Source organism: Lithobates pipiens, unplaced genomic scaffold (assembly GCF_037356315.1).
Source record: "Lithobates pipiens isolate NorthernLeopardFrog02 unplaced genomic scaffold, aLitPip1_a1.2 Scaffold_28, whole genome shotgun sequence".
Lineage (NCBI taxonomy): Eukaryota > Metazoa > Chordata > Amphibia > Anura > Ranidae > Lithobates > Lithobates pipiens.
This window is the reverse complement of record NW_027507789.1, coordinates 45,734,177-45,806,265: the sequence shown is the minus strand read 5'-3', so window position 1 is coordinate 45,806,265 and position 72,089 is coordinate 45,734,177. Positions and strand designations below refer to the sequence as shown.

The 72,089-nt window shown below is 43.9% G+C and overlaps 1 protein-coding gene across 1 annotated transcript; it reads right to left on the bottom strand.

The window, feature by feature from the left end:
* Window positions 1–16,855: 16,855 nt before the first annotated feature.
* Window positions 16,856–61,956, bottom strand: E2F1 (E2F transcription factor 1). Its single transcript, XM_077459162.1, has 7 exons — window positions 59,650–61,956; window positions 38,688–38,778; window positions 36,283–36,502; window positions 35,593–35,745; window positions 28,279–28,393; window positions 26,699–26,903; window positions 16,856–17,915 (listed from the first exon to the last, which is right to left on the bottom strand). The coding sequence occupies exons 1-7, from the start codon at window positions 59,920–59,922 to the stop codon at window positions 17,695–17,697; spliced, it is 1,278 nt and encodes a 425-aa protein (XP_077315288.1). The 5' UTR covers window positions 59,923–61,956; the 3' UTR covers window positions 16,856–17,694.
* Between the last annotated feature and the right edge of the window lie 10,133 nt (window positions 61,957–72,089).

Sequence of the window (72,089 nt, the reverse complement as noted above, 5' to 3'; positions counted from 1 at the left end):
ATGCTGAACAAAGAAAACAAATGCAGCCACCGTCAGACGGCTGGTAAGCTGAAATATATTAAATTTGTGTTCTTAGAGTTAGATATGCTTTACCTTAGTGATAGCAGAAAAAGGTAGAACTGGAAGTAATACTGATAGGTGGCAGGTAACAAACTTTCAGGTGATGTACCTGACTGAAACCCATAAAGGGGCTTTTTGTATTCTGCATCCGTTTTAAATATATGTTTTAAGATACAACAGTGAGGTTAGCTTCCTACTGCAGCATTACTAAGCATTTCACAACCCCAATACAATAAGGTTACCTAAAATAACTTCAGTACACTCCGGTGATTACGCCAAACTTACATGTTCTTGTTGTTTCCTTTGAAGATCATGCCAGAGTAAAATATAGCACTCCACAACTTCCTTTGCGCATTCAATTAATTGCACCCATTGTTTTTCCTATCCAAGCATGGACTCATCTATTGTATAGCAGCAACCCTCTTATTACCCAAATCAGGCTTGAAAAGGAATTAAAATCTAAAAATAAACTGGGCTTAATTACTTTTAGAACGCCAACTTTGATGCAAATCTTTCTTTTTTTTTTTTATTCACAAATGGAGATTTGTAAAAAAAATAAAAAAAATAAAATAAAAAGTAGTTTTATTTTATTTGATCATATAGCTAATAAAATAAAGCCATAAAACACAGTATTTTTGTACTGATGCTAAAATCCTCTTCAAGTTGAGAAGCACAGAATCCAGACAGGAGGATTTGGACACTGGCAAAAAAGAAAAAAAAAAACACAAAAGAAAAAAAACAGCAATTAGCCCTGTATAATCCCTACCACTTCCAGCACACCTTTGTATTGTAACAAAGCAGTGCCAAGAGTATGTTTTATAAACATGGTGGAGGAACTAGAGCTGCTGTTACTCGAGGAGGGTGTAGATTTTATGGGAATAACAGAAACTTGGTTTGACAGCTCACATGACTGGCTGGCAAATATCCAGGGGTATTTTTTGTATCAGTGGGACAGGGAAGGTAGAAAGGGGGGGGGGGGTGGTTGCCTATGTATCAATAATGATATACGGGTAGAGAAAATAAATGACATCAGGGGTGGGGCAAGGAGGGAGGTAGAATCCGTGTGGGTGGAACTTCAAAGGCAAGATGCAAGTGGGAAGTTACTAGTGGGGGTATGTTACAGGCCCCCCAACCTGAAGGAAGAGGAGGAGTTGGATCTCCTTTCACTGGTATAAATAGAGCCATGGCAGGGAAATGTCATCAAAACAAGGGGACTTCAATTATACCGATATTGACTGGGCAGTCAATATGGCAAACTGCTCACTCAATAAAAGCCCGTCATTTCTTAAATATCCTACAGGACAACTTCCTGTGCCAATTGGTGGATTCCCCGACTAGAAATGATGCATTACTAGATCGGTTAATACAAGTGACTCTGATCAAAGATATGGAAATACGGGACAACTTGGGATCTAGCAATTACAGGATGACCACTTTCAGCATAGATCATAGGAAAAGGAGGCACGAAGGTAGCAAACGACCACTAAATTTCAGGCAAGCCAATTTTTCAAAACTGCACTTAATAATGCAAGATATTAAGTGGGACCAAATCTTAGTACATTAACCACTTCAACCCCAGAAGATTTTACCCCCTTCCTGACCAGAACACTTTTTACAATTTGGCACTGCGTCGTTTTAACTGACGATTGCGCAGTCATGCAATGCTGTACCCAAACTAAATTTGCACCCTTTTTTCCCACAAATAGAGCTTTCCTTTGGTGTATTTGATCACCTCTGCAGTTTTTATTTATGCGCTATAAACAAAAAAAGGCGACACTTTTGAAAAAAATATATATTTTTTTTACTTTTTGCTATAATAAATATCCCCAAAAATGTTTTTAAAAAACAAATTTCTTCATCAGTTTAGGCCAATATATATTCTTCTACTTATTTTTGGTAAAAAAAAAAAAAAATCGAAATAAGTGTCTATGTATTGGCTGGCGCAAAAGTTATAGTATCTAGAAAACGATGGGAAATATTTATGACATTTTCATTATTATTTTTTTTTACTGGTAATGGCGGTGATCTGCGATTTTTAGCAGTACTGCGACATTGCAGCGGACAGATTGGACACTTTTGATACATTTTTGGGACCATTAACATTTATACGGAAATCAGAGCTATAAAAAATGCACTGATTACTGTGTAAATGTGACTGGTAGGGAAGGGGTTAACACTAGGGGGCGATCAAGGGGTTAAAGGTGTGTTCTCTGGATGTGTTCTAACTGTATGGGGATAGGACTGACTGGGGAAGGACATTGTTTGACATCCTACTAAATAAGAACGATGTATGTCTCCTCTCCCCTGACAGAACAGTGATTTGTGCATTTATACACACAAATCCCGATGTTGGCTTTCATGCACGTAATCATGGGTGGCCAACAGCAATCGCGCCTGCCGGCCACGCACATCAGGTCCCCCGCCATGCTGCGGGTACGCACGTCTCCCATGGCTCTTAAAGGGAACAATGTACCCATACAATGTTTTGCCCAGCCGTGCCCTTCTGCCAACGTATATCGGTGTGAGCCGGTCGGCAAGCGGTTAACAGAAGAAAAATTTAGGAACATAGTAATTAAAGGTATCACCAAGTGCATTCCAATGAGCAATAAATATAGTAGAACAAAGGTTAAACCAGAGTGGACGTAAAAAGCCTTATCAAAGACAAAAAAATGGCCTTTAAAAAATATAAAGCGGATGATTCACTCACAGTCAGCATTCCAATACTACAAGAAATGTAACAAGAAGTGTAAGAACACAATCAGGGTGGCTAAGATAGAGCACGAGAGACACAGGAGCGGAGGAGAGAAAAAAAATCCCAAGAAATTCTTTAAATATATAAACAGTAAAAAAGTGAGATCAGAGCGCTTTGGCTCCTTTAAAAGGGGGATAAGAGGAATTTGGTTACCGATGACAAAGAGAAGGTAACTGTACTAAAGTCTTTCTTCTCCTCAGTTTTTACCAGGGTGGATAAAAATCAATGATTTTTTTTTATCAGATTTTTTTTATTTATATTATTATTATTTTTTTAATAAAATTTATTTTAATAAAATGCTTTTGGAGTAAAAATATATCTATCTAAAAGATAGTTTTCTTTTTAAGATACATTAATAATCTAGTTTAGTCAGCACAAAATGGAGCTTAGTTCTGTAGCATGAGCCTGTATATTCTGCAATATTTACATTTTTGGTAAACTCATTCAATGAATCCAAGCTCTGCAAGCTGAGATAACATGCACTGCATTAATGCATTCACACAATTTCACAGTAACCATGAGATAAAACAAAGTTCAGGAATATTCCTTTATCCCATTGTTTTGCAAATCTATGTACACTACAAACTGTATGATTGAATCGGTTCTGATATCGCTGTTTTACTAACCTGACAGCTTATTTTTCTAAATAGGAAACATTCCTTTTGTTTTCAAATATTAAAGATTTGACTACCAGCAAGAATAAATCCTTACATTTAAAGAGCACCTGTCATTTCAGATTCATCATGGCAGCGCCAGTTAGCGGGCATCCACTCACCTCCTACTGCCACATCCCTCACATTGTTGTGTCACTGCCGCATGACCAGCTATTCCATTAAAGTGAATGGGTCTTTCGTGAGTCAACAGCGGGTCAGAAGAGGAACCGCTGCAGGACAGAGTTGCTCTTTAAAAATTATGATTTAAATTGAGTTGATTTAAATCAAGCCTTTCTACTAGCGATTTAAATTGACTTGATGTAAATCAAATCCCTGTTTTTCACAAAGAAAAAGGAATGGTATAACAACCGCGACTATACTGTTAGTGACACGTCACAGAATGTAACCTTGTGGCTTACAGAAATCAGTGTCCAGAAAACAGGATTTTTAAAACAGCTTACCAGTAAAATCCTTTTCTTTGATGCACATCAGGGGACACAGAGCCATAGTAGTTACTATGTGGATTATAGGGCCACTGATAGGTGATGGACACTGGCACGCCCTAAGGCAAGAAGTGTACTCCCTATATAACCCCTCCCACTACTGGGAGTCCTCAGTTTTGTAGCCAAGCAATACAAGTGTATACCAAGAAGAGAGGGACCTCTGTGTCCCCTGATGTACATCAAAGAAAAGGATTTTACAGGTAAGCTGTTTTAAAAATCCTGTTTTCTTTTCATACATCAGGGGACACAGAGCCATAGTAGTTACTATGTGGGATGTCCCATAGCAATGGCAACTGAAGGGAGGGAGACACAACAAAAAAGTAGGGCAAAAAGGAGGCCAGGGGACTCATACTGCAGTACACTGCGCCCAAAGGCAATAGCCTCATGACCTTTAACATTGATTTGATAAAATTTGGTAAATTTATGAACTGAAGACCAAGTTGCGGCCTTACACATCTGAGCCATAGAGGCCTGATGATGCACCGCCCAAGAGGCACTAATCGCCCTGGTTGACTGTGCTTTAACATGAAAAGGAGGAATTTTCTTCTTTAAGCCATAAGCTTGAACAATCACTTGACAAATCCATTTGGAAATAGTAAATTTTGATGCTGCCTGTCCCCTTTTTGGACCTTCTGGCAGTATGAACAAAACATCTGTTTTGCGAACCTGAGCGATCGCCTTTAAATAGACTCTGATCGCTCTTACAACATCAAGGGAATGTAGTGCCTTCTTCTTCCCTAGATTGAGGCTCTGGGAAGAAAGAAGGAAGAATAATATCTTGGTTTAAATGAAAACCTGTCACCACTTTTGGTAGGAATTCAGGATGAGGACACAAAACCACCTTATCCTTATGCATGATCAAATATGGCTCTTTACAAGACAGAGCCGCTAGTTCCGATACTCTTCTAGCAGAAGAAATGGCAACCAAAAAGATTATCTTTCTTGTCAAAAGAACCAAGGGAATTTCCCATAAAGGCTCAAAGGGCCGATTCTGCAAAGCCGATAAGACGAAATTTAAATCCCAAGGATTTAGAGGTGCCTTGATAGGGGGATTAATCCGTGTTACCCCTTGAATAAAGCTATGCACTAGAAAGTGGGAAGCAAGAGGCCGTTGAAAAAACACCGACAAGGCCGAGATCTGGCCCTTGATAGTACTCAAGGCCAGCTTTATTTCTAATCCCATTTGCAGGAAATTAAGGATCCTACCTATGACATACTTCCTGGGGTGCCAACCCCTGGATCCACATCAAGAAACATGCTTTCCAGACTCTATAGTAAATGATTCTGGAAGCCGGATTCCTGGCATTAATCAAAGTAGACACTACTGAAGGAGATAACCCACGATCCTTTAGAATGTGGGTTTCAATAGCCAAACCGTTAAATTAAGCATCTGTAAGGTAGGATGGAATACCGGACCTTGTGCGAGAGGGTCTGGTCATAATGGCAGAGTCCATCTTTATGATCTCGGCAAACCAAGATCTTCTGGGCCACGCTGGGGCCACCAGAATCACCTCCTTTCGTTCCTGCTTGATCCTGCGGAGAAGACACGGAAGTAGCAGAACTGGAGGAAACGCATAGATCAGTGAAAACTGATCTCATGGGAAGACTAATGCGTCTGTTCTGCATGCTAGTGGATCTCTTGTTCTCGACACAAAGTTGTGGACTTTATTGTTGAATCTGGATGTGAACAGGTCCACACCCGAAATACCCCATTTCTGACATATCGCTAGGAAGATGCCAGGGTGAAGAGACCATTCCCCCGGAAATAATTGTTGGCGACTTAAGTAGTCTGCCTGCCAATTTTCTATTCCTGTAATGAAAATAGCCGATAGGCAAGGAATGTTGTGTTCTGCCCAAGCTAGAACATGATTCACCTCTTTTTGGGCTGCGCGACTTCTTGTGCCCCCCTGGTGATTGATGTAAGCCACAGCCGTGGCATTGAAGGATTGAATCCTGACAGGACAATACCGTAGTCTGATCGTCCAAGATTCTAGGGCCAGATGTACTGCCCGGATCTCCAAAATGTTGATAGGCAAGGTTCTCTCTGGACAGAATCTTCTTCCAGGACTGCTCCCCAGCCTTGAAGACATGCATCTGTTGTCACCACTTTCCAGGATACTGGCAGAAATTATTTCCCCCTTTGGAGGTTGCTGGATATCAACCACCAATTTAGGCTCTGATGTACGTCGGGGGATAAGCGTATTGGGAAATCCAAAGCCTGGATCTTTTTGTTCCAGACCGACAGGATGGTGTTTTGTAGCAGTCTTGAGTGAAACTGTGCGTAAGGGATGGCCTCGAAGGAGGTCACAATTTCCCCAACAATCTCATGCACAGCCGTATGGAAGGATTTTTCTTTGTCTTGATAAGTTGAATTAGTCCTATAATGGAACTGATTCTTGTCTGGGGTAAGAATACCTTCTTATGTACGGTATCTATGACCAGCCCCAAGTACTGTAATCTCCTTGATGGCTTTAAGGAGGATTTTTCTAGGTTGAGTATCCAATCCAGAGATTCCAGGTAGTTTACAGCTGTGATCAGACTCTGGTTTAGACCTGAGACTGAATGATCTATTAAAAGTAGACCATCTAAATAGACTAGGACCGTTATACCTTGAGCCCTTAATCTGGCGAAAGGAGGTGCCAGAATTTTTGAGAACACATGTGGTGCTGTGGCTAGACAGAATGGCAGGGCCACAAACTGAAAATTATGATTTTCTATTTCGAAGCGGAGACATTTCTGGTGAAAGGTAAATATTGGCATGTGGAGATATGCATCTTTGATATCGATTGAAGCCAAAACCGCCCCTCTTTGCAGGATGGAAACAACCGATCAGATTGACTCCATGCAAAAGGATTGGATATTTAAGTGCCAATCCAGATCTTTGAGATCTAGAATGGGTCTTACCCCTCCGTTTGTTTTTCTTGGTTTTGAAACCATGAAAAGGTTTAAATAAAAACCTGTGCCCTGTTCCTCTAAGGGAACCTCTGATATCACCAACTGGGATAATAGATGATCTAGAGCTAGAAAGAGAGACTTCTTTTTCTCTGGATCCCTGGGAACATTTGATCTTAGAAAACGAGGTGACGGAAATTCTCGGAACTCTAGTTTGTAACCTAGAGAAACTGAAGAAGCCACCCATCTGTCTTGACATTGTTCCTGCCAGATCTTTGAAAATTGCAGTAGCCTTCCCCCCACCCGAGCAAGCGGGGGCGCCCCTTCATAAGGAGGCTTTAGCATTCTGCTTTGTGGGCTTTCTGCCCTAAGATCTCTTTTGACCCTGGTGCTGCCCTTGGGGTCTTCCCCTTGAACCTGACAGTTAAGGCAGTCGAGACTGCCTAGAGGCTGATGCCCCTGACACAGGTAAGGAAGTACGCTTAAAGGAGAAATTTTGAACTTCTTCTTTACTGGTAAAAGAGAGCTTTTCCCATTAGAGATCCTTTGGATGTATTTATCCAGATCATCTCCAAATAGCCGTTCACCATGAAGTTTTTTACACAGTGCTTTGGCTGACCAATTTTTCAGCCACAGAACTCTGCAAGAATGCACTAGTCCAAGCATAAGCCGTGAGGCTTGAATGATAGAATCTTTCATAGAATCTACTGTGAAACATAGTGCGTCTGATACACCTGCTGATCAGGCAGAATCTTAAGTATCTCCACAAACTGTTCCTTAATGGACTGGGATACACCAATTGCCGCAAGAACCGGCTGCGCTATTGAACTTGCTAAAGACATATTGCTTTTGGAAAGAAGTTTAAACTTTTTATCTGTTGGATCCTTTAACATTAGCGCATTATCCCCTGGACACGTGAGACTCCTGTTCACTGAGGCAATTGCAGCATCAGTCGCTGGAACCCCCCATTTCTTATAGAAATCCTCTTCCATAGGATAAAGTGTGGAGAATTTCTTAGGCAGATAATATTGTTTATCCGGTTGTTCTCATTCAGAATACATAAGCTTTTTTTTTTTTTTTTAGCCATGAATGAATGGGACAAGCATCCCCAGATGGGGGAGGCTTTAATGATCCCAAACCAGAGGTGGGTTCATCAAGAGCCTGCGCAGGCAGCAAAAAGGTTGAACGAACAAATTTAGTAAGAGAGTGCACAAGCAACCTGTCTTGTGATGCTACTCCCTCTATATTAGGATCCTCAGAAGAGGATATATTAGTATCTTCCAAATCTCTTGGAAGATCTTCCTGATCCCCTGTCCCTTGCACCTCAATAAGAGGTTCCTGAGCACTGCATGGGGATCTGCTACATTTAGACCCACTATGGAGAGATATAACAGCATCAATCTTCTTTTCCAAATTACAAATGGTAGAAGAGAAAACCTCCTGTGTGATAAATCTAGGGACTGAAGTGTCCAGCGCAGCTGCAACAACAGTCTCCCTTGACTGCTCAATCTGACTGGCCACATCACTCTCGGAGGAGGATGACATTCTTCTGGAAATTGATTTAGTTTGTTGTGAAACCATTGACCCTTTAGAACCCTTATGCCGCGTACACACGATCGCAATTTTCGTCGGAAAAAGCTCTGATGGTTTTCCCGATGGAATTCGGCTCAAGCTGTCTTGCCTACACACGGTCACATCAAATTCCGATCGTTTATAACACGTTGACGTACAAAATGTACGACGGGACTAGAAAAAGGAAGTTCAATAGCCAGTAGCCAATAGCTTCTGTCTCGTAGTTGAATCTGAGCATGCGTGATTTTTGGCGTGTCGGAATTGCATAAACACGATCAGAATTACCGATAGAACGTTTTTCTGTCGGGAAAATTTAGAACATGCTATCAATTTTTGGCTGGCAGAAATTCGGACAGCTAAATTCCGATGGAACATACACACGGTCGCAAAAGCTCTCATCTGTCTTTTTCTGGCCGGAATTCCAATCGTGTGTAAGAGGAGTTCCTGGTCCCTCTTCCACTCATAGCCTGAAGCACAAAAGCAGTGGCACTACCAAAAAGAATGTACACTGCTAGGTTATAGTCCAATGCTATAAGCTGCTATTTATACCCAGCCTGGTAAAGTAATAGTGTGTCAAAGGGAATGCCTGCTTCACCAAACCTAAAGTAAGCCACCTTCTGCTCATGTGTCCCTCCATAGCCAGTAGCTGCTACACACACAGTGCTTTAAAAACTTCCTCCACGTGCGGCTGGCATCTGACACCGTTAGCCCCCCCCCCCTCTTTCAAAAGAAAGTGTTTTCTCAAGCGAGCGGCGGACTTCAGGCACCTTGCAAACAGCTGATATGATATGATTAAAACCACTGAGCAGCCACGTATTTTTTTTTTTTTTTTTTTTTAAAGGAATGTTTTGGCATATAGGTCCCCCAAAGGGGTTCATTTCAACATTGGGAGCGCAGGAGAACCAGTCCCCCACTTTTCTTACCAGAGGATCTGCTTGTGGTGGCCGGAGGAGAGGAGGAAATGAAGACTTCTGACACATCGCTGTTTCCAGCATCAGGCGATGAGTGCTCAATACAGCCCCCAGTGGTGAAATATAGGCATGACACGATAACTTAAAAGGAGAAATTCATAAGAAAATCTCCACTTACCTTTCCTCGCTGCAGGGTTATCTGAGATAAACCCAATCTTCACCCTTCACGGTGGACTCCGAAACAGTGATATACAAATATCTCAATGGTAATTCCTGTGTAAGTAGGAAACTATTCAGTCTCAGGGAGTGTAAGACGACACGGGGCCACACAATGAGATTGGAAGAGAAGCGATTTAATCTTAAGCTGCCTAGGGGGTTTTTCACTGTCAGGGCGGTAAGGATGTGGAACTCTCTTCCACAATCAATGGTGTCAACAGGAAGTATGGATACTTTCAAAAGACTCTTTGATGTGCATCTTATCGAACACAATATACAGGGATATGGGAAATAATGATCTACATGAACACACAACATAGGTTGAACTGGATAGACTATTGTCTTTATTCAACCTCACCGACTATGTAACCTGTATCTCTCATTGAACTCACAGGAAAGGTACAGGCGACACATCACAGGACGAGTACAGAAATCCTATTTTGGGAGGAGAAAAAAAATTCAGACATTTGGGACGTTCAAAATCAGTCCAAGAGAGGTGGTGTCAGGACCCGAGTCTAAACTTGTGAACTCTGAGGTCCTGGCTTCTTGCTGAGCCACCTGAGATGCTGGACAGCTCCATGGACAATTCCTTGAATGATCTTGGCTTGATCCTCGTTTTTCTTGAACCTTGAACTCTTTGCTCCTCCCAGGAACTAACTGATTTAAGCCATGTCTCTGCACGTCCTGCTTGCCAGATTATTGTGCTCTCTCTGCAACCAATATCTAGCTCTGGTCAGTCCTGCTGCGGTCTGTATCTTCGCTATCACTCATTGCCAACCTTGTTCCTTAAAGTGTATACTGTGAGTGTTTTTGTTTTTTTCTGTTGGATTGCAGCCGGGGTTGTCATTTTGATTATTCCTCACCCGCTGTTACACAGATTTAAGCCACAGCAAAACCCATGACTAATTAGTAATAACTAAGCACAGGTGTGTGAAATGTTTGCTGAAGCCATAGGAGATGGCACAATGAAACAATTTTTATGCTGGTTAGTGCTGCCATTTCCTTCTTTCCTCCATATCTGCTCTGGCTGGGGACTAGGGCCTGCACCTAGCGGGGGAGATCTCATATTTCACCTGGAGTGGTGCAGTAAAGATGGCCAAAAAGTTAGAGGAGTTTTTAAATTAGGCGACAGGGGGAGGACCCAGAGGTAGAGATATTCAGCACGGAACATATTCCAGAGGGTAGTATCAGGGGGATGAGTGGTAGTTTGGCTAAAGCACATAAACCCAAGGTAAGTATAGTAACAAGTCTTAGTTGCAATCTCGGGACACCCAATTACAGGGTATTATGTCACCGGTCTAAACTATGTGGCATGTTCACCAATGCCAGGAGCCTGGCGGACAAGATGGGTGAACTAGAGATACTGTTGTACAAGGAGGATTTGGATATTGTGGGAATTGCAGAGACCTGGTTCAACAGCTCTCATGATTGGTTGGCAACCAGCCAAGGGTATAACCTTTATCACAGGGATAGAAAGGATAAAAAAAAAAAGGGGGGGAGGGGTATGCGTATATATCAAGAATAATGTACAAGTGAATGTGAGAGATTACATCACTAAGGGCGCTAGGGAGGAGGTGGAATCCTTATGGGTAGAGCTCCAAAGGGATGAAGCTAAGGGGAAAATAATACTGGGAGTATGCTATAGGCTCCCTAACCTGAGGGAGGAGGGGGAGTCGGATCTCCTATCACAACTTGGATTAGCAGCAAGGATAGAAAGGGTCATCATAACGGGGATTTTAATTATCCAGATTTGGCGGAGGGAACCACACATTCGTCTAAGGCTCGCCAGTTCCTAAAAGTCTTTTAGGACAATTTCATGGTTCAGATAGTAGACACACCAACTAGAAATAAAGCATTTCTGGATCTACTGATTACAAACAATACAGACCTGATCACGGATGTGGAAATACGGGACAATTTAGGAAACCGCAATCACAGGTCAATTGGCTTCATTATAAATCACACTCATTAAAGGTTAAACCTCTTTTCTTATAATTTTATGTAGAGGGTTCTTTACTGTAAGAGTGGCAAGGATGTGGAATGCCCTTCCACAGGCGGTGGTCTCAGTGGGGAGCATCGATAGTTTAAAAAAACTATTAGATAAGCACCAGGACGATTACCGGGCTATACAATGTAATACTGACATATAACCAGACACATAGGTTAGACTTGATGGACTTGTCTTTTTTCATCCTCACCTACTATGTAACTTTTTCCTTGACTATTTTTCTGCATGATCCCAAGCTGCAGCTGCTTATTACAGACTGGTTACCATAAGCCTCATAACTGATGCAAAACTGAAAAGTTAGTTGACTTTTGGACTGAAGATATATACAGTATGAGAACTATATTCCCATGGGCAAGAAGTTTAAAAGTCTAAAAATAAAACCTATATGAAGGACGGCCAAAGTTGTTTTAAAAAAATAAAAATAAAACAGACAAGGCCGATACCTCAACTTTCAACGTACTAATGGCCAGTCCTTGGTCTGCACTGCATTGTAAAAACTCCAAGATGGCTGGAATACCGGGCAGACACCATTCTTGGTGTCTAAACGTGAACAGAAAAAAACTTTCCAAAATTAAACACTTCTTGGGTTACTTTCTTTCTCCCAGAAAGAATTGTATTTACCACCCTGTCCAAGAGCCCCTTAGACCTCAGGAGGCTTTCCTCAGATACCAAGCTGTAATTTCAGGCTCTGTATTTTTGGCAACAGGACTGGGCCCTGGGACAGCAGATCCTTCCTCTCAGGCAGCATGAGGGGAGGCTCTCCTGCCAGACTCAACACGGTGGAAAACCAAGGCCTCTTCGGCCAATACGGGACCACTAGGATCATTGTGGTACGCTCTTGAACAAAGTCTCTCAGGACCAAGGGAATAAGTTTGAACGGAGGAAAGGCATAGCATAGGCGAAACGCCCACTTTTTGGCCAAGGCGTCTATCCTCTTGGCCCCCACTTCTCTTTCCAATGAGAAGCACACTGGAACCTTGGGATTTGACTTGTTGGCGAACAAGTCCACCTCTGGAAGGCCCCACTTTTCCGCCACTAGGTGGAAAACGTCCCTGTTCAGTGACCATTCTGACTCGTACACTTAGTGTCGGCTCAGAAAGTCTGCCAGATGATTGTCCACTTCCTTTAGATGGAATCTAGGCCCAAGAAAAGATGGTGCTTGCCAGTCCGATTAAGGACCACGTTCCCCCTTGTTTGTTTACATAAGAGACTGCTACCACACTGTCCGAGAGGACTTGTATGTGGTGATTTTTCAGCTCTTTGGCAAATGCCCTTAGTGGCCCCCAGATTGCTTGCAACTCCCTGCAGTTGGGGAACCTTTGGGAATGCGTTTTTTTCCCAGCGCCCTTGGGCTACTCCTGACCCCCAGGCGTCCATGGTGATATAGACAGACACCAGAAGAGACCATTGTAGACCCTGCACAAGATTATCTTCATCCCTCCACCATCAGAGACCTCTTGGTCTTTGGAGATAGGCGGAAGGTCACGTCCAGCGATTCCTGAGACCCGTCCCAGTTGCTCAGGATATTGTCCTGGAGACACATTAAATGGACCCTACCACTGGGATTGTTGCTGCCAGAAGGTCTAAACGTGACATGGCCAAATGGATGGATACTGATTTTGCAAGAGAAGGAGAAAGACGTGCCAAGCCAATCCTTCTCTCCTCCTTTTGCTTTCCTTTTGTTCACAGTGATCAGGTTCCCCAGACCTGAAGCAGCCTTGCTCTCTTTACAGCCTCCATTTAGAGAATAACTTTTAGGGGTTCATCCCACAGAACTTTCAATCCACTCACATGGTTGCACCTTTCTTGCATAAGCATGCAGATGCATGCCTTTTCATTTAAATTTTAAACATTAATCTTTTTCATAAGATGGTTTAGCGCTGAACATTATAGCAATATTGTTTTATTTATTTCCTCCTAATACTGATTTTGCGTACTGGCAAAGGGCTGCATCCAGTTTGGGCACTTCGTTCCATATACAAGTGGAATCCTCACTGCAGGGGATCCTCTTCAAGCTTTTAGGGGGAGAAAAAAAAAAAATTTCTCTGAGTCCACTCAGTCCTTTTTGATAGTCGGCCAGTGCTCTGTGTACTGGAAATAGCATGCCCTGGTCTTCTTTCAGGGTCTGATACATCTGGTCATATAGGAACAAAGAGACCTGCTCTTCTTTAATATCTAGTGTCTCGTAAATCTCCCCCAATAAGGTGTCCACCTCCTCGAGTGAGAGCCTTCATCTGGGTGACCTTGTCCCTTGGCTTGGAGTATCTTTGGATGACGCAGTCCAACTTAGCCCCTCCAAAGAATCCGATTCCACAACACCAGCCCCCCCCCCCCGCAATTAGTCACCCTCCTCTTGGGCTGAAGTATGTGGGGGGGGGGGGGGTACTTTGGCTGGTTGTTTTTGGGGTTTTAAGATTCGATAGCACTGACTTTATAGCCTTTGTTTCTTTAACACCAGAAATCAATTCTTTGCATGCCGCCGTTACCTCCTTATCAATACAAGGTTTACAGAGCGGTTTATTCCACCCTTCTTTGAATTTGTTCATACAAGACAGACACCACATCTTACAAACACAACAAACAGTTAACCTTATGATCGCCCCTGCTGTTAACCCCTTCCCAGTCAGTGTCATTAGTACAGTGACCATGCATATTTCTTAGCACTGATCACTGTATTAGTGTCAATGGTCCACAAAATGTGTCAAGTGTCAGTGTCTGAATGCCCACCGCAATAAGTCGCTGATCGCCACCATTACTAGGAGAGAGAGAAAAAAAAAAAAAAAAAAAAAAAAAATATTCCATATAGTTTGTAGATGCAAACCAATCAATATATGCTTCTCTGGATTTTACCAAAAATATGTAGAAGAATACATATTGACCTAAACTTAAGACATTTGATTTTTTAAATTTTTCCCAAAAATATTTTTTTGGTTTATAGCACAAAAAATAAAAAGCGTAGGAGGTGATCAAATACTGCCAAAAGAAAGAATTCATTTGGGGGGTGGGGACAACATTTTATTTGGGTTTGGGGGTAAATAAATCTTCCAGGAGGTCAAGTGGTTAAAATTTTGCCTACCCTGCAAATTTTTTAAAACATGGCTGGGCTTGAATGAATGCTACATGCCGCACCTTTAAAATATCAAGAAGTATTAAGTAGACCCCACAGAACAGCTGAAAAAAGATTTATTGGCAAACAAAACAGAAGTACATATAAATTAAGCTAGGTTGTTTGCAAACAATTCAATCTTGTATGTCCTAAATGAACTGCCCTGAAAAAGGAATAAGTGCCATTCTACACCACCAGAGTGGGACGTAGGGCAGAAAGAACCATCAATATGGCTCTCCTACCTCTGAGCTAAGGGAGGGTTTGTCAGCAGGTTATGTACAGCAGATATACAATATTACCAGGAAATGCCACATGTCAGAACAAGGACTGCCCAAAACAGTTCTTACAGCTTGTAACAGAACTGGCTGTATAAAATGAATTGGCATTGCCTATTGTAAAAAAAAAAAAAAAAAAAAAAAAAAAAAAAAATTAAATAAATTAGAAAACGCAACATATATTAAACGCTTGATACTGTCATTTTAAAAGGGAAAGACAAGTACCCCAAAAACCACAAGGTCAGACTAGAAGGACATTGATAAATAAGTGAACTTACAGGTCTGACAAGGTAGACCTGTATGTTCAGTGGATCAGAGGAAAAATGGGGGAAGAAATGAAAAAAAAAAAAAAATACATACTTCACATAAAAGGTAAAGAGCATCCAACTCTTAAAATTCAGTCTTGGGTAGAGGCCAATGTAATAGTACCAGCACACTGTAGTTTACTGATGGCTGGAACTTTAGCCTGAGACAGAGTGTAAATGAAATGCTCCTCCACTCCCCTCCATGCTACATCAGCTACAGAGACCTCTGGGGTGGAGCTTGACAAACAATTTCAGCAAAAGCAAAAAAACAGCAGTAGTGGTAGAAGCACTCCAACTCACAGATCTTATAACTGGAGATCCAGAGGAAAGAATGCCATGGTGTACTTTATCAATTTCTACATAACCCTGAATTTCCAGCATTGGTTCACCTTTAAATCTGGCTAAAATCAGACATATGGACATAAGTAAAAAAAGTCAATGCCACTTGGGATGGTCAGTGATGCTTTATACAAGTGCTTTTAATCTACCAAGGAGGATAAAGAAGAATCCTAGAGAGGGGAAAAAAAAAAAAAGAAGTTCAAATGCTGGAGAGGCATATGTTGAGGGGAAATATGTGGTGGTGGTGGTGGTGGGGGGGGGGGGGGGGGGGGCTCACCCTTTAAAGAGACTGTGACCTTGCCTATTCAGTCTCTTAAAAGCACCCATCCCCCCACCCCAATCTACTTGCACTATATTTCTAAAAGTATTGGGACACCTGCCTTCACACAAACGAACTTTGATGGTATCCTAGTCTTAGTCCGTAGGGTTCAATATTGAGTTGGCCACCCTTTGCAGCTAGAACAGCTTCAACTCTTCTGGGAAGGGTGTCCACAAGGTTTAGGAGTGCGTCTATGGGAATGTTTGACTATTCTTCCAGAAGCGCATTGATGAGGTCAGGCACGATGTAGACAAGAAGGTCTAGCTCACAGTCTTTGCTCCAATTCATCCCAAAGGTGTTCTATTGTGTTGAGGTCAGGATTCTGTGCAGGCCATTCAAGTGCCTCAACCCCAAACTCGCTCCTCCATGTCTTTATAGATCTTAACCAGATAGAACACCTTTGGGATGAATTGGAGACTGCGAGCCAGACCTTCGTGTCTACATCAATGCCTGACCTCACAAATGAGCTTCTGGAATAAAGGTCAAACATTCCCATAGAGACACTCCTAAACCTTGTGGACAGCCTTCCCAAAAGAGCTGAAGCTGTTATAGCTGCAGAGGGTGGGCCAACTCAATATTGAACCCTTCAGAGGAAGACTTGGGTGCCATTAAAGTTCATGTGTGTGTAAAGGCAGGCGTCACAATACTTTTAGCAATAGTGTTTCTTCTCTTTCATTGTGTTGCCCTTCCACAATGTTGCGGTTTGTGAACCCCGATACCCAACCCTGTGCAAACTTTGTGTTAGAGCTTACACTGGGTTGATGTCAACTCCTCATATGAATGTGCGTGCCTGCTTATTGGCCATTTAGGCTCAAGCATGCATCCTAGGATGAAGTCATAGCACCAAATATTTCCAGAGGATTCCAAAAAAGAAAAAAGGGAAGTATAAGCAGGTTGGGGATGGAAAGGTGAGCTTTTAAGAGACCATGTCATCAATGCATGTCTTAAGGTAACATCTCTTGTCAAAACACTCACACAAGAGGCTTTTTATAAAAAAAAATGCTTTGCCCCCCTGTGCTGTAAGCCTCTTTAATAATATTCGAGCCCCTGGAATGTGTCAGTTTTCACCACAGGGGGTACATTTTTTTTTTAAACATCATCTAGCATATGCTAGATTTGGAGTACTTTAACTGGAGATGCTTAACTGGCACGAGATGGTGACAAGGTAAGCTCACATTTAAGTTACATTTACCTCTCTGGCATTGTTCAGCATAGGGAGTGGAGGCTCCAGCCAGAGGTTCTTTTGCCCACTTTAGTTTGGATGGAGTGGGAAAAAAACTTAGCTACATCCATTGCACTTTTTTAAAAATAAAAATGTTTTTGGCTGGAGTTCCAGATAAAACTGCCTTAAAAACTGGCATCTCCAGGCTTCCAAGTGTGAGATTTGCAGTATATGGGGTAGTTGGGATATCCACATAGACTACTATGGGTCTGAATACTTAAGTGCAAATGTTGCAAAGCACGTTGGGCAGAAATATGCTGAAAAAAACACCATAGAAGTGAATGAACTCTCACACCTCTACAGCATTAAAATGTCCTAGAAACCTTCTAACCATTGTAATTCCCTTGTGTTCTTTGAATACCAAGCTTGATTTACAACATAAACACCAATACAAAAATCAAACAAAATATATAAACAACTTTTTGGCAAGTTCACTTGATACAATTAAGTGAAAAAGCTCAGACATTCCAGGGTCATCACATCAGCGTAGAGATCATAAGGTGATGAGGTGAAAGCTTGCAGAGATTCAGGAGTATGAACAGAACAGGATCATCTGCCACTTCACAAATCGAGAGATGTCAGGTCACCAAAATCACAATCAAAGAGTTCACCGACGCCTTCATAATTCTCCAAGCCAAAGCGGTACTCATTGGTCAGGGGTGGAGATAAACTGATCAGCTCATCAGAAAGAAAGTCTGGCAAGATGGTAGAAGTGGCGGGGGACAGATGGAGGTCTGCTGAGTAGCCCAAGGGAAGATCTGTATCTGGTGACAGCAAGGACCCTGGAAAAGAGAAAATGTTCATAAAGCAAAGAAAGCTAGAGATCCTGTTGGATACAAGTTTTATTAACCACTTTCAGACCGGACCATTTTGCTGGTAAATGACCAGAGGTCTTTTTACACTTTGGCACTGCGCTGCTTTAACTGGTAATTGCGCGGTCATGCAATGTTGTACCCAAACAAAATTTGCGTCCTTTTCTTCCCACAAATAGAGCTTTCTTTTGATGGTATTTGATTGCCTCTGCGATTTTTATTTTTTGCGATATAAACGTAAAAAGACCGCAAATTTTGAAAAAAAATGATATTTTCTACTTTTTGTTATTAGAAAAATCCAATAAACTCAATTTTAGTCATACATTTAGGCCAAAATGTATTCAGCTACATGTCTTTGGTAAAAAAAAAGTCAATAATTGTATATTTATTGGTTTGCGCAAAAGTTGTCACATCTACAAACTAAGGTACGTTTTCTGCAATTTACGCAGCTTTTAGTTTACGACTGCCTATCTCATTTCTTGAGGTGCTAAAATGGCAGGGCAGTACAAAACCCCCCCAAATGACCCCATTTTGGAAAGTAGACCCCCTAAGGAAATTGATAAGAGGCATGTTGAGCCCATTGAATATTTTATTTTTTTGCCTCAAGCGATTGAATAATGACAAAAAAAAAAAATTTTTTTTTTTTTTTACACAAAGTTGTCACTAAATGATATATTGCTCACACATGCTATGGGCGTATGTGAAATAACACCCCAAAATAAATTCTGCTGCTTCTCCTGAGTACGGGGATACCACATATGTGGGACTTTTTGGGAGCCTAGCCGCGTACGGGGCCCCGAAAACCAAGCACCGCCTTCAGGCTTTCTAAGGGCGTACATTTTTGAGTTCACTTCTCACTACCTATTACAGTTTTGAAGGCCATAAAATGCCAAGATGGCACAAAACCCCCACAAATGACCCCATTTTAGAAAGTAGACAGCCCAAGCTATTTGCTGAGAGGCATGTTGAGTTCATGGAATATTTTATATTTTGCCACAAGTTGCGGGAAAATTACAAACTTTTTTTTTTTTTTTTTTTTTTTCACAAAGTTGTCACTAAATGATATATTGCTCACACATGCCATGGGCATATGTGAAATGACACCCCAAAATAAATTCTGCTGCTTCTCCTGAGTACGGGGATACCACATATGTGGGACTTTTTGGGAGCCTAGCCGCGTACGGGGCCCCGAAAACCAAGCACCGCCTTCAGGCTTTCTAAGGGCGTAAATTTTTGAGTTCACTTCTCACTACCTATTACAGTTTTGAAGGCCATAAAATGCCAAGATGGCACAAAACCCCCACAAATGACCCCATTTTAGAAAGTAGACACCCCAAGCTATTTGCTGAGAGGCATGTTGAGTCCATGGAATATTTTATATTTTGCCACAAGTTGCGGGAAAATTACAAACTTTTTTTTTTTTTTTTTTTTTTTCACAAAGTTGTCACTAAATGATATATTGCTCACGCATGCCATGGGCATATGTGAAATGACACCCCAAAATAAATTCTGCTGCTTCTCCTGAGTACGGGGATACCACATATGTGGGACTTTTTGGGAGCCTAGCCGCGTACGGGGCCCCGAAAACCAAGCACCGCCTTCAGGCTTTCTAAGGGCGTTACAGTTTTGAAGGCCATAAAATGCCAAGATGGCACAAACCCCCCCCAAATGACCCCATTTTGGAAAGTAGACACCCCTAAATTTAGGGGTACACTAGTGAGACTAGGTAATAAATGGCGGGTGCCCTGAAACTATAAAAAAATAACTAACCAACCAGCGTCACCTGTAACAGTTATATGGTGATCACTGGTGAAAGGGTTAACTAGGGGGCAATCAGGGGGCTTTATGCGGTAGTATATGGGGGTCCCTGGCGCTATAAAAAGCTGCGGCGAACCTAAATACCTACCTGCCTAACTAGCGTCACCTGTGACACTAATACAGCGATCAGAAAAACGATCGCTTATTAGGCTGGGTTCACACTGGAGCGATGCGGGAACGCCACGAATGCGCGGCGGGTTCCCGCATCGCATGCCTCCCGGCGGCAGTTCACACTGCCCTATGCGAACTGCTGGGAGTGTCAGTGAAATGTTACTGACACCCCCAGATCAGTTCGCATATCGCAGTGCGATCTGCAAACTCGGATCGCATGGTGTGAACACCCATGCGATCCGATTCTGCTGCGGGCCAAAAAAAGGGTCCCGTGCGAATTTGCGGCGGGTGCGGCGGGTGTGGCGGGTGCGGCGAATGGCTGAACTCGAATCGCACAGAGATCGGATGTGATTTGCACTGCAGTGCGGTGCGAATCACATCCGTTCTCATAAACCGCTGCAATGTGAACCCAGCCTTAGTGACACTGGCGACGGGGGGTGATCACGGGGTTAAACCTTTATTGGGGGGGTTAGGGGGGTACCTTAGAACTAAAGGGGGCTAACCCTAACTGCCCTAACAGTTATTAGTCACAAATGACACCCGCCGGGTGATCAGGGGGTTAAACCTTTATTAGGTAATAAATGGCGGGTGCCCTGAAACTATAAAAAATAACTAACCAACCAGCGTCACCTGTAACAGTTATATGGTGATCACTGGTGAAAGGGTTAACTAGGGGGCAATCAGGGGGCTTTATGCGGTAGTATATGGGGGTCCCTGGCGCTATAAAAAGCTGCGGCGAACCTAAATACCTACCTGCCTAACTAGCGTCACCTGTGACACTAATACGGCGATCAGAAAAATGATCGCTTATTAGGCTGGGTTCACACTGGAGCGATGCGGAAACGCCGCAAATCCGCGGCGGGTTCCCGCATCGCATGCCTCCCGGCGGCAGTTCACACTGCCCTATGCGAACTGCTGGGAGTGTCAGTGAAATGTTACTGACACCCCCAGATCAGTTCGCATATCGCAGTGCGATCTGCAAACTCGGATCGCATGGTGTGAACACCCATGCGATCCGATTCTGCTGCGGGCCAAAAAAAGGGTCCCGTGCGAATTTGCGGCGGGTGTGGCGGGTGCGGCGGGTGCGGCGAATGGCTGAACTCGAATCGCACAGAGATCGGATGTGATTTGCACTGCAGTGCGGTGCGAATCACATTCGTTCTCATAAACCGCTGCAATGTGAACCCAGCCTTAGTGACACTGGCGACGGGGGGTGATCACGGGGTTAAACCTTTATTGGTGGGGTTAGGGGGGTACATTAGAACTAAAGGGGGCTAACTCTAACTGCCCTAACAGTTATTACAGTCACAAATGACACCAATGCAAAAAAAAAAAAAAAATGACATTGGTGTCACTGTGACTGGGGGGCAGGGGTAATTGGGGGGGTGATCGGGGGGTAAAGGGGGGGTGTGAGTGTGCCTGGCATGTTCTACTGTGTGTGTAGAGTGTTGGTGCAACTCACCGATCCGCTCTCCTCCGTGTCGGAACGAAAAATACCGACACGGAGGAGAGAATACATCACTTCCTCTCCTGTGTTTACATTACAGGAGAGGAAGTGATGTCACGGGGGATTCCTATTCGTCGGGAGCGATCGCGAGGGGGTGGCCATGAACGAATGGCCGTCCCCTCGTCCGGGATCGCTCCCGCACGAATACCGACCGCCGCAGGCACCGGGCGGGGGCCCGATCGGGCCCCCGACCCGCGGGAGGCAAGGGACGTACATGTACGCCAATATGCCTGCCCGTGCCATGCTATCGACGTACATCGTCGTGCGGCGGTCGGCAACTGGTTAAATATAAAAAGGAGAAAGTAAAAATAAATAAAATAAAAACCCTGGAGCATAAATAGCTACTGAACAAAAAAGGAACCTATAAAATAAAAAATTTAAAGCTAAAATCCAAGAATATCTAAAAAAAAAAAAAAAAAAAAAAAAAAAAAAGGTACAAATTGCAACCCTATCATTATGAATACGTCATTGTGATTGTTTCCAGCTACCTAAATTTGAGTTTCACATAACCTCAAGTCCTGTCATGGATCCAAAAATATACATGTTCTGTTTCCTTTGTGGAACCCATGAGAAGGGAGAACAAAAGTTATATATGTTTAGTTTGTTAGTCAAGCCCATAGAAGTCTGCCAGTGTCTCTAGCACTACCCTTTCCCCAGAATGACAATGCTCTATCCAAAAGGTGTCTCCATCCAGAGTAGAGACACATTGAGATTGTTACCGGCCAGATCACAAGGTGAAAAATAAAAAGGGGGGAAAATTTTTTTTTTAAAATACTAGCAATCATGATTGGCGAGTCAAAAAATCGTCTGGCCCCAGTGCCAGAAATAAAAGATATACCAGTAGCAAGAGAAGATATTGGGAGCCTACAGTTGCAGGATCCCAATTTTGAGAATGTGTAGATAAAAATAGGATTTTCCCGTCATACTTACCTGTAAAAATTTATTTTCTTTGAGTACATCATGGGACACAGATTTAGGCTAATAATCATTACCTGCTGAGTTATACTTCGTCTCCAGGTGAATGGATACTGGTAGACCAAAAGGTCTTTAGACAGGAAGTGATCCCCTATATAACCCTCCTCCCATACAGGAAGTACTTCAGCTTTGTAGCAAGTACCGAATCCTCAAAAATGGGGAAGGGACCTTTCCATCCCATGATGTACTCAAAAGGATATTACAGGTATGATGAAAAAATATTAATTTTCCTTCTCATACATCATGGGACACAGAGCTAGGCTAAATATTCATTACCTGCTGGGACGTCCCAGAGCAATAGCCGTGAGGGGAGGGAGACACCCTGCCAAACAATAGACACCAGACCTTATACGGCAGCCTGTAGTACACTGCGGCCAAAAGCCGAATTCTCAGCTGCTTGAACAAACTTTGTGAACGTATGCAATGAAAACCAGGTAGCAGCCTTACAAATCTGAACCACAGATACCAGATGGTGAAAAGCCCAGGAGGTTCCTACACCCGTGGTAGATTGAGCTTGATCCCTAAAGGGAAGGAGCTGTATGTTTCAGACCATAGGCCTGAATAGCCAAATTGACTGACCCAATTGACAATGGAAGCTTTCTGCCCCTTCTTGGGTCCTTTTGGTAAAACAAAAAAAGTCTGATCCTCGGATCTACGCAGATCTAGACACACAAACCTTGACTGCCCAGACAAACATCCAAGGAATGCAGTCGTCTCTCTTCCACCGAACGAGGCTGAGAGAAAAAAAGAAGGCAAAATGTCCCAATTTAAAAATGAAAGGCTGACACCATTTTTAGCAAAAAAAGGATGGAACAGGTTGTAACAGGACCCTGTTGTGGTGAAGGATCAAGTATGGTTCCCTGCACAAAAGGGCCACCAACTCGGACACCGTTCTAGCCAGGAAGGCTAGCCTGCGTGACAGCAAGTCTAATGGATTTCCTTGATGGGTTCAAACGGTTGTTTCTGTAACACAGACAGAACCAAGTTTAAGACCCAAGGACACACAGGTGACCTAATGGGGGGGGGGGGAAAGCAAGTGAATAGCCCCCGCATAAAGGTTCGGACCAGTGAATGGGAGGCTAAAGGCCTTTGGAAGAATACTGATTGCACTCAGAACCAATTGGATTTCCAAACCTCACTTTACAAAAGAGAAGAGAATTCTTACAATCACGTATTTCCAAGGATGCATTTTTTGGCTTCACACCAAGCAATATACAGCAAGTATTCCAGACCTTATGATAGATCTTCCTGGTGACAGCTTTTCTAGCATTCACTAGGGTAGACACCACTGGACCCGAGATGCCACGGTCCTTTGACGGCATGACTATGAAGCCAGGGGGTTCAATTTAAAGAGTGTAAATTGGGGCGGATTATAGGAATACTAGACAGTAGATCAGGGTGTCGTGGAAGCGTCCATGGCCCGTCTATTGTCAGTCTCACAACTTCCGGGAGGGCTTTCTGGGCCTGGCTGGAGCCACCAGAATGAATGGAACCCCCTCTCTCCGAATCCTGCGCAACAAATGTGGAAGAGAGGGATCGGAGAGAAAGCATAAACCAGGGAGTACTGGCTCCATGAAACTACTAGAGCATCTGCTCTGATTGCCAGAGGATCTCCTGTTCGGGACACAAACTGCTGTAGCTTGTTGTTGAACCTGGATGCCAGTAGGTCAATCTCTGGCCATCCTCAACATTGGCAAATTAACTGGAATGCCCCTGGGTGTAGAGACCATTCCCCTAGGCACATCTGCTGATGGCTGAGATAATCTGCCTTCTGCGGGTAGCAAGAATACTCTAGCTTGGACAGTAGCTAGGATCAGACCTAAATACTTTAGACTTTAAGCTGGTTTCAATGCTGATTTTTCGGTGCTGACTGCCAATTTATGGAAGCTGCTAGCAGGCTTTCAACAAGCTTCAAGAAATTCTGAAGCCCGCTAGCAGCTTGTTTTAAGTGGCGATCAAAACTCCCATTAGGATCCGTTTTCAATATTTACAAACTGGAGTCAAATGGTACATTAACCACTTCCCGACCAGCGCACGACGATGTACGTCGACAGAATGGCACGGGCAGGCATATTGGCGTACAGGTACGTCCAATATTCAATGCCGCCCTGCCATCGGGAGCGCGCCGCCGCGCTCCCACGCTGGTCGGGACCCCCGTGAGTCCGGTCGCGGGACCCGTGGACTCGATCGCCGCGGGCATCCCCGCGATCGTCTCACGGAGCCGCTGAATGGAGGAAATGCTGTGTAAACAACAACATTTCTCCATTCTGCCTAGCAACTAGTGACGCTGATCTCTGCTCCATGTGATTGGAGCAGAGATCAGTGTTCACTAAATGAAAGCCCAACCCCCCCCCCACAGTTAGTAACACACCCCTAGGAACACTTAACCCCTACACTGCCACCCACTGGTTAACCCTTTCACTGCCAGTGTCATTTACACAGGAATCACTTCATTTATATAGCAGTGATTACTGTATAAATGACAATGGTCCCAAAAATGTGTCAAAAATGTCCGATGGGTCCCCCACAATGTCGCAGTCACAATAAAAAAAATCGCTGATCGCCGCCATTACTAGTAAAAAAAAAAAAAAAATTATTAATAAAAATGCTATAAAACTATCCCTATTTTGTAAACGCTATAACTTTTGCGCAAACCAATCAATAATGGCTTATTGCGATTTTTTTTACCAAAAATATGTAGAAGAATATGCATCGGCCTAAACGGAGGGGAAAAAATGTTTTTTTATATATTTTTGGGGGATATTTATTATAACAAAAAGTAAAAAATGCGTTTTTTTCAAAATTGTCGTCTCTATTTTTGTTTATAGCGCAAAAAATAAAAACCGCAGGGGTAATCAAATACCACCAAAAGAAAGCTCTATTTGTGGGAAAAAAAAAGGACGTCAATTTTGTTTGGGAGCCACGTCGCACGACCGCGCAATTGTCAGTTAAAGCGACGCAGTGCCAAATCGCAAAAAGTGGTCTGGTCTTTGACCAGCAAAATGGTCCGGTCTGCAAGTGGTTAAAAGCTTCAAAGCTTGCCGTTTACACTGCTCTTATACAAGCTGAAGCCAGCGTGACACAGGAATAACTCCTGCAGTGAGGAACCATGTTATAATGAAAATGGGATGCCACAAAGTGGGCACTAGAGTCACAGAGTTGGTACACATTTTGGGCAGACAGTTATGACTTATTACAGATCATTCCCCAACTAAAGTGGATGGCTTGGAACAGTATAAGTGTCACAAGATGGTTTATGGATCTGCAAGACTCTAAAATGTAGAACAAAATGTCAGGGACCCAGCATGGAAATGCCAATAGACTGTCATATATGCATGTTATGTGCTCCTCCTCACAGGTCTGAAAAGATGGGGAGGGCTCGACAAAACCCAGTTGCCAGACCATTGCATCCTGGCGTCTGGGCTACACTGCAGCAGTGGTCTGGATTCAAGCCCATCGGTGCTGCAACATCAATGAAGGAAAGAAAAAAAAAAATTACTTATTTGCAAAAAAAATGTAACTACAAAAAAATTCAAAATAACTTTTTTTTATTTTTGGTCCTTTTGCACTTGGCACCAGGTGTAAGCAATTCCTATTGCCCAATGCCCCAGACATGCAGTTCTGGGTGCCAGACAGTCGATTTAAAAAAACTGGCTCCTAGATTCAAAGCAGAATTTGTCAAGCCCTGTATACGAGGCACTGCCTGACAGAATTTAGGGCAGTGTACACCTTTTGCATAGTATTTGTAGAAAAATATTTTTTTCGAAAGCTTAAGACCACTTTCGCACTGGGGACGCTAGCGGGGTGCTTTTAACCCCAAAGAATGGGCTAAAATGCCCATGTTGTGGCACTTCCAAATCGCTTTTTTAGGCATTTTGGAAGCACTGCCCATTCATTACAATAGGCAGGGACATTTTGGGAGCGCTGTATACAGCACTGCCAACCGGCACCCCAAAGATGCTGTTTGCAGGACTTTTTCGAACATCTCGCAAGTGCACCGCCCGGATACGAAAGCACCCATTGCAGAGTATGGGAGGCAGTTTTCAGGCGCTATTTCTAGCGCTGAAACGCCTGAAAACTGCCTCAGTGTGAAAGGGATCCAAGTCCTGTCAGCTTTACAGAGCCTTAGTCTTTGTAATATTTGGGTGGGAATAAGCCTCAATTACTGGGTCCCTATCTTACCTGGTAACTGGACCTATTACTCAGCAGTGTTCTATCATACTGTCTGATGCTCAGGGCTCCCTCTCTCTGCTGTGGAAGTCGCTGGGTGAAACAGCAGTGCAGACAGAACACTAAAAAAAGTACATATATCTTGAAATTCTCTCAAATCTGCATTTCTTACCTTGGTCACATGTCAGTAGTCCTAGGCCGATGTCCTGGTCAGGTATTAATGCTGGAGATTCATTGGAACTGTGGGTGCTGGGTGATTGGATGGAATGTGAAGCTTTTGTGGGACTTTTAACAGGGCTACAGACCCCAGAAGAGTCATCTGGACAGAGGAAAACATCAATGGGTCCTCGGGTACTTTTCAGAGATATCTGCAAAGCCTTAAAAGGGGGAGGAGGAATACATAGGAAATACATAAGAACTACAGAATGAGGGTTAATAAAAACTGAATGCGTTTTTTTTATATAAAAACACACCACACAACTCTAAAAATGTTAACTTCCTGGCCGTCTCCAGAGTCACAGGCCTAGAACAAGCATGCAGCTAAAAAGTTATAGGAATGTCAAAAGTCCTGTTTAAGTACTTTTGCACATGTGTTCCAGGTCAGGAATTTAAAGCGGAGTTCCACCTAAATTTAAAAAGTCAGCATCTACAAATACTGCAGCTGCTGACTTTTAAAATAAGGACACTTACCTGTCCAGGGGTCCCGCGATGTCCTCATCCAAAGCCAATCCATTCTTCAGCTCTGGGTGGAGGCTAGTAGGAATCAGAAAGTGAAGCCTTGTGGCTTCAAAGCCTGGTTTCCTACTGCGCATGTGCGAGTCACGCTGCACGTTCTGACTGATCCCTGCTGTCTTCTGGGACCTGTATGTCTCCCAGAAGACAGTGGCGGGGGGGGAGGGGGGGGCTGTATTAGACCGGTATCTGCTCCCCCTTGAAAGTTGCAAAACGTGACACTGGAGGGGGAGGAATCCGGACAGCGAAAGTTCCATTTTTGAGTGGACTTTAAGCCTTTGGAGACAGAAAGCTAGCATTTTTAAAGGATAAGTTCACCTTTAGTAACATGGTACACCCATATTTAGGGTGCAACATGAACTGAGCAACCCCCACGATCAATCTCCTCCCCACCCACCCTTCCCATTGCGACAGCGGGTCTGGGATCTTCTCCCCACTGTTAAAAAAATAAAATAAAACCAGCCATGTCAAACGTTTCAGAGTTCTGTGAATGGGAGAACTACAACTATCGTCAGCCATTATGGCTGTCAGCTTGTAGTTCTCAATGAACTACCAGGGCACTGATGATCGCTCTATGTACTTCATTGATCCTTCCGGTCATTCAGTATCTGTCTGCCCGTATGAGGTACAGCAGACAGCTACACTGAATCTGCAGGAGCCTGAGATTGCACCTGTGATCTGCTGTTCACCAGTGCAATGCTCTTTAGGCTCCTGATAAAAAAAAAAAATGTTTTTTTACCTGCAAAAAGATGTGCATTTTATTTTTGTTTAAAAATGTGAACTTATCTTGCTGCTCTCTCTGTGGAAAACAACAATCTTACTGGTGCAGATCAACACTTATGTCTCAGGTTGGTTCTGGTAATTCAGCCATAACAAATCTGCTCACTCAGCCACAGAAATGCCATTATAAAAATAAAAAAATAAAAATAGATCTGAAAACACTGCTTCACCTCTGAATTCAGGAATTATTGCCCAATTTTTTTGGAAAAAGTTCCTGCTGTTCCATTGATCCTTCCTTACCTCTATAGGATCAGAAACCTGCATATGAGTCTCTGGTGGGGCTTTGATGACCATCAACATCCGTTCTGATGGATCTGCAATGCTGCGGAGGTCCTGGCAGGTGACATATCCCAATGTAGAAATCGTCAAGGAAAAAAAATACAGCTAACAGACATCTCTTAGCACACTACTTATCAAGTAAATTTATTGTGGGTAAAAAACAAATATGAGAGCAAGCTGCACCTAAAAGGCTAAAGGCAAAGTGGAATAACCCATAACCATCAAATTCACCCTCCAAATGCTATGACAGCATTAAAACCAAAAAAAAATAAAAAAAATAAAATAAAATGAGCCATTGCACTTTGCACATTAAAACGGGTCCCATCATCACAATCGATGGTGCTAGCAGATAAATTTCACAAGATTGAAAGTGAAAGCCCTTGGATAGTAACTTTACTATCAATGTGCACTATGATGAGCTTTCAACATTCAATCTTTTGAGATTTTTCTACTGGGGGGAAAGGTGGATTAATATTCTGGCAGATAGGTGGTGCTATAACTTTGTTCAGGCTGCACAAAATGCCACAGCAGAGGGAACTACTGAAAGTAGATCTGTTACAAACTGCAAGCAGGTCTTTAGCATAAATGTATTTATTTTACTAATAACGGCGATCTGCAATTTTTATTGGGACTGTGACACTGCGGCGGACAGGGAACAGAAGATCCCTGTCATGTCACTAGGCAGAACAGGGAAATGCCTTGATTCCCCGTTCTGCCTCTCCTCACCAGGATCGTTGACCACTGGCAGACAAAGTTCACGGGACCCGTCGGCATGCCTGCTAGCCGGGTTTGACGGCCTATTTGCCCACCCATGCCATTCTGCCGACGTATATCTGCGTGTGGTGGTTGGGAAGTGGTTAACAGACCAAAAGGAGAAAATAAGTGAATGTAGTTGTAAAGCCTTAAGGTTTTTTACCTTAATGCATTAAGGTGAAAAAACACCTGTGCTGCAGCTCCCCCCCCCCCTTTTTTATATTGGAGCCCAATCTGATCCAGTGATGTGCACAAGCACAGCCACTCTCCTCATTGGACAGATTGATAGCAGCAGGATCCATTACCTTCTGGTGCGGTCAATCAAAAGCTGTGACATGGGAGTAGGGGGCGGGGGCAAGCTCAACTGCGTCAACGGACACAACAGCGGGACTCAGGAGCGAGCCCGTATGGGTGTCCCAAGGAAAGCACCCAATTAAGGAGGGGCCTGGAGCACCGGCAGGGGACTCCAGAAGAGAATCGGGGCTGCGCTGTGCAAAACCATTTCACAGAGCAGGCAAGTATAGGCACGTTTGTTATTTTTATAATAAACACAAAAATGTAAATAACATTAGATAAAAAAGAAAAAAAATATATATTATATACAGCATCTCACAAGAGTGAGTACACCGCTCACATTTGTGTAAATACTTTATTATATCTTTTCGTGTGACAACACTTAACCACTTCCCACCCGGCCAATGCACATATACGGCCGGGTGGGAGCCGTCTACTCAGAAGGAGCGGGATCGCGTGCGTGCCCGCGCAGCGGCGCGATCCCGATGCGCCAGTGTCACCCGGACACGGCGCATCTCAGATCGGCAGGAGGGCTCTGTGATTGGCCCTCCTGATCACATGACGGCCATGTCCAATCACGGCCGTCATGTGATGTAAACAAACAGCCGGTTGCTAGGCAATTGGCTCCTCCTCTCCTCACACAGAAGTCATCGCTGAGGAGAGGAGAGCAGATCGCTGCAGCCGGCTGGTGATCAGTGAGTATGAGCTGTTTTTACAGCTTTTTACCAACTGATCACCAGTCTAGTGTACACACAAATCACCACACAGTAAACACACCACACAGTATAAACACAATGTCCCCAAAACATACATGTCCCCAAATAATAAAAACACATGTCCCTAATAATAAAAACATGTCCCCCACATATGTCCCACTAAAATCACATGTCCCAATGATTATCTGCACACATATGTACGTGATCACCTGCACACATATGTACATGATCATTTGCGTACATATGTCCGTGGTCACACAAACCAATTATTATACACTTAACTGAATTTTTTTTACCAAAAACATGTAGCAGAATACATTTTGGCTTAAAATTTATGACAAAATTTTATTTTATTGGATTTCTTTTAAAAATAGAAAATAGTTTTTTTTCCCCAAATTTCCGCTTTTTTGCGCTTACATCGCAAAAAATTTAAAAAACGGAGTCGTGAATAAATACCACCAAAATAAAGCTCTATTTGTGCGAACAAAATGATAACAATTTCATTTGGGTACAGTGTAGCATGACCGCGCAATTGTCACTGAAAGCGCTAGAGCGATGAAAGCTGAAAATTGGGCTGGGAAGGAAGGGGGCGAAAGTGCCCTGTATTGAAGTGGTTAAGAAATTACACTTTGCTACAATGTATAGTAGCAAATTTACACAAGTTGTACACTCACGGTCTGCTCAAAATAACTCTCTCAGCCATTACAGTCTAAACTGCTGGCAAAAAAAGTTATTTTCCAGCACTGCCTTAACCCGCTTGAGCATGGAGATCACAAGAGCTTCACAGGTTGCCACTGGAGTCCTCTTCCACTCCTCCATGACCACATCACAGAGCTGGTGGGTGTTATAGACCCTGCACTCCTCCACCTTCCGTTTGAGGATGTCCCACAGATGCTCAATAGGGTTTAGGTCTGGACACATGCTTGGCCAGTCCATCACCTTTACCCTCAGCTTCTTTAGCAAGGCAGTGGTTGTCTTGCAGGTGTGTTTGGGGTCCTTATGTTGGAATTCTGCTCTGTGGCCCAGTCTCCGAAGGAAGGGGATTATGCTCTGCTTCAGTATGTGTCACAGTGATGTCCCGTGGAAAAGTGATAAAAAAATCCAATGTTCACTGAAGGGGACTGAAAATAATAATTCAAAGATATGTCCATCCCATACTTGATAGTAAATCTTCAATCGGATACAATGCGAACACAAACAATATGCAAATAACTGTGCAATTGTGAACAAATCCTGTGTGGGAAGAATAAGGTTGGTACTCTTACCGGTGTTCTGGCATATTCAGTCCGGCCATCATATAGTATTCGCCCCGTACTGCGCATGCGCAGCGCTTGCGCAATACAGAGCAGAAGAAGCTTCGGAAAATCTCCGAAGATAGACGGCGAGTCGAGGTGGTAGCCCCACCATCCAAGCGGACATAGGGCTGGGAAAATTAGAAGGCCCTCCGCGGGCTCGATTCGCTCTGCTCTTTTATATTCCAAATCTATGTCCACTTGGATGGTGGGGCTAGAACCTGGACTCACGGCACAGGCGCCAATCATCTTCGGGTATTTTCGGAATGTGTGTGTGCGCTGTGTACACAGCGGACACTATCCGATGGGGGACTGTATATGATAGGACACCGGATATGGTGGACCCACTTACCATTTAGTAGTGGGTCAGTCAAACTTATGTGGACCAAATGCCACAGGGTTACAGTTGGTTAGAAGACTGTCACTGAGGGATAAATCCACTCCTCCCCAGTGTTGGTCATGCCAGAGAATCCTGGTTCTTTATGGTTATTTAATGTGGTAAATAACTGGCACCCACGGGGGGGGGGGGGGGGGTATTCGGTGAATAAAGGTTGTTGCACACAAAAAGGACTCAAATCGGACTGTGATAAAGACAAAAGCAAATGAACTCCATATGGTGTAGGTCAAAAAAAAGGGAGGGCATTATAAAAAGAACAGTATATCAAATCAATGAGTACAGGTACTGGTGATCACAAAATAATTTTTCCACAATTGCACAGTTATTTGCACATTGTTTGTGTTGGCATTGTATCCAATTGAAGATTTACTATCAAGTATGGGATGGACATATCTGAATTATTATTTTCTAGTCCCCTTCAGTGAACATTGGACTTTGTGTATTTATCACTTTTCCACAGGACAACACAGTTCATGTTTCCTTGTTTATAGCACTACACTGTATATTTTTATTTAGTTTGGACTTTGAGTGTTAGCTGCTTTCTGTTTTGACTTTGACACTATAGTGGTTTAGCGCAGTAATTTCACCTTTTTTTGCACAGTATGTCACACTCACAGTACATGTTGGCATTAATGGTTCCCCTCAATGAACTGTACCTCCCCAGTGCTGGCAGCACTCATGCAGCCCCAGACCATGACACTTCCACCACCATGCTTGACTGTAGACAAGATACACTTGTCTTTGTACTCCTCACCTGGTTGCTACAACACACGCTCAACACATCTGAACCAAAAAAGTTTATCTTGGTCTCATCTGATCAAAGGATATATGGTTCCAGTAATCCATGTCCTTAGTCTGCTTGTCTTCAGCAAACTGTTTGCGGACTCTTGTGCATCATCTATAGAAGCAGCTTCCTACTGGGATGACAGCCAAGCAGACCAATTTGATGCAGTGTGCGGCGTATGGTCTGACCCCCTCAACCTCTGCAGCAATGCTGGCAACACTCTATTTCCCAAAGACAACCTCTGGATATGACGCTGAACACGAGCACCAAACTTCTTTGGTCCACCATGGCTAGGCATGTTCTGTTAAACTGCTGTATGGTCTTGGCCACCGTGCTGCAGTTGAGTTTCAGGATCCTGGCAATCATCTTATAGCCTAGGCCAGTGATGGCGAACCTTGGCACTCCAGATGTTTTGGAACTACATTTCCCATGATGCTTAGGCACTCTGCAGTGTAGTTGAGCATCATGGGAAATGTAGTTCCAAAACATCTGGAGTGCCAAGGTTCGCCATCACCGGCCTAGGCCATCGATACCTAGAGCAAAGATTTTTTTTTATTTTTTTTGATCCTCAGAGAGTTCTTTGCCATGAGGTGCCATGTTGAACTTCCAGTGACCAGTATGAGAGTGAGAGCAAGAACTGCTCCCAATTCACACCCCAAATCTTGTAACACTAATGAGCCACATGGCACCGGGGAGGGAAAATGGCTAATTGGGTCCAATTTGGACATTTACACTTAGTGGTGTGCTCACTTTTGTTGTCAGCTGTTTAGACATTAATGGCTGTGTGTGGAGTTATTTTAAGAGGGCGGCAAATTGACACTGTTATACAAGCTGTACACTCACTACTTTGCTACAATGTAAAGTGTCATTTCTTCAGTGTTATCACATGAAAGGATATAATAAAATATTTACAAAAATGTGATGGGTGCACTTACTTTTGTGAGATACCATTATATAGATAGAGATAGAGAGAGGTTTAGTATCACATTAAGTTCATGGCTCAGGATAAGTTAAAAGGTGTAAAGTTCACCTTTTCATTTGGGAAACCCTACACCCCCCTACTGCACTGTACATGCCCATACAGTTAGTGTATATTTGAAATACCTATCTTTCTTCCCTTAGGACTTCAGAGATAGATCACAGCGATTCCGATAGGTCAGTGTGGGTATGTGACTATTTAACTTGTGTAGGGCGTTAGCTCACCTTTTCATTTTTTGCAAAAAATTTTACTTATGTGTTAAGTATGGATAAAAGTAGTCTGAATGTGCTCAAAACACAGTTTTGTATCAAAATACTTCACACCATTATATTGCACAACAATGCAGCACAATATGGACAACCTGTCCTGCATTGTATTTGAAAACTTTGGAGGGCCCATTTACAACAGAAACTGTACCTTTACTGCATGTATTTGCATGCACAGTGAAATCAATTTGCTGCTTGTTTCTACCTGCATTTGCAGTGCATTTTTCCTAGACTTGCCTTCCCTTTGAGGTCACTTCCGTCTATCTTCTTTGAGCACTGCACTGTTGTATTTACATGCATTTCTGTGCATTTGCAGTGCAGAAAAATTCAGCTTTTTTCCCCACTGCACTACAATAGTGTGAACTAAGACCATAGGATAACGTGGATTTTAGACTGTCTATGCAGTTTGGAGTGCAGTCAAAAATGCATCCCATTGCATTTGGTGTGAATGAGCCCTTAAAGAGGTGCTCCTCACAAAGGTGGAAGCTCCGCTTGTCTGCCTCCCTCGACCCCCAGCTACCACATTTTGCCCCTGAAGGAGTGGGTACCTGGTTTTAACAGATACCCGGCTCCCACTTCCGGCGGAGTCCACCATGGCGAACACAGCCAGAAGTTCAGCCCCCCTCTTCCATAATGAGGCAGCATTATGCCATTTTATTGTTTGCCATGTTCTCACTGGGGAGATGAGCCTTTGCTTCCTGTACCAAGTACATGACACAGCTGGGGAGATTTCATCGCCGTGAGGGGAAATCCAGTCTTAGCCGTCATTGTCAAGTGTCTCCATGGGAAGATTTTCCTTCTATTCCCATTCTGACAACAGTTCTATGACCCTGATCATGATGATGAAGAGGATGAACCGCCACAGCAGGGAACATAAGAAGCAGTAAAAAGAAACAAACAGCACTTATAGCCCTCCCCATTATGCTACACTTTGACAATAGATACACCAAGGCCAGTTGCACACAGATGCAAAAATATACTGGATGTTTAGACTCAGGATCTCGTTGACAAAAGGTTCAATAAAGACCTTGCATAAAAAAGGAATGTAAAAAGAGCATAAAGGCATGTGAGTGTATACAAGAGTAAAATGATTCTTCTTTGCCAGTATTACAAAAAAGTTCCATAGTTAGTAAGGTTGAATAAAGACACCAGTCCATCCAGTTCAACCAGCATGTCTTTGGAGTGTGGGAGGAAACCGGATTACCCGGAGGAAACCCGTGCAGGCACAGGGAGAACATGCAAACTCCAGGCAGGTAGTGCTGTTGTTGGTATTCAAACCAGCGACCCCTTTTACTGCTAAGTGAGAGTGCTAACCACTACACCACTGTGCCGCCATGAATATAGGTGTGTAAAAACACGTATCGGTGTGTAAATTACTGCACTCAAATGTAAAATTTTCTATTTTTGTTTTATGGCTCTTTACTGATTGTTCTATTATTACTCTTCACGTAGCTGTGTGTATGGTTTCATAGACAACAGCGCATCTAGATCCAGATCAGTAGAAAATTTGTTTTTGTTTTTTTACTTCGATGTGCAATTATCATACATCCAATCCCAGGGCTGAAGAGTAGGCAAGAAAAAGGTCAGGATCTCCAACCCAATCACAGCTCATGGTATTCAAGGTCTTTGTCGGGCCATTACAAATGTACTGGAAAATGTGAAAGGAAGGGAAGATGTAATTTTACATTTCTTCTGCCTAATAAAAAAATTAATTCTAACTTTGCCCGAAACAGAGGTCTACAAAGTTTGATAATGGTGACTATACTCATGACCAAGGTGCAGATCAAAGGATATTGTTGGCTCTCGGACTCCTCGGTAAGCAGTTTCATTTGGGTGGTGCTCGTGTGAATAAGGTTATCCAAGTGTTGTTCTGCAGCTAAAAGCTCCTGGCACTCTTTTACCAATGTTTGGTACCTGTTGCTGGATTCTACCGAAGACCGGTTACCCCTACATGAACATAAAAAAAAGAATCAACAAAATAAGATTAACCGATATTGGGAGCCAACAGAAAATGAGGGGTGCACAGAGGTCAACAAGTCTAGTTTTCACCATTTAAATCAGGAAATATTGAAGCTGCCATGGATGGATAGCTCCTACAAATTTACCATTTAGGCCCAGTTTACACCAGTGGACCACAATGGACACATCAAAATTTTGCATACGGTTTGGTATCAAACTTCACTAGTTTTGGTACAATGACCCAAAACTAAGGGATGGGAATAGTAGCCCCACAGGTTGTACCCGCAAAGATATGGCAAAATAGATTTTTCATCCTGGTTAAAAACTCCCAGCTTGACATCGAGTTGGGAATTCTAGCAAGAAGATTTTGCTGTTGGGAGTATTAAAGACACAAGAAGCCAGAAGCCAACTTAGCACAGCAGTCTCCAACTAAAATATCACATTTAGGTGAATGATTCTAAGATTTATTACATTAGAATGCCAACATTTAAAAAAGGTCGCAGGATGATCAGTCTGTTCACTTACAGCCACTGTATGTGGTTCTTGGATTTTTTGGTAATCAAATTGATCCCTTCAAGGACATTGGTGATATCATAGATCCTCCTTTTTTGGACATTCAGCACTTGAGCAGCCCAGTTTAAATCCACCACACCATCAGCCGACTTGCTAAGGAGCTCCAGGAATCTCTTTGTTGTCAAATTCAAGGATGTCTCATATCGAGACCTCTCCCCCGGGGATCTCACTCCTGCACAAAGGTGAAATAGGAAACTAGGTTTAGAAAGATGAACAACAGAAGCAATACTCTCAAAAGGAACTGAAAACCAAATATTGACTTTTAAAGTCTTAGTTAATAAAACGGGTATAATTATATTTAAAATAAGAAAACTAGATGGTCCTGTCTGAGCAACCATTCAGAACCTCTGCCTTACACAGAATGCATGGCTATTCGGCACCTTTCACACAGGCATACTTAAAAGCAGGAGGTCCACCCATTTAAAAATCAGCAGCTAAAAAAAGTGTACCTGCTGACTTAACAGACACTCATCTGCCCCATGGTCCAGCGATGTGGGTGCACGATGCGTCGCTTCTCTCCCTCTCCATGGTGCAGGAATTGTAACTGCAGGCGCCCAGCTGTGACTTCAAAGCCGGGCGTGCACTGCACGAGCCACTCGTTGTGAATGGCCAGGCAATCTCCTGGGCTGTGTCGGGAGGGAGGCAGGGGGAAAGAGAGCTGAACTTCCTTCCAGCATCAGAGGAGGAAGTGGGTGCTGGCTGCCTGTCAAAACTGGGTACCCACTGCCCCCGCAAAAAAATTATATGCCAAATGTGGCATGTCAGGGAGTCACTAGTACCTAAAGCGGAAGTTTCATTTTTGGGTGGAACTCCACTTTAGAGTGATACTAAAGTCTCTGATTCTTTGTTTAAAAATAACAAACATGTTATACTTACCTGCTCTGGCGCCTCCCTCCTGCCGAGCTCCCCCACACCAAGCCGACCCGCTGCTCCGAGTGTCCACTCAGAAAAAGCCACGGCTTGGCCCCACCCGCTTCTCCTCATTGGCTGACTGACAGCAGCGGGAGCAAATGGCACCCGCTATGTGTCTCAGCCAATCAAGAAGGAGAGTCCCAGAAAGTTGTCTCTCGTGCAACATCACTGGATTAAGATGGAGCTCAAGTAAGTATTAGGGGGGGACGATGCACACACCCCCCCAATGCGTAGAACACATTAGGCAAAAAAAAAAAAAAAAAACCCACAAACACCTCTTCCTTTAGAACCACTATAATCATAGCCCTGTGTGAGGTCTGTGGTTTGCCTGGTGTTCTGTGCACTGTATGCAGGCAGTCCCATTTCAATTGGGAGACAGCCGTTGCTTCCAATTTGACATCCATGTAGGTGCGTGTGCCCCAAACACTGATAGTGGAAGTTTAAGAACCCACACCCACGATGGCAAATCAGGAGCAGCGGCTGTGTCCACATAGCAACTGCATCCCAATTAAAATGTATGGGACTGCCTGCACACAAAAAAAAGCAGCTGTGCATGCAAAAAACACAGACCTCACAAGGGTGTATGCTTAAATAAGAGTCAGCAAAGCCTTAAAGTAGTTCCAAAGGCTCAAGGTTTTTTATCCTCATGCATTTTATGCAAAAAAAAAAAAAGCTCTGTGCAGCAGCCCCCGAATTCTTACCTGAGCCCAATTGTGATCCAGCAATGTGCACGAAAGTCTCAGCTCTCTGGGGACTCTCCCTCCTCATTGGCTCACCGGCTGTCTCAGTCAATGAGAAAATAAAGGGGGCGGGGCCATGCAACTCCATATCTGACTGAAAACACAGAGCAGCAGCTCGGAAGTCCCCACAGCAAACAGCTTGGCTGGTGGGTGGAGCCAGGAGCGCCAGCGGGAGATGGAGGAGGGAGGAGGATCGGGGGGCTGCTCTGTGCAAAACCATTGCACAGAGCAGAGAAGTATAATATATATTTTTCTCCCCCCCCCTTTTAAAAACAACAAACAAGAGAACTTGACTTTATTATCACTTTAAGCTAGCCACAGATGTATCAAAATATGACCAATTCAGCAGGAATTTTGATCAGTCTGTGGGCAGGCTGGTTATATTGTCAAGTCAATCCATTGCAAAATGCAGGTTAATGCAGACACCAAGTCCTAAACACACACACACACACACACACACACACACTTAAAAGGAAACTTGCTTAATAGAACATGCCTGCTGCTGCTGACCTTCTGCCTACATGCTTGTTTTGGGTCTAACAAAGTAATAGAAGTTCTGACTTCACTGGCTGCATGCTTGTTTGGAGTTACTGGACTAAAGGCAATTATTATTACAAGGTCAACAATGCAAGCCCTTGAATTTCTCTTAGCACAGGTTTCCATTAAAAAACCCTCAGTCAGTCTGTGTGTTGAATATTCTCAAACCTCTTCCAAGATGTCTCGTCTTCCCACGAGGTGTCTGAAGTCCCTCCGGAACAGATCTGTGCGCAGCTTCCAAATCCAACTTCCGTTTCACCTGAAGAAGCAAGAACAAAAATAATGATCACTAGATGCAAAACAAAAAACGATCTGCATAGCATTTATGTTACACATGGCTGGTCTCAGAAGTCGATCGGTTTTATGGAGATTCAGCATCATAATTGTCAATAGACACTTCTCAACATACAAGTTTCACTATCTGCCTCACTCTCCAAATTCCCAAGCTGGCAATCAATATTGCTTTCCTCAGGAGTTTAAGTCAAAAAAAAAAAAAAAAAAAAAAAAAAAAAGTAACCCAGGGCAACCAGATAAACTATGATGCAATAAAGAGAACACCACAAAACATACAAAGGTCTTCAGAAGAGACATTCCTGAGCCTATCCGCATCAGAGCTTTGTTCTTAGAAATTACCGGTAAACTCCTAGCCAGGATGGGAAAGCCTGCCTGGACAAAGGGCACACAGCAGTGGGTTGTTGATGCCATCTTCCCACATGCCATGCATTAAAGGAACGACTTGTAGAAAGGCAAGGCAATGATTAGGCAGTTGGAGAGTGGCAAACGATCAGGTAGCAGAGATTCACTACGGACTCATGCAACACTAATGATTTGGGGGTGGTAAAAACATGCTATTCAGCCATGTTTTCCCTGCCAAGGACGTATCTGGGGTGCAGAAGTTGGGGGTGTACACATGCCACAGCCATAATGCTTTGCAGCTGGAATTATACCCAGTAATTTTTGGCAAGCGCTACTGTCACCTGAAAGGCAAGTAGATTGCTTCTTTTCAGCATTCCCATTGTGTACAAGTGACCCCGTGGTGACAGGGTCCCTTTAATACAATCCTAAAGCATAGACCAGGGATATGCAATTAGCAGACCTCCAGCTGTTGCAGAACTACAAGTCCCATGAGGCATAACAAGACACTGACAGCCACAAGCATGACACCCAGAGGCAGAGGCATGATGGGACTTGTAGTTTTGCAACAGTTGGAGGTCCGCTAATTGCATATCCCTGGCATAGACCCAGGTGCACAGGGGCTGCTGCCCCACAAACAGGAATACGTCACAGCTTTCTGCAATCTAGTTGCACTGCTTAAAATGAGTTGCAAATGCAGAAGGTTTTTTTATCTTAATGCATTAAGATAAAAAAAAAAAAAACATTGTGTGTAGCAGCCCCCCCCATTACTTACCTGAGCCCCATCTCTGTCCACTAATGTCCAAGCCATCCAGGACACTCGTCCCGATTGGATGAGAGAAACAGCAGTGATGCCATTGTCTCCCGTGGCAATCAATCAGGGGAGAGAGGGGCGGGGCCAGGTGGGAGCTCCGTGTCTGAATGGACACACAGAGCTGTGACTCGGCTCCAGTGCCCCCATTGGAAGCTGACTGTGGGGGCACTCGATAGGAGGGAGGTGCCAGGAGTAGCAAAGAGGGACCCAAGAAGACTATCCGGGCTGCTCGGTGCAAAACCAACTGCATAGAGGAGGCAAGTATCACGTTTGTTCATTTTTTTTTTTTTTTTTTTTAAACAAGACTTTACAATCGCTATCATGAAGGTTCACAATTCAAACTTCTGGAAGCCATTCATTGCACACTGGCTTCAGCCTTAAAGCAGACCTTCACTCTCTTCTGCGATTCCCTCTACTCCTCCTTTCATCCTCTGTAGGTATAGGGGAGTTTACCTAAGAAAATGTGCAGATGCGCTGTAATTGCCAGTTCACACCATAGAAACGCAGTCCAGATGGCTTTTCTGCATGCATGTTTTTTGATGCGTTCCAGTGGTGCTTTTTCTTCTTCACCTTAACCACTTAAAGGACCAGGCCTATTTTTCACACTTGGTGTTTACAAGTTAACCATTTAAGCCCTGAACCATTTTTTGTGTCTCCGCCGTTACCCACGACTCTGGTAAGCAGCGGAAATGACCCCAGGAAGCGGTGGGAGTGGGGTCCGGAAGTTGGTTATAAAAAAAAAAAAAAAAAAAAAAAAAAAGAAGAAGAAGGAAGGAAGGATGTGCGTCCCAGTGCATTTTTTGAGGAGTTTTAAACGCGTTCCAGTACAGCTTAGCGCAGAAAAAAAAAATGCAGCATGTTCTATTTTTTCCTGGAACGCACAAATATGAACTATGGAAGGAAGAGAGGAAAATCCAGGGTCCTGGGTCTCTCCTCTCTTCCTTCCAGTAACTACAGGAGTTGGGACCAGCTCCATCCCTTGCTGGCACTCCTGCAGTGGTTGCAGCATTACCCACACTACTCCCCATTGCGATTACCCCTGGGCGGCACATTCAACAAACCACGGGACACACGGATGTGAACTGCGCTATTGAAAAGCATATGACCTACTATCCAATGCATTTTTGATGCAGAAAAAGACTGCATGTGGTGTGAACTAGCCCTGGAAAGCAAAATGTCCCCATTTAAGGTGAAGGAAGAAAAAAAACAAAACAAACACACAAACAAACACACACACACACACACACAAAACGTGCATGCAGCAATGCATCTGGACTGTGTTTCTATGGTGTGAACTGGCCCTTACTGAAAATGAAATATAGACAACCCCACACTGGAGCTACTGAAGGTCTAAATTCAGGGTGCATTTTTTTTTTTTTTTTTTAAACAAGAACTGTGGCAACTCCATTCATTTTCTCGCAGCCGCTCAAACTGGTTTTTCCCAGCACGATGCGTAGGTGGGAGCCTTTCTCAGCCTATCCCGCTCATTCCCTCGCTTCTGTCCATGGCTCTGCCCTTCTCGCACATTACTGCCAGAGGGGAATGCATCGCATTACAGAGCGATGGAAAAACTCCACAGTCAGGAGACTTGTACACCAGCCGAAAGGAAATCAGTCTACAGCAGCTGTTTAATAAATCACCCATGAAAAGTAACCGGACGCACCGGATCAGAAGTAGCGGAGGAAAGGCTTCTGCCAGGTGGTGATCAATCAATGACGCTGCAGGACAAACCTATTGCAAATACTGACAATTCCATCACCTTACACTCTTACTGGGCTTAGTGACCAAGGGGAACCCAAAGCAATCTTCTAGGATAATCATACCGTGTAGAGCAGCGGTTCTCAACCCCTTCCTCGAGTACCCCCAACAGGCCATGTTCTGGGAATTTCTCTACGATAAAATAGCCATCCAAAATACAAAGCCAATTTAACCACGTGCTTACTGGGCACTTAAACTCCCCTCCTGTCCACACCAAGGACCGACACACTTTGAATGACAATTGCCCAAATTAAATTATCATTTTTTTCCCCACAAATAGAGATTTCTTTTGGTGGTATTTGATCACCTCTACGGTTTTTATTTGTTAAAAAAAAAACATTTTTTTTTTAAATTAAATTTTGCAAACAGGTTATTTTTCTCCTTCATTGATGTACGCTGAGGTGGCTGCATTGATGGACACCGATGGGCTGCACTGGTGGGTGCCAGTGATGGACACTGATTGGCATTGATAAGTGGCACTTGCAGGCACAGAGGAGGAGGAGGAGGAGGAGGAGGAGGAGGAGGAGGAGGAGGCGGCAGATGTCCCTCCTTCCTCTTCGGGACCTTGAGCATAAGCCGGTGATCGGCTTTTTCTCCTCACGTTGCCAGTGCGGGGGGGGGAAAAAAAAAAAAAAAAAAAAAAAAGGAAGATTACCGAGCCTTTTTTTTTAACCACACGTGATCAGCTGTCATTGGCTGACAGCTGATCACATGGTAAAGGGGCCGGGATCACACATATATATATATAAAAATGGAAAGAGATAGACCAGCCATCACACACCTCACCCAGCTCATGTGGTTAGCAGGTGAACACAGGTAAAGGCAGCCTCAGCTCGATTCAGACCACAAACGCCAACATGTTTCGTCCCGCTCTTGGGGCTTAAGAGATGAGGGTCTGCCAGTGGCAGAAACTGTTTTTGTTTTCTAGTTTTTAAATGAAGTCACATTAATTACAATACAGCCTACAGAAGTCCCTCAAGCTGAATGTGCTGTCCAGCAGGGTGCCTACTGTACATCAGAATAACTGATCATATCAAAAGATGAATTATGATTGGTCAGTTTTGGGTTAAAGCATGTTGTCCTGTTTTATTAGGAAACAGACAAGTGCTTTAACAGCTTAGGCCCCATTCACACTGGGGTGGTAAGGGCATTGGCAGTAAAGCACCGCTATTTTAAGCATAGTTTTAGGGGTTAAAACCGCCCCGCTATCGGACGAAAAAGGGTTAAAACTGCCCGCAAAGCGCCGCTGCGGCGGCGCTTTGCTGGCGGTATAGCCGCGCTGCCCCATTGATTTAAATGGGTAGGAGCGGGGAATACAGCGCTCCTTTCACTGCTCCAAAGATGCGGCTAGCAGGACTTTTTTCACCGTCCTGCTAGCGAACCGCTCCAGTGTGAAAGTCCTCCGGCTTTCACACTGGAGGGAAAGGGGCCGTTTTTTTTTCAGCCGCTGCTTTTAGCGCTGTATCGCCTGAAAAGCACCCAAGTGTGAAAGGGGCCTTAAGGACCAAGCCTATTTCTGAGATTTGGCGTTTACAAATTAAAAACAAATTTTTGTTTTTTGTTTTTGCACTGAAAAGTACTTAGAACCACCAAACATTATATATGTATTTTTTCTAACACCCTAGAGAATGGTGGTCGTTGCAATACTTTGTCACACTATTTCTGCAGTGGTCTTACAAGCGCTTTTTATTCCAAAAAACAACAAAAAAAAAAAAAAGAAAAGCGCCTGAAGCCAAAAAAAATGCTATGAAGACATCAGTGTGCATGAGGCCTAACGCAAAAAAGTTTTTCCAAAAAAAAAAAAATAAAAAAAAAAAAAAAAAATTTTGCATTAGGCCTCATGCACACGGATGTCTTCATAGCATTTTTTTTGGCTTCAGGCGCTTTTTTTTTTTTTTTTTTGCATCCAGTAAACTCTCCAGCGTGTTACCCTAGGTTAAATAATAAAAACACCACACACACCTGCAAAACTCATTCTACAGCTACAGATTTCTACAGCGAACTCTACTCTGTGCTTTTATAATATCCAGCGTGCCCTAATGCATTAGGCATAAAGGAAAAACGGAGCCACCGCTGGTCCTCAGGAACACTTGCCATAATGTGTAAAGCCTTGTACGCACGCTTAGATCTTCGGACGACCGAACTTCCTTTTTTTTTTTGTGGCAGGTTAGTCTCATGTCGAAAGTGAAGAGGTTACTCACAATGCAAAAAATTTTGTACAGACGTCAGAAGTGACATAACGTGTTGAATAGTTTTGTATGTAGTGTTTCGTTTCGGAGCATGTGTAGTCTTGCTCTTATGATTTTTTTTGTACAAAAACCATACTAACAAAAGGAAAAAAAATAAAAAATTTATAATCGGACGTCGAGTTCACATCCGACAAAGATTTTATACTCTGCAATCCAGCTTATTATATCTGACGAAAAAGCAAAAATCGGCTGTCAAAAGCACCATACTAACGGTCCGAAGATCGGCAGACGGCTCGTCGTACAAATTTTTCCATCAGATGTTCGTATATGGGCCTTTAGGCTCTATGCATGCTACACAGGTGTAGTCCAAAAAAAAAAAAAAATTTAAAACCACATGTGGCGGTGATGACTTGACTAGTACAGTATATAACTGGGTACTGACATTTATAGCTAAAGTTGATCCAGGGAAAATCTGATTGCCTCTCAGGGAGGAACAGGAAGGATTTTTTTTTTCTCCTGCAGGTTTCGCAGTTTTTTTTTTTTTTGCCTTCCTCTGGATCAACTGTGGGTATAGATTTGTGTATATGGGATTTTATTATTATTGTTTTTTTTGGTTGAACTGGATGGACTTTTCGACCTGACCAATTATGCAACTAGTGGCCTGTACAGACCAGTGCAAGTCCATAGATAGAGCCAACAGCATCCTGCACCATATGCAGTTCTCTACCCACATTTCTGTGATTGGTTCATACTAGCTAGTATGAACCAAATGACAGACTGCAGCTGTATGCTGGTAATTGCACATACTAGCATTCACTTGCATACAGGGAGGGATATGGGCCCTGGACACAAACCATTTGCCTCCAGAGTCACTCATCCATCCCCATACACAAGTAAATGCTCGGATGTGCAGTTATCAGTGTACAGTCAAAGCCCGTTTTTGGTTTGAACAGATGGGTGGATGCAAACCACTGTCACTCCCGCTTGCAGAGATACATTTGTTTTCATGGTGTATGGCTCTCTACACCCCTGTGAATGAGCCCTAAAGTTGAGGAGGGAGGACGACTGTCTTTCAAAAGGGTATGCTGTCCCCACTTCTGGGAGCCTGTGCCCCGGTCCTTGATGTCACTGCTTGGCTCCCTCTTCCCACCCCCACTGTCAGGTCAATAGAGAGGAGCGGAGCCTCCCGCATGCGTAGTGTTCCCAGCGTGAAGCCTTAAGATTGCACTGCCGGGTTCCCTTATCCGCAATGGCAGCACCCGACAGCTGATGGAAACATCAGCTACCAACATCGCTGGACACCAGGACAGGTGAGTGTCCTATTAAAAGTCAGCAGCTGCAGTATGTGCACCTGCTGGCTTTAATTCTTGAAGCGGTGGGCGCACCTTAAACCGGGGCTCCACCCTAAAGTGGAACTTCCGCTCATCGGAACCCTCCGGCGCCACAATTGGCACCTTTCAGGGGGGAGGGGGGGTGCAGATACCTGTACAGTACAGGTATTTGCACCCACTTCCAGCATAGATATCCGCAGAATCTACGGGTATTTACGCCACTTCCTGCGGGTCCCCCGCTGTCCGCTGGGAAACACACGGATCCCAGGGACAGCGGGAACCATCCTTATTGCGCAGCACGACTCGCACATGCGCAGTAGGGAACCGGGAAGTGAAGCCGCAAGGCCCCACTTCCTGATTCCTATACCCCAAGATGGCGGCGGCAGCACCCGAGAGACGATCGAGAGATCGGCTTCGGGTGCCGACATCGTGGGCACGCTGGACGGGTAAGTGTCCTTATTTTAAAAGTCAGCAGCTGCAGTATTTGTAGCCGCTGACTTTTTATTTTATTTTTTTTTAAACGGCTGAACTCCAGCTTTAAGGACCGGAAGGATTTACCCCCTTAATGATCAGGCCATTTTTTGCGATACGTCACTGCGTCGTTTTAACTGACAATTTTGCGGTCGTGCGATGCTGTACCAAAAACAAAATTTGTCCTTTTTCCCCCCCAAAAATAGAGCCTTCTTTTAGTGGCATTTGATCACCTCTGATTTTATTTTACTGAGCAAAAAATAAAAGAAGAAACACCCACAAAACACAAACAGCAAGATTTTTTACTTTATTATACTAAATATCTCATTCTGTCACTATGGAGAACGATTGCAGGTGGCCGGCGGACATAGAGTCTGCCCCACCCGCTGATTGTCTCTCCCATGCGCCCCCAATAGAGAGTTCCCAAGCCGATGTACAATGACAGCGATTAGCAGGAATGAGCCGAGCTGCCGCCGTACAATGATGGCTGCTGGCCGGCAATTGGTTAAGGTACCCATAGACATGAGATGATCGACGCTTGATCTGGATAATCAAGACTGCATCAAGCTGATATTAACATGCTGGAAGATCCACCATGCGTCCCTTCTACCAGCAGAAGTGTTCGCTAACGCAGACTAAAAACTCAGAAAACTCCATTGCTATTAAAAATTGTCTTCTCTGGCACAGGATCTAACAGGTTGTTATGGGCAACAAAAATTCTTCTTTCGCTGTCATAAACAATGCCTATTGACATAGAAGGTGCACGGTGCCCGCCTCGAAGGAATGCCAGTCACACTGTCAAAAGAGAAAAAGGCCCTTTAGGTTCTTTAAAAAGGCCTTGCTGCAGCTGCTAGATAAGAACACACAGGACTGCCATAAACCTGCAGTCTAGCTTTAGGCTAGGCTGAAGAAAGGTCAATCTGGAAGTGGAGATCATCTCAAGTAGCAATCTTGAATGAAGGGGAGGGGGGAGGGAAGGGAACCCCAAACCCCATCAGCATGTTCTAACTTTTCCCACCAGCATAACCGTCAGCCATCCTCCTAGGACACTAGCACAATAAATTTATGCTTGTCGAGTAGCCTACAGACTGCCCACGTCGAATCCTTCTGCTTGGCTGTTTTGGGCGTATACAAATTGAGCGTAGTTTTTGCACTGCCTTGTAAATATTGCTCAGATACTCCCCTAATAAAATTGCAACCAGCAACACACTTTTAGTGAATTCTAGACAACAGTTTATGCTTTTGGCTGTTTTAGTACTCCAAGGAGTACAATGCATTGGGGTTGCTTTACTAAAACTGGAGTGCGCAAAATCTGGTGCATTTGTGCATGGTAGTCAGCTTCTAACTTCAGCTTATTCAGTTAAAGTGGTTATATAGTAATTTTTGGGGACTTTTACTTACAGGAAAGCCTATAATAAGGCGGTTTAGGAGATATTTCCCTCGCAATGCGCCACTGACTGCAGCGGCGCATGCGCACAGGGGATTCCCGGCTGGAAGCCCAACAGACGCCGGACCCTGCCGGGAAGAAATCTCCCACGCGCATGTGCGGGAGAGACAATATCGCGGCCCCGGCCACTCACAGCGCCGGAGCCGTGATACCTGGAAGAAACGCAGAGGGAACATGTCAGCTCCCTCGCAATGGATCGGGCCAGATGTCGGGGCCTCGTTCTAAGGTAAGCATTTCATAATGAGCTAGTATGCGGTGCATACTAGCTCGTTATGCCTTTTCCTTTGCAGGTTGAGAAAAAAAAAAAAAAAACAGTACTACTTTTGGCGACTTCGAGGTGCGATTTCCATTGACACCGGTGCTGCAACTCGCACAGATGTCTCTGAAATCGCCCCCGAAGTCGGGGCTGACATGCCGGAATTCCTGCTGTCAGTGTGAACCTAGGCTTAAAAGTGGTTCTAAAGCCTAAACATTTTTTACCTTAATGCATTCCTTGCATTAAGGTTAAAAAAATAAATAAAAAAAAAATAATATGTATAAATAATAATAATAATAATAATAAATAATAATAATAATAATAATGTTTAGGCATTGAATGTTGGAAGGGCTGGCAGTTCACATGAGCCCAGAGAGGAGAGCAGAGCCCGGGGGGGGGGAGAATAAAGGAAGCGGCAGGATCAGGCAGGCTTTTTTTTTCGTTTAGTTTGATTAACAGTTTAGAGGAGGCAGATGATTACACAGCACAAGCACCATGCTGATTAACTGCTTGCCAACCACCACACACGCATGGGCAGAATGGCACAGGCAGGCAAATGGGCCTACAGGTACATCCCTTTAAAATTCTTCTGCCTTTCGGGCGTGCGCTCGCGGGTTTGCCGGTGGCCCACGACTGCTGAGAAGAGGTAGAACGGGGAGATGTAAATAAGGCATTTCCCCATTCTGCCTACTGCTCCCTGTCAAATTGCGTGCCAAATCGGCAGCAATTGCACTGTCAGAAGCACCGCACCAATTCCCAAAAGTAGTTCCTGTACTATTTTCAGGTGCACTCGCACGATTTCTAACCTGTAGGTCAGTGTGAACCTAAGGTTCCATTATCACTTGTGCAACCCATCATGCAACTTTGGACATCATAGTTGCATGACAAGTCATTCCCCAGTCATAAAATTTTAGCATGGAAACATATTCCAATAGATCCTAGGGGTGGGGTGGGGGGAATCATAAGAGGATTCGACAAAGAAATGCGATGGATCCACACATTAAAGACCACCATACCCCCAAGGCCTCAATAATGCAATGAGTTATAAACACTTTCTATGCTTTGTTGATGTCCAACGGGGGATTTTTTTACTACAGGGGAGTGTTCTGGGATTTATCACACGACCCCAGGACTCTGAGGGGGCATTCCCTTGATATGTGTCAATATTTCAGTAAATATCCCGCTTTGAGAATTAGATTTTTCTCTTGCTCTCCTTTTCCCCTTGTTCCTTTTTGTGCGTTTTTTTCCCCCTTTTTTGTTGATCATAATATGCCATCTGTTTGGGATGGTTGTTTCCATTTGTGCGTGTGCAGTCCTTATATGCCATTTGGGATTGCAGTTCTCTTTGAGTGATCATTATGTGGTCGTTTGCCAGGGTCCCCCCCCCCTTGCTGGATACGCATGCGTGGGAAATTGAGGTGATGGCCCGCCTTCATCTCACCTGAGTGGCTGGGCTTTGGGACGTGATACAACGCCAGTATGGAGGTTAATTGTCCAGTGGTGGGATGCGTTTCTGCCCACCACCCAGTGGTTGATACTTGTGGATGCCTCCGCCCTGTTTGGGCATCTTTAAGGAACGTTGCGGTGTTGATGTGACGCCACTCACGGGATGTTCTTCCGCTGCATGGTGCTTTAATCTGATGCCGTTTGATGTGGCTGGGATGATATGTGCTCGACGCTGTGACGTCTTTCAGACAGACACTCTCCTCCTCACCTTTGTTTAAATTTTGGCATTGTATTGGTACAGCTAGCGATTGGGGTGAATAGGGCGCATGGATATGACGCAGAAATGTCACCGACATTGCCCTGCCCCCCCTACTGCCCCATTTTGACACCCTGACATATATAAGGAGGTAGCATTGGCTGCTTCCTTGTGAGCCAACGGTGGAAACCTGTGTTACTGAAGCTTCCAGGTAAGGAGACGCTACTACGACAATACCTTGAACCTTTACATGCTTTAACCCCATGTCCCTGCACCTTGGTTTTGGCAAAGATGAAGACAAAAATCTGCAGAAAATCCAATAGTATGTATGGGGCTTTAGACAGATTTGTGAACAATATTTGAGAGAAAAAAGGCCTTTTGTGAACATAGAAAAAAGTCATAGATCTTTACGTTCAGCTCATGATGAATAGGGACAAAAAATAAAAAAAAATAAAAAATAAAAATAAAAAAATAAAAGTGTTGCATTTAATTTTGCTCAGTGTATATATATTTCACAAATGTCTATGGGGGATTTCGTTTTTTTCTTTCCCCTCTCCTTACCGATCAAAAATGGTCATGCATATTTTTTATAATATATATATATATATATATATATATATATATATATATATATATATATATATATATATATATATATATATATATATATATATATATATATATATATATATATATATATATATATATATATATATATATATATAAAGGGGGGCATATTTTTCTATCTTTAAACACTCAGATCTGAACCGATGTGTTCAAGTCATTTACTCCCCAGTCGCAACCTTGAGCTCCAATTTAGCCTCACCACTATACCTTGATTAGGTAAGATGGTATACTACAAATGAAGATAACCAATTTATAAAACGACATGTTGATAAATAGCTCTATACAATTATATTTATAGAAAACATCCCGTTTCACCAGGAAGGTCGGAATCCACCGAATCTGGGGACCCTAGATGGGCTTGCTAACGCCGATAGCCTATGGAAGGAATGTTTTAACCCTTTAGTTTGTCTTGTGTGGCGACGCCCAATGCCTGACTGTTCAGTGTCAATCATACATGAGGTCTTCTACTTTGTCTTATTTGTTAGTTCATCCAAGATAGAGACAGATATCTACATACATATACACGTTATACATTTAATCCTAATAATATTCATGTTTTGTTGAATATTTTAATTCTTTCCTCAGCACCTACCCAATTTTGTCCCGAGGAAGCAATTTAATGTGAAATGTGTTGACTAACCAGCTTGGAGGAGTTCATGGACCCTACTTTCTTGATGCGCGTAGAATCTTTCCATAACGGACTGTTCTACAACTCTTTGAAACAATCCATGCCTCCTTGCTTGGTATTGGGGTAGTTGTTGACACTGTCCAGTTGAGGGTGTTGTTGTCTATCATATTCAGCGTTTAGATATCCTTTCTGCCTCATGTTGTGTCCACATAGTCCTTTATTTTTTAAGCATGTTTGTACTGCTTTAATCCTTTTTATATCATTTTGGAGGTTGGGGTGGGGGGCGTCCTCCCTTAAGTCATTCCCAATGAAACTCATTCATATATGCGTGTCTTAGTGGACTTTCACCCTGAGCCGCCCCTGGTGTCGGCAGTAAAGCAGCTCTATTTTTAGCGGCGCTTTACATCCGGTTTAGCGGCGCTATGTGGTTTTAATCCCCCACCCGCTAGCAGCCAAAAGGGGGTTAAATCCGCCCGGAGTGGCGTTATCGCATCACTGCCCCATTGATTTCAATGGGGAGCAGCAGTGAGTTCACCACTCCAAAGAAGCTGCTGGCAGGACTTTTCTGACACCCTGTCAGTGCACCGATCCAGTGTGAAAGCCATCGGGCTCACACTGTAGCTGCTTTTTTCAGGCGCTATTTTTAGCGCCTGAAAAACGCTGGCAGTGTGAAAGGGGTCTTAAAGTTGCAGCAACTTCACAGTAGTTCCAAAGACTTCAAATGTTAACCCTCAAACGTTGTATGAAAGTTATACAATGCAACAGTTGTCCATTATTACTGGTCAAAGCCAAAGTCTCATCCAAAAGTTACAATAAAATTGCACTTCAAAGTCAGCACAGCTTTGGAGTTGTACAAGTGTGAATGGAGCCTTAAAAAAAAAAAAAAAAAAAAAAAAAAAAAAAATAAAAACATTAATAAAAAAAAAAACTCCTTTCATCCTTATGGCACCGACTTTGGGGTGAAACTTTGACATAACTTTAGATGGGTACAACTTGGTTATGACCAATGATAATGGGCAACTGTTGCACACAAGTTGCATGGTATGACATTCAGGTACGACTTCCATGCAACTTCTGAGGATTAACATCAACCCTCAAGTTGCATGAAAGTTGGACCAAAGTAGTGCGTGAGCTACTCTGAAGTTGCTACAACTTTAAGTCGCACATATATGAATGGTTATCATGGGAAACGATTTGTCATGCAGCTTTGATGTCCAAAGGTGCTTGAAAAAGTCTCACAAGCATGAAGGGAGCCTAAGGACTCAAAAAAGGCAGCATCCCATGCTGCCCCTCTGAGAAGCAATCCGCACTATCATCACGGAAAGACCTGGGCAGGTTGTGTCCTCAGTGCTACATCGAGCCATCGATGCCTCCACTGTCAACATGCCTGTCTAAGCCTATCAGCTTCCTCACCTGAGGTATCTGACAGGTTCAGCAAGGAACGCCGACAGATGTCCCTCTAGAGAGCTGCAAGGAGAGAGCCAGAGGAGCTGATTGGTACACCGGGAAGGTCCATGTCTGGTGGTGGAGCATTGCCTAGGAGATGTCCAGACGTTTTCCCCACTCTGCTACGGGGCCAAGTTCTTCCCGTATCAGCACCTGCATAATGCAAACCGCAGGGGCCCGTGAACCCTTTCTTCACTCCAGGTCAGGATCTGCAGAAATCCCCACTGTACCAATCTCAGGCTCTCTCCTTCCAGTCACCATGCTTTTCAGAGAGCATTTAACAAGCAGTGAGGAGTTATATGGATTGCCTCATCACATGGTTTGCCCTAGGACGCCTGCATTTCAAAAGAAGAAGGGTCTGTTTGAAGCTACGATAGATATACACACATACAAATATATATATATATATATATTTTTTTTTTTCTCATTTAAAAAAAAATAAAAAAAAAAAGTAAAAAATAAATACACCCCCCCCCCCCCCACCTTTCACTACTTTTCTAAACATGATGGACAGCGTCAACTGCTAACTTTCCTATTATCAGGACACATGACTGTGCACTAAGGCGGTCCAGGCAACTGCTTATTCAGTGAAAGGATGTAGAATCAAGACTCGCCTGTGTGAAGGAACACCTTCCTTTGAGAGACAGGTCACACCATAGAAACGCAGTCCGAATGCTTTTCTGCATGGACGCTTTTGACGCGTTCCAGTGCAACCCCCCCCATTTTTTCTTAAAATTATATAAGGACGTGAGATCAGGTGAATTTTGATGTGTTCTTCAGCGTTCCAGTACAGTCCAGAGCAGGAAAAATGCATCATGCTCTATTTTTTTTCTGAAACGCACTGGAATTGCAAGCACTGGTGAGAACTATGACATTGAAAACCATATAGCCTACTTTCCATGCATTTTTTTTTTTTATTTTGCATCAAATAGACTGAGACTGAGGTTTAAAGTTATTGACTGAAGAGGGACAGCATCCTATCAAATGCAGTCATTGTTCGTGTATGCGTACAGCTGCAGGAACAGTGGATTTCAGAATACAACTGCCAGCAACGAGACTCTTCCAGCCACACTTTAAGGGCAGTGTGCCCCTCCCAGCTGTATGGGTTGTGCCCACTGAATGCAGCGATGGGGATCATTTTGCTGCAGCATGCGTTCACCTCCAGCTGTTGCCTTTGCAACATTAGGGGCAGCGGTTAGGGCTCAACCGCATGGTTTTACACTCTAGCCCCCCCCCCCAGTGTAAACATGGCCAAGGGATCTGCTGTTTTTGTAAATTCTCAGATCCTCCAGGAAAAAAAAAAAAAAAAAAAAAAAAAAAACTTTCCTTCACATGCTATTTAGTCCATAGGTACAAAGACTTCAAAGCAAAGCGGAATACAGAAGCATCAATCATCTAAAGTGCATGATGTCTCATGGGTCTCCTCCACCTATTTGCCACAGGATCCCCGCACGGACGCCCAGGGGCCCACAACAGTATGATCCCCGATTCCAAGGGATCACTTGCTGTGCTCCCATGGAAACAGGAGCATCCTTGTGTGTCCGGAAACAAGGTGTTTTTTCCCAGTGGGACGTCACCCCCACCGTATCACAGCTTTGCAGATGAGCAGTGTCACCGTGCTTGGCACGCCCTTAGGGCATGTCTGTGTGTGGTGGCCCGTCTGTTGGCATGGGGCGGGACTTCAGTGGAAAGGATGTGCGCTTTTTTTGCAATACGGCATACCTCCATATTATCCGCTTTGCGTCATCACACGTTGTGCTCATCTGACGCATTGTGCAGGGGGTATAAGTTAGGAGTGCAATGGATCGGTTACACCTCCATTGCACCTCCAAGTGCAATGGATCGTAACCGATCCATAATCCGAACGGGTCAACCTGTTCAGATTGGCACACCCCGTGGAGCGCTCTGCTGCCTCGACCCTAGGAGCCGTGACTCTGATCTGAGGAAAGATCCGATACGTGAGTTTTTTGATCCGCTGCACCCCTAGTATAAATAGACTCATGTGGCATCATTTATGCTGCTGGAGTCCCTTGTAGCCCGACATCTCATGCAGCTGCAAACAGGTAGATCTATTGAATCTATTGACAACACCTCTAACATGCACTACTTAAAGCGGAGGTCCACCCTAAAGTGGACCTTCCGCTCATCGGAACCCTCCCCCCCTCCGGTGCCACAATTGGCACCTTTCAGGGGGGAGGGGGGGTGCAGATACCTGTACAGTACAGGTATCTGCACCCACTTCCGGGATTGCTCTCTGCGGAAAGGGGCGTAGATTACGCCCCTTTCCGCAAGTGCCCCGCTGCCTGCTGGGAAACACACAGATCCCAGAGGCAGTGGGGACCGTCCTTATTGTGCAGCGCGACTCGCGCATGCGCAGTAGGGAACCGGGAAATGAAGCAACAGGTAAGTGTCACTATTTTAAAAGTCAGCAGCTGCAGTATTTGTAGCTGCTGGCTTTAAAAAAATAAATAAATAAATAAATAAAAAAAAACGCGGAGTCCCGGCGGACTCCTGCTTTAATAAAAAGGTGTGGTATATACATTTAAGGCTTTATTCCCCTTTTTCATTTATTCTTACCTGCAGATCTATTTTCTTCATTTATGGTTACTTCTATATTCTGCTTTGCTATCTTTGTACCCACAGACTAAATAGCATGCAAAGGAAAGTTTTTCCTTTTATATACATAAGCAGGAACTCTTAAAATGATTGAATTTATAAAAAGGGACCTTATCACAACTATACTATCTCACTTATGCCCTAATGTTACTTTACTTTCAGAGATCTGACTCTGGCTCTACAAAGCTTAGATTATCATTGCTGTCAGCTGCATGAGATTATAGGCTCCCAGTTAACCATTTAAAAGAAGTTTCTTAATTAAAGCATTTACCCCATTTTTCTGTTGAAGGATTTAATATCCTGATTAAATATAAACATGCATTAAGATTGACATGTCATACTAACATTTCTGATGGATTCATTGGTTTTAAAATCATATACAAGTTATTTATACCTCTGTCTGTGGGTGATCTGGTTTAGTTGGGAGATTCCTGCGGGCGGACCATTTGTGTCCAGAAAGTCGCACCGATCTCAGTTACCCGCTGTAGTCCCCAAAACATTGGGGCTAGAAACCTCTTGTTGGGAAATTCCTGCTATCTACACGGATGGATCTATGTATGTATTAATATGTGTATTTCAACATGTTCTTATTGAATTGTTTGTTTTGCATATGTACTTTAATTTTGCAGATTTATCTATGCATCTATTTACTAGAAATAAAGTCGACACAATTTCCTGAAGAAGCCTTAAGGCGAAACACGTAGAATGATCGAAAGTCAAACTGTATGAAGAAAGGGACTTTAATATTTTTTTGTAATAAAAATATAGTTTTGTTATTAAAAGTTTAGTGAGATATCCATTTATACTAAAAAGCACCCTTAAAAAGTCCCATATTCCCCAAACACAGTTTTTCTTCTTTGTTCATTGAAGGGACGATGGTGCCTACTGCGAGTGTGTGTCTTGATCACTCTAATTCCCCTACTTTGTATACATCAAATCTGGCCTATGACTCTGGAAGCCAGTGAAGTAGACAGTACCAAGTCCAGTTCTGGGCTAACCTGTGCAAATCTACTGCAACAGAGCAGGTAAGCAAGCAGAACAATGTTTGGTTTTTTAAATAAACACACAAGACTTTACAATCATTTTAAGGAGATTCTTTCAGTACCCTAAAAACACAAATGGCAGGTCCCTGTAATAGATGAGGCAACATAACCTCTTGCAGACAGTGGGGCTCATTTAAAAAGAACTGGAACACTTCGTAGCTGGTGCAGCTGTGTAGGGCAGCCAGTTTATAATATCAGCTTGTTAAGTTAAAGCGGGAGTCCACCGGGACTCCGCGTTTTTTTTTTTTTTTTTTTTTTTTAAAGCCAGCAGCTACAAATACTGCAACTGCTGACTTTTAAATAGTGACACTTACCTGTCCAGCGCGCCCGCGATGTCGGCACCCGAAGCCGATCGCTCGCTCGGCTGCCGGGTCCCGCCGCCATCTTGGGTATGGGAATCAGGAAATGGAGCCTTTCGGCTTCATTTCCCGGTTCCCTACTGCGCATGCGCGAGCCGCGCGGCGCAATCCGGATGGTCCCCGCTGCCTCTGGGAGCTGTGTGTTTCCCAGCAGGCAGCGGGGCACTTGCTGAAGGGGGCGGGCGCTTGCGGAACGGAGGCGTAACCTACGCTCGTTCCGCAGAGCGCTAGCCCGGAAGTGGGTGCAGTTACCTGGATTATCCAGGTAACTGCACCCCCCTCCCCCCTGAAAGGTGCCGATTGTGGCGCCGGAGGGGGGGGGGATTCCGATGAGCGGAGGTCCATTTTAGGGTGGACCTCCGCTATAAGCTTTGACAATGAAACCTGGAAGCCGATTGGTTTCTAGGCAGAGCTGCACCAGATTTTGCACGCTCCAGTTTTAGTAAATTCGTTTTAGTAAATCATCCCATGTCTGTCAGACCGTTCAGTAGTCAACGCTTTTGGGAGTGTCAGATTCCCGTGCTGTGGTTACATCCTCTAGACCGGGGAATCTTCAAACTATGGCCCTCCAGCTGTTGCAGGACTACACATCCCATGAGGCACCGAAAAACTGACATTCACAGACATGACTAGGCATGATGGGAATTGTAGTTCCTGGACAACTGGAGGGCAATAGTTTGGAGACCTCTGCTTCTAGACACCACGTCACCACTAAGCCCTGTAGTGACACAGGGTTTGGAGGGTGGAACCACAGCACTAGGTGGAGAACAAACACCTCCAACACTCCCAGACATGTGGAATGCTGATCAGTTTGACATTGGTTGCAGCACTGGAATGTAGAACAAATGAGGTGCCAGAGAGGAGAGTATAAAACACCTTCTAACCTAATATTTTACTGACAGGGCTTCTAACAAATTAAATGTCTTAGCCCTTGTACACGTGGTCGGAAAGTCAGATGGAAAATGTCCGATCGGACCGTGTTGTCGGATAATACAACCATGTGTGGGCTCCATCTGACTTTTTCCGTCGGAATGTCAGACCAAAGTTTGAGAGCTGGCTATAAAATTTTCTGACAACTTGATCTGATCGGACTTTGTCCGATCGTTTGTACAGAATTACGATTGGACAAAGTGCCGCGCATGCTCAGATCAAATTAGGAGACCAAGGCTACTAGCCCGAACGTAGTTCCGTCGTAACGAACTAATGTCACCACGTTCTGAACGATCGGTTTTTCCGACAACTTTGTCTGACAGTGTGTATGCAACATCAGTTTCGGACAAAATCCGTCTGAAAAAATCCAACGGATTTTGTTGTCGGAATGTCTGACCGTGTGTTCAAGGGCTTACAGTTAAAAGATTAAATTCCAGGTATTGATATTTTTTTACATAGTTACATTGGTCCAATCTGGACCAAAGTACATACACCATACCCGGCCAATGCCCCTGAAAGCTGAACATGACTGAAGCAGACACCGCTACTCCGGTGATCTCTACTAGCTTCTGGGTCTCAAGCGGAGAGGCTGCCCTGCTGCATTATTAACACAGGTCATCAGTCGCTTGCCAAGGGCTCCATTCAGAGTGCTTTGCAATCCCTGAATGAATGCAAAGCGTCCTCTGATTGGACACGGGGCGACTGCACAGCATGGCACCAGGAAAGTGGAGATCACTGGAGAAGCAGGGTCTACTTCAGGGATATTCCATTTCCTGGAGAATTAGCCAGGAATGGCAATATACCTTGCTACATCAACCCAAGCTGGACCAGAGCAACTTATGTAAAAATACCCATACCTGGAATTCCACTTTAAGGCTCTTTTCACGCTGCTGCGACTTGAGAGCTCAAAGTTCCACCTGCATTAATCGGTGCAATTCACGTCGCAGCGGCTTAGCAAAAGGTTTCTGCACTACTCTGGGGCAACCTCACCATGACTTGTATTGACTTCTATTCAAGTTGCATGGAAGTCACCTGGCACAGTCACACCTCCAGTGTGAATCGAGTCTTAAGTGCCCGTTCGCACAGGGGCGACACGACTTGCAGCGCGACTCACAGATGCAACCGGCACACGACTTCAGCAGCGACTTGCAAAAGGACTACTGTATAGAAGTCAATGCAAGTCGCCTGAAGTCGCACCAAAAATAGCACAGGAACCTTTTTCTAAGTCGGAGCGACTTGAGTCGCTCCGACTTAGAACGGTTCCATAGTACAGAACGGAGCGTGACTTGTCAGGCGACTAAGTCGCCTGACAAGTCACGGTAGTGTGAACGGGCACGCATTGTAACTAAAAGGCAAAACTTTTGTTTTGGCTAGGTGTGCAGAGGAATTAGAACACCTGTCAGTTTTTATTGCAGTCTGTGCACCCATTAGGGAGATTCTCCATTTGTCCCATTTACCATTATCATTGAAAGAAAATCCCAAACTATGGGTTGTCCCTGGAAAAGCAAGAGGGGAACATTTCAATGGGTAAACTAATTCTGATGGACTGGGGGTCCCTAAGGGTTTCCCTTAAAGTGGTAGTATGGTCGATTTTTTAACTTTTACCTACAGGAAAGCCTATAATAAGGCTTACCTGTAGGTAAAAATAATATCTCCTAAACCTGTACGGTTTAGGAGATATTCCCCTCGGTATGCGCCGCTGACTGCAGCGGCGCATGCGCACAAGGGGGTTCTCTCCGTGAAAATCCGGCAGCGCTCGTGCGGCCGGACTGAAATCTCCTGCGCGCATGCGCGGGAGTGGCGATATCGCGGCTCCGGCCACTCACAGCGCCGGAGCCGCGATACCCGGAAGAGACGCCGAGGGAGCATGTCGGTTCCCTCGGCGTGGATCGGGCCAGATGTCGGGGCCTCGTTCTAAGGTAAGTATTTCATAATGAGCTAGTATGCGGTGCATACTAGCTCATTATGCATTTTGCTTTGCAGGTTTAAAAAAAAAAAAAAAAAAAAAAAGAATTGCGGGTTTACTACCGCTTTAATTTGCATGGATTTCCTCTCACTTCCTGTTTTGGCTATGGGACAGGAAGTGAAGGTAAATCTCCCCAATGGGCACAGATGGCAAAAAATAAACCAATGGGGTAGAACCCTCACTAAGGCCCCATTCACACCTGAGCGTTTTGCAGCTTGAAGCTACAAAACGTTGGAGGGGAAAAAAAAATAAAAAATAAAATCTATTATTCTCAATGGAGATGTTTCATACCTCCACTCCATATCGCCTGAAGCTCAAACAAGTTCTGGAATCTTTTTTGTCACTCAAAATCGGGCAGATTTTGGCATTTTTTCTTTTTTACATTAGTGACCTTTTGTCCTGCACAAAATCGTGGCGAAGTGCGCAGCAAAATCCTGGTAAAATTGCGCGATTTTCTCCCTGAAAACGCTACGTTCAGGTGTGAATGGGGCCTTAGGCTCCATTTACATGTATACGTCTTCAAAGTTGTGCTGACATTGGATGGGTGCAACTTGGATACATCTGTTGCATTGTATAGCATTCAGGTATGACTTTCATGCAACTTTTGAGAGTTAATAAATCTACGGCCCTCAAGTTCCTTGAAAGTCAGACCATGAACTACTTTGCAAGTTACATGTACTGTATATGAATGGTTATTGGAAAACATGAGGAATGACTTGCTATGCGACTTTGATGTACAGAGTTGTAGGACAAGTGCCACAAGTGTGAATGGACCCTTCCTCTATCCAAAATGAAAACCATAATTTGCCTATTGGTCTACTTTAAGAGTTTAAATCTATTTCAAGAAGTGCAATTGTTAACATCCCATTTGGTTCCGCCATTACAGCTATAGGCATATGCAATGATAACTTTACCGGTGGTCGTCCAAGGGTTGGCTTCTGTCCGGCACATCCTGGGCTAGGTCCTTGCGGTGTAGTAAAAAGCATCAACTCTGCCTCACTGAGGCCAGGGTTCAAAGGTCCATCTACAGGAACATCTGGAGTGGATATGATCACAATCTGTTGTTCGGCCACATGAATGGTGCCTGCTTCCCAAACGGTTCCTAGCTCGCCTTCCAAGCAGCCATAGGACACCCCAAAGTCCTGGGACATGATCAGAGGGGTTATTCCCTCAACCTTGCAGTCCATCCAGGTGCCATGTCCTCAACACTAGAAAATCTGTTGAGCCTACATTGGGTTCCCAAACTGGAACTTGCTCTGTGAATCAAAGTTTCAGACTGAATAAACACTTCTGGCAACAGGTGGCCAATTGTAAAAAATGAACAAGTTGAGGAACACTTGGGGAGGCAATAAAGAAAACAGCTTTGGAATCCTTTAAAAACACTGGGACTCAAAACTTGGGCCAATAAACAAGCTCAGCTATTCATTAAAAAGTCAGTAAGTCAACCTCAGAGCAGGAAAGGGGGCTAGACACTCGTTAAAAAGTTCACTCCTTAGTCTGGTAGAGACAATGATGTGCAAAAAAAAAAAAAATTTGCACAGTGCTGTAAAAACTCTGTCAGCACAACAAGCAATTAAAATCAGCTATTGAATCCAGTCCTGTGTGTGCAAGCTGGTGCCGAAATATTCCAAAGTGCAAGGGACCTTTAAATGTAGTCTTGGCTGGATGCAAGGCAAAACAATGCAATGGGGCAGATGTCCAAAAAAAACAGGGCAGGGTCAATCATAAGCAATATGATGGTGCAGCATACAAAAAAGGCATGCGGCTCCAATCGGGGTTGATGCAGCGTATGTCCACAAATAGTGTATCAATCCAAAACAGTGCAGTGGTGTAGCATAGGGCCAATAATGATGCAGCGTCAATCCAATAGGCTGCAGCATAGATTAGAAACAATGCAATGATGCGTCATCAATTCAAAACAATGCAACGATGCAGCGTACATCCAAAAAAATGGTGCAGCATCAATCTGAAACACTGCAGCAGTGCAACATATATGTAAAACAATGCACTGGTGAAGCTTTAATCAGAAGGGGATGCAGCATCAATGTGAAACACTGCCGCCATGCAACATAAATCCAAAAGAATTGCACTGTTGCAGTGTCAGTCCAGAAGGAATGCAGCGTCAATCCAAAGCAATGCACTGGTGCAGCATCAATCCAAAAGGACGCAGCATAGATCTGAAACAATGCAATGGTGCAGCGTCCATCCAAAAACTGGTGTAGCTTCAATCTGAAACGATGCAGCGGTGCAATATAAATCCAAAACAAGGCACGGGTGCAGAGTCAGTTCAAAAAGGATGCAGCACCAATCTGAAGCGATGCACTGGTGCAGCGCCAGTCCAAACAATGAAACGTCCTTCCAAAAACAGCACAACATCAATTGAAAACCATGCAATGGCACAGGGTCAATCCAAAAGGGGTGCAGTATCAATCCAAAGCAATGCAACGATGCAATACCAATCCAAAGGGTTGCGGTATAAATCTGAAACGATGCAAAGCTGGGGAATTCATCAAAAAAAATGACGTGTTAATCCAAAAACAATGCAACGATGGGGAAGGCATCCAAAAATGATGCAATGGTGCAGCATAGATGCATTAATAAAAGTTGCAATTGAGTTCTAAAGGTGAATCAGTCCAGGTTCCAATGTAATGCGAAGGTGCAGAATACAGCTAAAACTAATACAGCAAGCAAAAAAATAAAAAAAATGAAAGCTGAAACTATTTGCTTATGAAAAGGAAGCACCACTCTGCAGAAAATAGTTGGCAATGATAGGAGGCACCAATGCATGCACAAGATTAAAATGTCTCTTTGAATAAAGTTGCAATGATTGAACAAAAAAAAAAAAAAAACTTTTTTCAGGGCTGCAGATCTGGAGCAGAGGATGGCATGAAAACCTCAATAAACATGCACGCCAGGTACTCAGGCCGTCCAATAAAAGGTCAGTCTTCTGTCCGGAGGTGAGATCTGGAAGTGCTAAAAGTGCACTGCCGGCAGGCTAAAACAACACACAAGCCGGATTTGTTGTGAAAAGTTGAAACAACTTTAGGCCAGATTCCATAAGGCTCATAGGAGATCTCCGGATAAAATAATCAATGGGGGAATCCTTCTCGCCGTCTGTATCACAGAAGACCGGACCGGTAACCGAGCCCCCGCCCCGGGATCGCTATTGTTTTCTCCTCTCCAGCTGATCCCCGGATCCCCCAGCGCTCGCCCATTTACGCGCCAATTCCTTTTTTGCCGCGAAACCTGGGGCTCGCGTCACCGGCGTCTCGCCATTGGTTGACGGGGTATACGAGAGGCGCGCCATTGGCTGAGCAAGCGTTCGAACGAGGAGGGCGGGAAAGGGACGCTTTGAGTGGCACTGGGTTGGGCCAATGGGACGGCGGAGAGGAGCAAAACAAGGACGGGGATTGGAGAAAAATGCGTGGGCGGTGGGTGGAGACTATTTCCTGACAGGAAACAAACTTTAAGAGAGCGTATACACAGGGGAGGATTGAATGGGGAGTGACATATGTGTGCCAAAGAGCTGGGTCAGGTCACCTAGGCTGGCAGCTGTGCAGACACAGGCTGGAGAATATTCATCACAATGGCTGCTGAAACGTGGCTGGTACCACAAAGTCATTGAAAGCATTGAAAAGCGAATGGTAGAATGAAAGGCGAAATTCTCCTGTACAGAGAGGACTTTACACACACAAACGTATAAATAAATAATACCGCTCTAATAAAGTTATATGAATTCAAAATCTATATTGTCCATTTATTGCAGTTTCCTGTCACACACTGACAACGCTAAGCCATTTCCTCACAATTAGCAGAGGCGTTGTCAGCTGGCTACCAGGCCTATCAGGTAGGCAACCTAATGGCCAACTAAAAGAGCGCACACAGCGGGCTGACAACTCCGCTCCTTAGGCCCCTTTCACACTGGGGCGGTGGGAGCACCGGCAGTAAACCGCTGCTATTTTTAACAGCAGCTTCACTGTCAATTTTGCGACGCTAGTGGGGCGCTCCCCCCGTTAGAGGCCGAAAAAAGGTTAAAACCACCGCAAAGCACTATGCCGGCGGTATAGGCATGCTGCCCCATTGATTTCAATAGGCAGGAGCAATATACACACCACTCCAAAGAAGCAGCTAGCAAAACCTTTTTTAGTGTCCTGCCAGCGCACCGCTCCAGTGTGAAGGCCCTCGGGGCTTCCACATTGGAGACACAGCAGCGGCTTTTTCAGAGCGCTTTGCAGGCGCTATTTTTAGCGCTGTAGCGCCTGCAAAGCGCCCCAGTGTGAAAGGGGTCTTATTGTGAGTTGGTGTCTTAGGCCTCATGTACACTGCTGCTGGTAAACGGACGTTCAGAGGCAGTTGAACATTTTTCAGCTGCCCCTGAACTCCAATGTTATCTTCTGCATACATGTACACAGGTTCATTTTAACCACTTAAAGCGGAAGTCTTTTTTTTTTAAAAGTCAGCAGCTACAAATACTTTTAAAGTAAGTACACTTACCTGTCCCAGGGTCCAGCAATGTCGGCACCCGATGCCGAAGCGTCCCTCGGTCCTTGGATACTGTCTTTGGTAAGGGAATCAGGAAATGAAGCCTTGCGGCTTCAGTTCTCGGTTCCCTACTGCACATGCGAGTCACGCAGCGCAATGAGAATGGTCCGCGCTGTCTCTGGGAACTGTGTCCCAGCAGACAGCGCGGTGGGACAGGAAGAGGCGAAGACTTCCGCAGGACAGGTATCTGCACCCACCTCTCCCTGAAAGGTGACAAATGTGACACCGGAGGGGGGGAGGGTTCCGAAAAGCGGAGGTTCAATTTTTGTGTGAACCTCCGCTTTAAGGACCGAGCCGCTTTTTGAGATTTGTTGTTTACAAGTTAAAATAATTTTTTTTTGTTAGAAAATTACCTGGAACCCCCAAACATTATACTTTTTTTTTATAACACCCTAGAGAATAAAATGGTGGTCATTACAATACTTTCTGTCACACCATATTTGCACAGCGGTCTTACAAGCGCACTTTTTGTTGGAAGAAATACACTTTTTTGAATTAAAACATAAGAGAGCAGTAAAGTTAGTAAAATTGTTTTTTTACATTGTGAAAGATAATGTTACGCAGAGTAAATCGATACCCAACATGTCACGCTTTAAAATTGTGCCCACTCGTGGAATGGCAAGAGACTTTTACCCTTAAAAATCTCCATAGGCGACATTTAACCTCTGGGCGTCCACGCTATAGCCGAAAGACGGCCACAGTGCGGACCTGAATTTCTGGGAGGCCATCGTATGACGCGCCCTGCGGATCTGTGATCACAGAGTCACTAAGACTTGGATAATCACAGATCCGAGTAAGGGGCCAGTCCCAGCCCCTTACCACGTCATCAGCTGTCAGCCAATGACAGCTGATCACATGATGTAAACAAAAGCTCGTAATCATTTTTTTTTCTCCTCACGCTGACAGCGCGAGGAGAAAAAAAAAACAATCACCTGCTTATGTGCAAGGGACATCGGTCCCGAAGAGGAAGTGACAATTATGCCTCAGATTGTGCCACCAGTACCCCCTGTCAGTGCCACCTGCCAGTGCCCACCAGCGCCACCTATCAATGCCCACCAGTGGTGCCAATCAGTGGCACCTAGCAGCGCTGCCTATCAGTGTAACCAACCAGTGCTGATCAGTGCCCAATACTGCCACCCATCAGTGTCCATCACTGCCACCCATCAGTGTCCATCGCTGCCACCTATTGGTGCCCATCAGTGCCGCCTCATCAGCGCACATCAATGAAGGAAAAAATTACCTGTTTGAAAATTTTTATAACAAAATATAAAAAAAAATACTTATTTAATATAAAAACCGCAGAGGCGATCAAATAGCACCAAAAGAAAGCTCTATTTGTGGGAAAAAATGATAAAAATGTTAATTTGGGTACAGTGTTGTATGACCGCGCAATTGTCATTCAAAATGCATCAGCGATGAAAGCTGAAAATTGTTCTGGACAGGAGGGGGGTTTAAGTGCCCAGTAAGCAAGTGGTTAAAAAATTCTACAGGCTGCATGTTTTGAGTTACAGAGGAGGTCTAGGGCTAGAATTATTTCTCTCGCTCTACCGATCATGTCGATACCTCACATGTGTGTTTTGAACAACGTTTTCATATGTGGGCGCTACTCACGTATGCGTGTTCGCTTCTGCATGCGAGCTCGACAGGACGGGGCGCGTTTAAAAATTTGTTATTTTTTTTCTTATTTATTTTACCTTTTATTTTTACACTGTTTTGAAAATAAAAATAAATTGGGTCACTTTTATTCCTATTACAAGGAAAGTAAACATCCCTTGTAATAGAAAAAAAAAAGCATGACAGGACCTTTAAATATGAGATGTGGGGTCAAAAAGACCTCACATCTAATGCAATAAAAATAAATAAATTGTCATTTAAAATTTTTTTTCTTTTTAAATGGCGCTTTAAGAGGTATGGACGGAAGTGACGTTTTGACGTCACTTCCGCTCTGCAATGTTAGGGGGTGTTTCAGACGCCAGACGCGGCTAAACGCCGGTACTGCATTTTCGTTTAAAAGTGTTTTTAAAGGCGCCCTATTTTTTTTACATTACAAAACGTAAAAATGATAGCAAATGATAAAAAACCACAAAAAATATATATATTTGAAAAACTTGTAATTGTTTGCAATGCTTCATAGACCATTTATATGCCCCTAATGAGCCCATGATCCCATCCAATACACCACTAGCATTGCTGTTAGCCAAAGTAGTAGTGGAAGTTGACCTATATGGTATTAGATTTGAACCAGATGACCCCACCATTGAGCTTCACCCCCGACTTGGATCAGACCAAAATGAGGGACATTGAGGGGCATTGCTCTAAATCAGGGACAGTCCCTCCACATCAGGGACAGTTGGGAGCTATGTATCAGGGGGAGCAGCACTCACAAGGTTTTTTACCAAAAAACCTTATGCCTTTATAACCACTTTAACCCCTTGGATCCCACAGTAGTGTGCCACAACCAAGTGCTTTGCATGCAGTTGCGTGGTGGGTGCAAAGCAGTACAATTTACTTGAATGGGTCACGATTGGTGGGCGCCAGGTGGTATAGTTCCTGCTGCAGCTTGTGTACATGCCTCTGCAGCTCAAGCGTGATTAGCTGGGTGTGGGCGTAAAACCTCAGCTCAATCTCAGGGCTTAACCATCCCCCAACCACTAGTGTGATAGAAGCCATACAGTGCTGTCAAGGACATGCATGCACCCTAGGGTTGCCACCTGTCGGGGATTCACCCAGACAGTTTGGGTTTGGAATCATGCGTCTGGGTTTCAAACTGCCTGAAACCCAGACACATTATTCAGACAGGACTATGGCCTTCCAGCAGGGTTGCTGGCTCCAGTTGTCTAAGCTGAGAGCATCTGTTACACCTATTTCACACTGCCCGCGATCCATCACCCCCCCCCCCCCCCCCCAGGCTGATCCGTCCCTCCTATCATGTCCCGGCTCTGCCATCCTCACTAAGAGAAACAGGCAATGGAGCCTTGCGGCTTCAGTGCCTGTTTCCTACTGCGCATGCGCGAGTCGCGCGGTGCTTTGTGAATGGGGCGCGCTGTGTTCTGAGCCACACACAGTTCCCAGAACACAGCGCTCCCCATTCTCCATAAGACAAAGCGAGTAGGAGAAGACTGGAGATCACCGCCAAGTAGGAAGAGGCAGATTAGGAAGACTGCCTAGCAACAGGTGTTTCTGGTAAGTTAAAAAAAAAAGTTTCAAATGTTTTTTTTTTTACATTTTTTAAAGAATATTAATGCTATTTTTTTATTTTAGGGTGGCCCTCCACTTTAACTTCATGATTAGAAATGTTGTTTAATTGCAAAATATATGTATAGTTTATACTATAAAAAAAAAATTGCTGTGCTCCGCTAAAGTGTTTGGGTTTGACTTGAAGAAAAGGTGGCAACCCTAATATACCCTCAGCCAGCACTGTCCACTGAGTGACTGTTTTTGCCAAAGTCCTGGCAAATTTTGTAGTTTGTAATATGTTAGACATTTCTATTTTTAAAAGCAGTATATTGTATTTATGTAAGTACTTCAGGAAGGTCCCAGCAACAGGCAGCACCGGACGGCTCACTTAGTAGCTTGTTCTACATCAGGCTGAGCAATGTGAGCCGCTGATAAGAGAGGAATGACACATCACTATTTACAGAATACATATATACACTGTATATTGTCTATATAGAGCAAGGTCATGGAACGCGGGTATTGTGACCTGAAAGTGAAGCCACACGTCACACGCAGCTCTGTTCTACCACGGCTCATGGGCAGCATAAAGGAATCTCGTTGTTACAGAAACATGGAGGCGACCATGGCGGACCTCCTTCTGAAATGTTAGTTGCCTGACTGTTATGCAAATGCCTTGGCTTTACCCCTTTCCCTGCCACCCAGGCGTCGCTTTAAAAAGTTTTAAATGCCCAGGGGCAGGAAAGATTGGCCAATCACGTGACCAACGCGATTGGCTGCCACGGTAGTCACATGGTCAGAAGTTGGTCTCACCGGCTTCCAATCATTAACAGGGACCATGAACTGTTTTTTACAATTCGGTCTCTGTGCTGGGAGCATGCTTTTAGCACAGAAACATCGGCCATCCAGCAACAAACATGTCCTGTAGGGCGTTACAACCCGGTCGTAAATTGGTTAATAGAGGTTCGGGATTTTAAATGAAGCATGTACCTGGACTCAAAAAACACACTGTGCGCCTGTAAAATGTTTTTATTGAACATATAAAGATAATGTACAGATAAAGCTAGCCTTCACTTTGGCGTGGTACCTCTGGGGTTTCACACACCAGTTGGATATTTTGTTCACTGGTGTGGTTAGGTGGCATCATGATGGGCTTAATTCGGTCTGTTTTATCTATTGTGATGGTTACATAGTTAGTAAGGTTGAATAAAGACACCAGTCCATCCAGTTCAACCTGAGTGAGTGTCTACCCCTATGCCTGTACATTGCACACTCACATTGGTCCCTACCCTCAAGGAGCCCACAATCCAAGGTCCCCATTCATATACTAGGGACAATTTTGGACAACAGCCAATTAACCTACCTGCATGTCTTTGGAGTGTGGGAGGAAACCGGAGTACCTGGAGGAAACCCATGCAGGCACAGGGAGAACATGCAAACTCCAGGCAGGTAGTGTCATGGTTGGGATTCAAACCAGTGACCCTTCTTACTGCTAGGTGAGAGTGCTAACCGTTGGTTAGTTAGTTTCCTTCCATTTTATCACCATCTTTCTCTCCTGTTTTGAGCACATCTTACTTCTTATGCCGCGCACACACGACCGGACTTTCCATCAGACTAGGTCCAACGGAATCAGTCCGTCGGACAATCCGACCCTGTGTGGGCTAATCCGATTGTTTTTCGTTTAAAAAAAATCAGACGGACCTAGAAATAGAACATGTTTCAAATCTGTCCGGTGGACTCAATTCCTATCAGGAAAACCATTCGTCTGTGTGCTGGTCCGACGGACCAAATACAACACAAGGGCAGCTATTGGCTACTGGCTATTGAACTTCCTTTTTTAGTCCCGTCTTACGTCATCACGTTCAAAACGAACTGACTTAGTCTGTTTGTGTGGATAAGTCCGTTCATTCGGAAAGTCAGTCGGAACTCCACCGAAAGTCCATGGGACCTAGTCTGCCGGAAAATCGGGTCGTTTGTACGCGGCTTTAGGTTCATACCCAGGTTATCTCAGCACTTATATTATCATCAATTTTTTCACACGAGTTCACCACCATTGTAGTTGTGGTTGGCGAGTTATACTCTACCACTCTTCCCCAGGTGGGGAACACACTCCCTAACACACCTTACCTTCTTACACCACCTGATGCCAAGCCTTGGTATATTTCTGCCTCAGCTCCCATGAAACTTGATGTTCCCAGTCCACCTTGTGCCTGCCACCACGTGCCACACCCACTGCCCATTTTTGTAAGTATTGGCAGATGTGGTTACTCAATTTATCTGCTTTTTTTATATTTTAATTTTTAGTCAGACTGATGTTCATTATATCTATACATACTATATAGATATTCCTGTCACATACGCTCCTGATAAGTGGACATATCCACGAGACGTGTCAAGCTTTCTCTGATGCTACAGTTATATAATCATACACAATTATATTTACATACTTTTTACCAACATAAGCCCTTATACACACGACCGGACTTTCCGACAGAATAGGTTCGATGGAATAATTCCATTGGATATTATGATCGTATGTGAAAAGTGTGGTGTGCATTTGTATTCAGCCCCCTTTACTCTGGTACCTCTAAAGCCTCATACCCACGATCAGACTTTGTACAAACTTTCCTGTGGATTTTTGTACAAAAGGCGTTGGCCGAGAACTTGTATTGCATACACACGGCAGGACTTTTCCAGCCAACTTTCACCAAATCACGTGGTTTTTCTGCTCTTTACCGCCACCTTTGGTCAACTTCTGTATTGTTGTCTGATCTTTTGCATTGGTTCTGAGCTTATGTGTTTGTACTTTGTACAAAAGTCCTATGGTTTTCTGTACACACAATCGGACTTTGCTCCATCGGACTTATGTTGCCAGAAAGTTTGTCCATTCGCACAGCCAACAAAAGTCCGATGAAAACCGAAAAAGTTTGTCTGATGGAGCGTACACACGGTCGGATGTTACCTTAGAACAGCTAATTTGCATGTTTGTTTGTTGTCAAAAAGTCCGAAAGTGTGTATGGGCCTTAGGATTGCCCTGTATTTGGCTCCATCCATCTTCCCATCAGCTCTGACCAGCTTCCCTGTCCCTGCTAAAGAAAAGCATCCTCACATGATGCTGCCACCACCATGTTTCACAGTGGGGATGGTGTGTTCAGGGTGATGTGAAGTGTTCGTTTTTCACCACACATGGCGTTTTGCTTTTAGGCTAAAAAGTTGGTCTCATCTGACCAGAGCCCCTTCTTCCACATGTTTGCTGTGTCCCCCACATGGCTTCTCGCAAACTGCAAACAAGACTTCTTATGGCTTTCTTTCATCAATGGCTTCTTCTCTTCCATAAAGGCCAGATTTGTGGAGAGCACGACTAAGCCCTTGTACACACGGTCGGACATTCTGCCAACCAAATCCGTTGGATTTTGCCCGACGGATTGTGTCCGAAACTGTTGCATACACACGGTCGGACAAGGTTGTCGGAAAATCCGATCATTCAGAACGCGATGTTATTTCGTTACGACGGGACTACGTTCAGGCTAGTAGCCAATAGCTTTGGTGTAGGAATTTGATCTGAGCATGCGTGGCACTTTGTCCGATCGGAATTCTCTACACATGATCGGAGTATGTCCGATCGGACCAGTTTGTCAGAAAATATTTCCAACAAGTTGGAAAATTGGGTCCGACGAAATCAGTCCGATGCATACCACACACAGTCGGATTATCCGACAACACGGTCCGATAGGACACATCCCGACGGATTCTCCGACCGTGTGTACAAGGGCTAATAGTTGTCCTGTGGACAGATTCTCCCACCTGAGCTGTGGATCTCTGTAGCTCCTCCAGAGTTACCATGGCTGCTTCTCTGATTAATGCTCTTCTTGCCCGGCCTGTCAGTTTAGCTGGACGGCCATGTCTTGGTAGGTTTGCCGTTGTACCATACTCTTTCAATTCACGGATCATGGATTGAACATTGCTGCATTTTTTTTTTTTTTTATAACCCAACCCGGCTTTAAACTTCTCCACAACATTATCCTTGACCTGTTTGTTTACTAAGTTTCTCTAACAAACCTCTGAGGGCTTCACAGAACAGCTGTATTGAGACAGATTAAATTACACACAGGTGGACACTAAATTAGGTGACTTCTGAAGGCAATTGGTGCTACTAGATTTTAGTTAAGGCCCGTACACACGCTCAGACTTTTTGACAACAAACATGCAAATTATCTGTTTTGAAGCAACACCCGACCGTGTGTACGCTCCATCGGACAAACGTTTTCGGTTTTCATTGTACTGTTGTTGGCTGTGCGAACGGACAAACTTTCTGGCAACAAAAGTCCGATGGAGCGAAGTCTGATCGTGTGTACAGAAAACCATAGGATTTTTGTACAAAGTACAAACACATAAGCTCAGAACCAATGCAAAAGATCAGACAACAATACAGAAGTTGACCAAAGGTGGCGGTAAAGAGCAGAAAAACCACGTGATTTGGTGAAAGTTGGCTGGAAAAGTCCTGCCGTGTGTATGCAATACAAGTTCTCGGCCAACGCCTTTTGTACAAAAATCCACAGGAAAGTTTGTACAAAGTCTGATCGTGGGTATGAGGCTTTAGAGGTACCAGAGTAAAGGGGGCTGAATACAAATGCACACCACACTTTTCACATATTTGTAAAAAAAAATGCTGAAAATAATTCATAAATTTTCCTTCCTCTTCATAATTATGTACCACTTTGTGTTGGTCCACCACATAAAATACATTTACGTTTTTGGTTGTAACATGACAAAATGTGGAACATTTCAAGGGGTACAAATACTTTTTCAAGGCATTGTATGCGTTAGGTGATCCTAAAAGGGTTATGACCTATTAGCAAGAAATAAGGAATTTGATTGGTCTCTCTAGAAAACGAAACTTCTATGTTCCATTTTTCTATTTCACTGTTTTTATTTTTTAACAAGCCCTCTAAAAGTTATATTTTGCCCAGATCTTGTTCTGCATGTAATCCATATACTTTTCAGTATTACTGCTAAATAAATTGGTGTCTCCCAAAAGATGATCTACTTTGTTATCATGGATTTTGCTCCCATAACCATTTGTAAACTTTGCAGAAAAAATAAATAAAAATACATAATAAAAAACTAATTAAAAAAAAAAAAAAAAAAAAACACACCACACAAGACTTTTTATTTGCAATATTTAGATTTATTAAAAATTATTTAATGCTTAATATTTACAATTTTCACTCATTCAAAAAAAAAATAATAATAATAATAATAATATTATAAAAGTTTTTTCACTAGAAAGGCATCATAAAAATTATGTGAAATATTAATAGGAAAACTTGACATGGTCTAAAATGTTTCAACATGCAGCAACATGTTTTAAAGGGTCCCTCTGAGCTGTACAGTACTATCACTTATTGCTCAGGGAACAAATGTGGGATATTGACAATCATTTGTAGACGTAAGGCTGCATTCACACGGGCGTTTAGTCATGTTGCTTAACTCAGCGGCAAGAATCCAGCAATTCCTGCGGCTTTGATTGACAGCTGTGTGCAGAGAGTCGCAGCTGCAGAGCCCATGCAGTACAATGACACGCAGCCGCAGCTATTCGCGTGCGTTCCCACAACCGATTACAGCGGCCGCAGCTATC

Bases quoted from the DNA above. Each gene is read 5' to 3' on its own strand.
- E2F1 (XM_077459162.1), bottom strand. From the start codon at position 59,922: ATGGACTGCAAGGTTGAGGGAATAACCCCTCTGATCATGTCCCAGGAC. The intron at 35,746-36,282 runs GTAAGTGAACAG...ATGTTCATGTAG, and splicing joins AAGAACCACATACAGTGGCT to GGGTAACCGGTCTTCGGTAG. The intron at 26,904-28,278 runs GTAAGGAAGGAT...CCCCCTTTTAAG, and splicing joins AGGTTTCTGATCCTATAGAG to GCTTTGCAGATATCTCTGAA.